Genomic DNA, 72089 nt, shown 5'->3' on the forward strand with positions numbered 1-72089 from the left:
CAAATTCAATCTCTAATGAGAAACTTTTCATTTCCCCACATAAATTGACGGTGTTTCAAATTAGTTATTTTTAGGTCTATATCGAATTAATTCTAAAACTTTTTTTATTGTAATTTGAAACTGTCAGAGGGGACAACTTAGAAGTGGTGCAGAAAATTATTTTCCGCATCTTTTTTCCAAAATATTAAAAAATATTAAAATAAGATTGCACGCCACCAACTTGTTACGGAGTGATAGTTGACAGGTTAACAATCTTTCGCTCTATTATGCAATAATGGCTGAATAATCTCAGAAATCTCTTACCTATCGTAATGTTCTCAATGGCCTCAAAGTTTTACGTATGAGTTTAAAACGTCAATTCACATATTCAGTTAAATATACCAACTATTTTCACTTAACCCATTTACCCACTTGCTCCGCAGTACCTTATGTGATATTTTTATATTATTTTAGTAAATTCACGGTTTTTCGCAAAAACGATCATTTAATTTGAACTTTGAAGAACATATACTGCCCATAAACGCATAATTGTCCCATGTGAATAGGAAGTCCTGCAAACATGGGACTCGCACGCGTTTATGGGCAATATATCCATCCTACGTTTTCATTCACGGTTAGCGAAGTGAAGTTTAAACCAGTCCTGGTTCAATTTGTTTTCTGAGTAACATTTCCATTAACGGTTTGGAATGTTCAATATTGGTAAAAGTTTTCGAAAATTCGATTAGTAGAGATCCAAATGACCAGCAACTTCACCCTAACCACTTTTTGACATGGGATGTAACAAGTTCATACAGTTCTATCGAGGATTCTAATACCCAACCCCGCCTCTAGACGGGGTACACTTTGGAATTATGTGTATTTTTTCGTAGCTCGGAAATCAAAATGATTTTATTTTTGGCTTAAAGCTTGACTCATAACACGTATATGAGGAAAGTTTTTTTTATGACTTTTGAAACTTTTTTGTATTGTAGAAAATTGTTTGAAAAATTGTAACGTGCACCCCTGCTAATTTGAACGGTACCTCTTGCAAACCATCGGGGTTCATTTTTAATTTGAACATCTAGTCACCCTAGAATCGTGTTTCTGGCTACCTCTTTCACTGTTTTGTTTTGATTCTGCGTTCCGTTCCACTGCGTTCCATTTCACTTCTCTCCGTTCCATGAGCTAAATGACGTTTGACCACAAGATCAAAAACAGGGATGTTAGGTAAAGCAGGAACACGAATTCAGACCAAAATAGCTAAATTTTTACATATGTTTATCGCTTGCAAAAAACCATTGAAATGTTCATTGTACCTGCACTATGTGGGTAAAATGAACAGCTGTTGGTGGTAAAATGAACATCATACAAAAATGTGAGCAAAACTAATATTTTTAACAATTTTCGCTGCATTCCCGAAAATATATCTATAAATGATGGTAACCCATTCGAAAAGAAATGTAAAAATTTCAGATTTGACATCACATCACAATGATATCCCCAATGAAATTCTTTTCATAATCCAAACACTTGGTTTATATTTCCATTGTTGCGTATATTTTCTTGTTATAGATAGCTCACATTCTTACATTCTAATCAGTTAAATATTAGGTCAGTGTTCATAAGTTTATGTATTCGTATAAGTGCAATAACGTTTCAATCCTAAAACAAAAAAAATCGTCTCCTGGTGCTAAATAAGAAAACATTTGAACTATCGCCTTCCTTGTAATAACTAAATAGTTGCGCGCTTGTAAACGTACCTAATCACTCATCTTAAACTATTCTCAACAGTTTGTTTTTCAATTTGGATATTAAATTTTGTCTAGATTATAACCAAGGAACATACAGGTGATAAAGAACTTAAAACAGTACTCGTTCCTACATCGACGAACGCAAACAGAAAGTAACGTTTATCAAAATTGCACAAAGATCCTACGCCTAATTTCATGCCAATAGCTCAATATATCGATACCGCTAAATACAGGGACAGACAGAGATAGTGACTCCTACTTAAAACACGACAATCGCACGAAACCTGTCTTTTTTTTTTGTAACTCGGCTGTTGTAATAAGAAATGCATGTGGCCGGGTTCAAAGCCAGGCCACGACAGAAATTCCAATAATTTGTATTTATCCAATTTATAATAGCCAATGTGGGACTAATCAAGGGAACCTAGATAATTTCGGTTTTAAGATATACTCGTGATTCGAAGGGATCGAACCTAAATTTACTTCAAGCCATCATCTGCGCCGTCGGTGGGATCGGATGATACTGAGGAGGCTGCAGCTGAGGCGGTTGATTTGTACCCTGCGGTTGCAGTTGGATTTGTGCTTGGGGAGGTGCTTGTTGTTGCTGCAGATGTTGTTGGGTGGTATTTTGTTGGTTGTTGGATTGATTGTTGCTGTTACTGTTGTTCTTGTTACCACGGGTCGAACCTCCACTTGAACCGTTCTCGGTGCTGCCTTGCTGGGCCTGCAGTTCGGCTTTCAATCGACGGGCAATGTGCGATCGGGTGTGCTTACGGAGGTGATCCTTACGATAGAAACCTATTGAAGACGGGGGGGAGTTTGAGTTGTATTATCCTTAAATGAGGTCTGTGACGAACTAAATTTGGAAATTTGAATTTTTTTTCAAATTAAGTTCCTAATAGTCCTTATGTGTGTTATATATTACCTTTGCCACACTCCTGACAGATATGTCTCTTCTCTCCCGAATGAATGACGATGTGCAGTGTCAACTGTTCCTTACGTTTGAAAGCCTAAGAAAGAAGTGAAAAGCCTTGTTATAAATAACCAACAACTAATTTAATAAAATTTATTTAGATTTAATCTTCCAATTTTACCTTCAAACAAATGGTACAAACGAACGGCCTCTCCGGGTTGTGACTCTGTTTGTGGCGGGTCAGGTGGTCCTTACGTTTGAGCGCGGCGTTGCATATGTCGCAAATGAATCGGCGTTCCAGGTTGTGTCCGATGAGGTGCTGTTCCAGCAATTCCCGCTCCGGGTAGGCCATCTGGCATTCGGGACAGAGGAACAGGGGACTGCCGTCCAGAGCCGTTCGGACTTGGATTTCTCCCGGTTTGGGACGTGGCTTCCGCTCCTTCGGTGGCTTCTTCTTCTTTTTCTTCTTCTTCTTTTCGGTTCCACCGACGCTAGCGTTGGTTGTGGTGGCTCCATTGATCGTACCCGTACTCGTGGGACCTAGAAGAATGTAATAAAATATAGTTTTACAACAAGAAAAGTTTCTTAACCCCTAGAAGCCATAGCATATCTTTGGCAGCGTCCATCTATTACGTAATGCCAAATTTGAAAATTGTTGATCCCTTCCCTCCCTCCATAACGCTACTTGTATTGAAATTTTTCAAAATTGTGTATGGTTCGTTGGGGTTGTTATGGGTTTATATGGTTCAATGAGGCTTGGACACCAACGAAATAACTTCCAACGGTTTAAAACAATTTTTTTTTCTTGAAAATCAGCAGTTCTTAATAGAAGTGCGGCCCGCAGACTGCATCTTATGTCTGTAGCTCTTAAATGTGATTTTCCTTAAGCTTTTTGAAACTTCTCTAGAAACTGTGGAGTTTCACGAAGTGTCTTCCAGAAATCATCCATTCATGAATCATTCCTTCAGGAATGGTTGTGAAAGTTCTTCCTAAAATTTTACCAGATTTATTTAATGAATTTCCCCAACAAATCTTTTAAAAATTCCCTAGTAAATCATCAAGAAAGTGAACTAACAATTTCTCCTGAGATACCTGCAAAAAAATCTGTAAATGATTGGTATAGAAAATGCTCCCAGGGACTGGAAAGAACTAATAATTATTAGAATTAAGATCATTCTCTTTAGAATTACAGAATTTATTGAAGAATTCTCCCAAGGGCTTTCTCATAGAATTACTCTGTAGGTATATCTCTCGTCTTCGAGCAAAAAAAACTAAGGCTTTGAATTTTATTTGTTTAAATTTGAAAAAAACGACTGCAATTTTTGTGTGTAAGGTGTTCCAAAGTTTGCATGAATGAACAGATCAAATTTAATTTATTTTCAGTTTCAACAAAGTTATTTTTGATGAGGAAACGATTGCACAGAAAAAAAATCCGTTCTCATATCCGTGAACAGCAGACGTGAACTCGTCAACAAGCAAAAATACACCGTGAACTAGATCATGTTTATGTCAACATTGGTGGTAGTTCATGGTATATTTTTGACAGTTCTCGTTTTCCAGAACTCTTTTTTTAGCGTGTGTTGTAAGTTTTAAAAAATCTTATCATTCCAATGCTAATATAGGCATTTTGATTGAAATCACGAATTTCATTAAAAATAGCTCAAGATGTCTGAAATATATTGGGGTCTAATTATACAGTTCGGACTCGATTATCCGGAGTATCGATATTTTTTCACTCCGGATAATCAAATCTTCCGGATAATCGAATCACTAGGAACAAATTGTTATCTCTGATATAAGAACTTATATATTATGTATATTTTTTCATTACTCTATCTATATGATGCAGTAGCGTGGCCAGAATTTTTTTTCTTGGAACAATAGGGGTCTTTACAAAAAAAAAAAAAAAATTTGACCAGCATACACAAAAAAATCACTTATTTAAACCCCCCATTTCTTACATACGTTCTAAACTGCAAAAAAAAAACATTCATATTGTATATTGCAATACCAAATTATCTCAGATTTATGCATAAAAATTCAAAAACAAGAACATCAAAAAACAAATTCCGGATAATCGAATCCCGGATAATCGAGTCCCCGGATAATCGAGTCTCCGGATAATCGAGTCTGACCTGTTACAGTACTATGAACCTATATATAGGGGAATTAGGGGCATAATGGACACGTTAAGCAAATGTTCGTTTTAAGACCCTTAAATGGCAATGTTTTTAATTTACCCCCGGCTAGTTTTCAAGTTTGATGTTAGTACGACGTGCCACATTCATTCATAGTGATAAAAATCAAATCATATGTCAGAAAAGCGAGATAGAAAATTGGGTCGAAAACAAGGCTGGTAAAAAGGTATCGGGGCGAAATGAACACCTGTATTAAATTTAGTTATTCCAACATATTCAATGACTGTCAATCATTCCGATATGCAAAAGGACTCTCCCTCAATCATAATAGCTAAAAAGAACCTTTCTGGGTGCGTTACTTTGCTCAAAAATTAGATTCTTCCACGGTCTTGCTTATATGCCAATTTGAAACTGAGAAAAATTTTAAGTCAAATTTTAAAGAACAATTGAAGCAAAAAATATTTTTTTTTACCGTCAAGCATTTCAAATGCGTTACAGATTTCATGCAGTGAATGAACTTTTGATGAAATATGTGTATTATCAGATATTGAGAGGGTGTCCATTTCGCCCCGTATGTTCATTATGCCCCTAATCCCCCTATTTTAAATTTTTTTGAGAAATTGAATTATTTTATAACCTTTAAATTCTTAAGTGTCAATTAATGTGTAATACAAAACAATGTATGCTTTATATATTTTCATGATCAACGATAGTAGAAAAAACAGCCTGGGTTTATTAAGTTTTCTTCAAAATTGTTTTACTTTATTTACACGGAAAACAAAAGAAGTAGGTACCGTAATAACCCAAAAAGAATAATAAATTCTTGATCACTGCCTACCACTGAATACGTGCTTAGATCGATTTAAGGTAGTGAAAAAATAATATTTTTAATTCGAAAATTGAAATTTAGGTGTCAATTAACACTTTGATATGATTGGAGAATGACAATTGAGAATTCTGATTACTTTTTTCGCTGAACTATTCTACACGACCTAAGTAACAATGAGAGATTCTCTTCCCTTTCGCTCTCTTTTGATTATGACAGTGTAGATTAGCTTTAGCCAAGGTGTGTGCATTTTACTCAGTAGCCAGAGTAAGGTGTTATCACTTGGCGAAAGTGGCTAGGAGGCCATCTTTAACTTGCTGGCCGTTTTGTTTACAAACATTACTGCCTGGCCTGGATGATGCAGCAACTAAGACTAATCGTGCTGCCAATAGTGTAGACAAAACTGTAAAAAGAGAAAGAAAGGAGTAGAGCACACAAGGAGCAGGGGCAACCAGAGTAGAAAAATTCTTGACAACACTGTTTCTCCAACCAATCAGGAATCAATCTCTCTACTATCTGTCTCAGATGTTTGTAAACAAAACGGCTAGCCCTCTCTCACCTACCCTGTCTGGTTTTCTCCACAAAGTGAGCATAATGGGACACCTTAGAAAATTAAACCCGTCTTGGCTTTAGCTTAGGCTGACAACACATATCAATGGTTGCTATTCCGTGATTGACCGAAGCCAGTGAAGATGCACAAAGAATCAACTAGAAGTTCGGCTGGGATTGGCCATAATCTCCTTCAGTGTGTATAATTCAGTACCTCTATTCATACAGGATCTATAACGACGCCGGCCACGTCCTTGCAATAAGATGGGATTGGGGGAAGGAATGTTAGTGTGTAACCTTTGCTATTTGGAGACCGTGTTTGCCTCTGCATCTTTAAAAAGGTCACTGGGAGGGATGTTTGTTAATGGGAAGGATCGTTGGGTCACAGGATTCACTTTGATAAGCGATTAGACCAGGGTTTCTCAACCGGTGGTACGCGGACCCCTAGGGGGCTCACGCTATGTCTGAACCAGACGATTATAAAAACCGAATGTACATCGGATTTTTTCTCGCTAGAGTTTAGTATTTGGGTTATATTTTCATGATCGGAAAGTTTTAAAATATTCCATGGGTGAAATTTTTATTTTTTGCACTTTTTAGCCATTTTTCATACTAAATTCCATGAAAATCAAGTTTTCGACGCATTTCCGCCCATACAAAATGTATGGAAAAAATTTCACCGATAGAATATTTTAAAACATTCCTATTATGAAAATATAGACCAAATACTGATCTCTAGCGAGAAAAAATCCGATGTACATATATTCGATTTTGATAATTGTTTGGTTCAGACATAGCGTGGGGCTGTGACAATTTCTCAGGGGGTCCGCGAAGACATTGTGAATGTGTAACTTTTCATGATTGACGAATAAATGCAAGGATTCTCTGCATTGTTTGTTTTGCATTGTAGCGGGGTCCAGATTTTTTATATTTAAAATATTTAAAAGGAGGACATATTCAATTTTTATGTACACAATGACTGATCGATACTTGCTATAGGCCTATTCACAAGACGTTTCAAATAAACTGATCGGGAAGCTCTTTGACAGTTATTCTATGGAAATGACAGCTTCGTGTTTGCACTGGTCCTCCGCCGATGTAAATAAATGCATAGACGGACCTGTCACATGAAAAAGCGTATGTTTTTCTGCCATTAAAAGATTAGAATCCCAATTTTATCTCACTAACTTTGTTTGAATTTTTGTTGTGTTGCAACGAGCCTAATCTCGTTCTAAGAGGTATATATAGGAAAACCAAAACCGTTACATAATTTTTGCTTAATCTTTGGCAGGTTTTCCAGCTTCCTGGCGAGGCTTCTTGAAAATTTGAATAGCTTTTTTCTGTTGAGTGAATTCAAGAAATTTTATTTTTTACTCTATTTCAAAATAAAACCAATCTTCTCGTATTTATTAGCATAATTTTAGTGAGATGTTTGACTTATATCTGCCGTAGTTATAGTATACATATTTTTTTCCAAAGATTCTTGCTCTTACAAGACTTTTGAAGAATTCCTGGCGAAATGTTAACGAACTCCTGCAACAACCTTCAGTTGGCTTTTTAAAAGTTTATTGGAAGTTTATGAAATTATTCCCAGCAGCTTGCATGGAGGACACCTAATCTTTCTTTAGGAAAACTCTTGGCGAAAATTTCGAAGATCATGATGGAAAGCTAGAGATCTTTGGAACACTTCCATAACTTTTAAATTACAGACCATTCATTTTAGGGGTCCGCGAGATGCTCGCAGAACTTCAAAGGGTTGAGGCAAAAAGGCAAAAAGGTTGAGAACCACTGGATTACACCATGATATACATTTTTTTTGTGAAATATTAACATGCTTTTAAATATAATATTTCAATTGATCTGAAAAATAATAAGACAGAAGAAAAAAATTATGTCGACACTTGAAGTGACGAACCACTCAAAGCTTATTGAACAAATAGCTTAACACAACATTTCTACAGCTGTCAGGACAAAAGCATGTATTACCATATTCCACTGATATGAAAAGAAATTAAAACTCGACTGGCTGGACCGTCACAGAACACGCGTATGCCGACACTTACAGTGGCGAACCATTCAAAGTTTTGTTTCAATCACAAAGAAATCATTGTTTTAATTACAAAAAATTAAATATGGAAGAAAAAAAATCTGTAAAACGTAAATAATTTATGAATAAGAGTTTATGCCGACACTCACAGTGACGAACCACTCATAATTTGAGGTGTAATTTAAGGTGTTTCTTCGGCATTAGATGCAGGGATTCTTTTTGTAGTTCTCCTAAACATATCTCAAATAAAATCTCCTTGGATTCTTCAAAAGTTCACTTCAAGTTTCCTACTGCCAAATAGCTACCACAGCTGTTATTCCAGTTGTTACGTCTAGCATTATTTTACCAATTTCATCAGGGATTCCGTCTTAAGTTTTTCTAGAAATTCATACAAAAACTCTTGCAAGGTATAACTTTTGAAAAAATCTTCGGAATAATATCTGAAGGAAACTTTGCGCAAACACCAAAATTAATTTTTGAAGGAATACTTTGCGAAAATTATAAAAAAAGCAAATTGTAATGCTTGTCGTAATGTCCCATTCAAATAAAACCCTTGGAAGCATATTAATTGAAATGCCTGGTCGGATTATCTGACAAATTCTCATGAAAACTCTTATTCCCTGATTCCCGTCTGGTCTCTTTTTGATTCTTCTTCGATCACTTGTTGGTTCCTGTACGGTTTTTTTTGCTCAGGCTAAAGTCTCTTAAGTTCTTATTTTATCCAACCCAGTGCATATCTAAAGTGTCATTCATCAATGTTCTTTTTTATAATAACTGCAGGCCGACAAATTATGTTATGGGTTATGCACAAATTATGCCACGCTCCAAAAAGGTCAAGGAAAAGGTGATAGACCTCACACATTTTCGGAGGTCTAATACAATAAGCGTGACAAGGACTAATGAGTTGTCATCCCTTATCTATCAAAAATAATTTGATAAGTTTGATCTAGCTCGGATGTTTTAAGTTATTATGTATTCACTTTCATAATTTGGATATAACAAGTTTTTAAAGTAATTTGCAGAAAGACTTGGCTTGGCGAATTACGTTCAAAATAAAGTTATTCTACGAAAATTATCACAGTATTAGTAATGTCATTTAACCCATATCAGTCTGACATGACATTTAACCCACATCCGCCCAGTGTCCTAAAAATAGGACAGAAGTTCCGAAAGCCCAATTTGTTTTAAATAGTAAAAATGTTTACTGTTGTACGGTAAAACGAGGGTAACATTGATCGGAATATCTCTCCTAGTAAGAAGTACGAATTAATATTTATCCATAAAATAGGTTCAATGCATGAATAGTGCTTCTCTGTCTTTCATTCATGTGCCAAAAAAATAAGGTTTTTGTGAAAATTGAGTTTTGTTCGTGAATAAATTTTTCAACTTTTCGAAACAATCATTTCCTTGAGTATGAATGACACTACCAAACATTCATGTCTCACATAAGTGCTGCAAATGATAAAATCAAGGGGAATGCGCTGTTTACTAAAAATGGCATCGCTGAAAACGATTCCATCGTCAAAATGTTCATAAGTATTTTCAATTCAGCAAAATTGACGAATTACTATGAAGAAGGAAATTGCCTACCTTTATGCGTATTTCGTGGTGCAAGGTGTTTTTAATTTTAAAATAACTAAACAAATAAATGACTTGCAGCAATTTGGCCTTCATATTCGGCTTCAGAATCTATGATTTTAGGATGTAATGTCATTTTAAATATTACTGATCACTGTTTGCATGGATGATCAATGTTACCCCATATCAGCTAAATAAATGAATATAAAACATTTTTTTGAACATGCTTAAAACTTTCTGTAAACTAAATACGGTATATAGTCATTGGCGATAGGTGCCAGTACTTGTTTTAAAATGTAAAGCTTGCAACATTTGCGATTTCAACTGAAAATTCCATTAAAAAAAAACCTGAACAATGTTACTCTGGATTGAGGTGCTTGTAGTATCAATTGGTAAGAGGTTTAGGAAAAATCTGTCTACAGCAAATTTGATCACATGATTGCTGAATGTGAGTGTTTTAATTTAAAATGTACTCATCAGGTATCACACAGACTCCTAACCAAAGTCGCAATGAAAAGCAAAATATGATACAAATTTTCGGCGTATAAATATTTGTTTCGCTTGTACCTAACTCAGTCCAGTGATAAGATCTTCGAAAAAGTTGAGTAAATAATTGAGTTCCATTCGCCTAAAACACTCTCAAGATGGCACTAGTGGGCAAACATTTTATTTGCTTGTATCTCAGTCCAGTGATGAGATACAAAGTAACCTAAAACCTTATTAGTTCGGCAAAAACTCCCAAAATGACGCTACCCCAACAGAAATTGATAATAAAATTATAAGAAATATTGTTACCTGGTTCTCATAATTTGATAACTGAATTCGAAATCATATTGGCTGAATTAACATCCAACATAACAAAACTGAACACTCAAATTTGTTCATCGAATAACAAAGAAACAGTAAATTTTCTTATCGCCGAGTTCAAATTGATTATTAAATGTGTTTTTTTTTCTAAATCATGGTCATAATTTCGGAAAAATTTTGAGATGTGTGATGACATATTTTGTTATCAACCTGTTCTCAAACATGCCTGTCACGGATACAATGACAACAAATTTTGTTATCATTCGGTTATCACTGATAACAAAATATCAAAATGATAACATGTTTTGTTCGCTAATATTGATGTTCAATGATAAGAAATAAATATGATGTCTTTGTTGGTCAATTGTCATAGTTGATCAAAAAACTCACCTTTTCCCCTGAAAATTTATTATTTGAAAATTGACTCTATGTGTTTAAAATTGGTTCGGCTTGACCAAAACAATGAATACCTACTATCGAGCCGAGCAACAATAGACTATTTTGAGTGTGCGTCCTCGTTACATTTTTTGCATGAACCATGACACCATTTATTAATTATCTTGAAATTTACCAATTCAATTTTTAAATTTTCTTGTCATCGAATAAAGAAAATGGTCATTTGAAGGAAGTGAATAGCAAAACGACAAATATGCATTAGTGATACAGTAACTCCAACGTGATAGATTTGCAATGTTAACTTCAGGAACAACCAAAAGCACGTCTGAAAAGCTTATAATAGACGGAGTCCAATATTTGATTGTCATTGGACTGAATGAAAAACTTTTGTTTGGCACTAACGAACATCTGAGAGTGTCAATTATGTGTTTGGATAGCTGTCAGATCCCAGCCACTTCGTGTAATAATAGCTTGACCCAGTAAAAATATTTTGATAAAAATGTTATCACTGTTAACTGGTAAGTTTGGTAACATCTTTTCAATGCCTTGTCTGGAACGTTTGTAAGGTAACTAAATACGTAAAATAATAAAAATTTTCGACTTGAGATTTTGCTGTGTCTTACTCATGAGATAAAGCAAAAAAAAAAATGAAGCTGTGGCACTCTCCACTTTGTGTAGTATGGAGACTGAATATCACATGAACTTCCGGAAGCTAATTGTTCACATCCGTACATTACACTTCTTGCGATTCTTCTAAATTCTCCTTTCGTCGATTGTCTCTTATGAAACCTAAACATCAAAAAACAACTCAATTATTTTAGCGTTGATATATATCTATCGGCTCTGATCTTTCAATTCATTTTGTTTCAATTTCCTTATCAAGGAACGGCCATTAATTACGTCACGCAAAATATGGTCCTATTCATTTGAATGGAAAGCCATTTCAAGTCGAACTACGAAAGTTATTTAATGACCAATTCTCGCGTTCAGTATCATAAGGGCGTAACTGCAATGATCGATTTCTCTTTAGCAAATAACATGGCCGGGACTGTTTTCGGCTGCTGTTTTCGATTCAATAGAAAGAACTCATCGTACTTCATCATACTGCAACGTAAACTATTACGAAAAAAGATTGAATTACGGTTACAAATCAAAAGAGAAAATCGACGAAGAATAATCGATCACTGCAGATACGCCTGTATGGTACTCAACGCGAGACTTTAAAAATATGCATTTTTGACTAAATCTTACCCATAACTACGGTACCGCACGCTATGTCTGAACCATACGATTATAAAAATCGAATGTACATCGGGTTTTTTCTCACTATAGTTAAGTATTTGGGTTATAATTTTATAATCGAAAAGTTTTAAAATATTCCATCGGTGCAAATTTGATTTTTTTCCACTTTTTAGCTATTTTTCATACTAAAGCCCATGGAAATCCCGTTTATCGACGCATTACACCACTTTACTCACCTTGCTGACCATGCAGCTGCTGCTGTTGCTGTTGTTGCTGCTGAAGCGTCTGCCCGCCGCCAATCTGATTCTGGTGACCCAGGATGCTGGCAATGGCTTGTGAAGCGGGCAAAATCATCCCATTTGAGTGTTGATTCCCGCCGTTAACATTTTGCGTCTGTGTCTGCGACATCTCGATGGTGGAAAGCGGATTTTGCGTTTCCTTTTTGATGTTCTCGGCTGAATATTTCAGAAAGTGATGGAGTGATAGGGGAAGGGCGGTACCCGGAAGATGCGAGAGGTAGTCGGCAACGGATGCACCAGGAGCGAGCGACTGCCAGCTCGAGTTCTGCAGGACCCGTTTGCTATCCGCTTGTTGGAGCAAGGCGCTGATGTCCTGTGTAATTTCCTGAGGTTGAGCCGAGCCCCCGGCACTGCTGGCAATCGTTGACTGAGGATACATGTTCCGTTGCTTATGGTCGACCACATCGGAATGCTGACTGTACGGAATCGAGTACTGGCCGCTTGTGGTGGTCGCAGGTACAACCGTTGCGCTGTGCTGACCGTTATATTTGTTTGAATTCAGCACGTTGGATGCGGTGTCTTCTGGGCGGAATTTCCCCAAAATGGGTCCATGCGATTGGTTGAAGTGGGCCATGTTAACATTGGAGTTGATGGTGTGATATCGATTGTTGGTATCGTGGGAGGTCGAGGGGACACTGGTGACCAGCCCACTGCTCGCAAACTGATGGATTCCCGGAATCGTTCCGGGAAAATGCGTTCCAAACGGTGAAAAGTTCATTTTGAGATCTGAAATTATTGCAACGAAAAAAACGTAAGATTTCACCAAGGTTTGCCTTTTTAAGAAACTAACTATTTTTAGCGAAAGCCTTCATCTCGGAGCAGAGAGGTGTGTTTCTCCAGTCAGAGCCTATCGTAAAATGCTTTCCGCCCAGCTTTTCTTTGCCATCCGACCCGACCGCCATTGCCAAGGGAAAAAAGGTTCTAAATATATACTTCATTCAAGATTTTTTTTTGCATTTTCCTATCCGTTTTTCTTCCATTAGTTTGCGCTACGGGTTTGCCTGCGCTGAGAGAAACCCACACCCAACCGCCTCGGATTCGGTGAAGCCGCCGTAGTGTAGGAGCAGAATAACAAAATCGTAAAAAGGGGAGGGGAGGTGCAGTATGTGTGGGAGCAAAGGCTCGAAGAAATCAGCTACCTGAGTCCTTTTTCCCACATTTTTCTCCCACCGCCATGGCCAAAGTCGTTTTCGTCACACCATCATGTTTTTGTTGATGGAAACCAGCAGTGGTGTAGTTGATGCTATGAATCGAGATTCAGCGAAAGTGGTTTTGTTACCCGACTATTTATAATAAGTCAAAGTCAAATTTGTATCGGCCTAATTGAAGGAAAAAAACGAAGTATCTTAGATAATGCATCTGCAGATAATAATTTGAACGGCATCCACAACACTCTAAGGACTGTTCATTTTATAAAGTGGACACTTTGTTTATGCTATATCTTTTTTATTTATTGATAAAATCGCTATCGATTTTCTGTGCATCGTTAAACTGTTATTCTACAATGCTATGAACATATGGGATCCTAGAAAATGCTTTTGGTTGAAGAGCTAAATAGTTTTTCCAAAAACTCCTAGCAAAAGCTGTTTGTCGAAGTTTAACATTATTTTTCGCAAAACAAAAATCCTAATTTTTATGAACAAATTGTATGTTTGTATCGTTTACTATTCTACTAAAGGTATAGCTTTCAAGCTAGTCAAGTTTTTTCCACCATTCTCTGACATTAGGTAACTTTAGTGATTTATCCATTTATGGCCAAATTTGCTGATACACCATCCTTTCGCTCCCAGCAAAAGAGAAAAGTAAGAAGCGTGCTCAAAACTATAGTTTAGATTACTAAAGGAACTATATTTGTATAAACGAGAGCTAAATCGTGAGTTTAAACCGCAGTCTTAAGTATAATATTTACTCTTTATGGTCGTTTTACTAAAAAGAATGACGGGGTTGGTTGTCTGATGGCTATACCGCTTCTGCTTCATGAGCAGAAGGTCATGGGTTCAATCCCAGGCCCGGCCCTTTCCTCGTACTTTGTAGTTGTATATCTCTCACTTGCTTCTATCTTCCATTCTAAATCTATCACACTATTCTATTCGTTCATAGCAAACGCTAGAGCCAGAGACGGACAAGAAACCGTTTCCCTAACGCTTCAATTCTTCCACGCGCATGCCTTTCCTTCCTGATACATAGGCCAGTCTGCTACATACAAAAGCAAACCTCTCTGCCATGCCTTTCCCCCCAATCCATACACTCCCGCATGAAATATGCAGTGGTATATACGTTCGACGTGGGAGCCAGTGTAAATGCATCATCAATTCCTCCCCCTTCCCCACAATTGGTCTGCATTCTGACGTGGCAGGCACCATTGTCGCTAAAAATAGAAGATCACCAGCACTTATACACTGAAGATGCCTGTTAGTCCCAAGCAGTCATTCGGTTGGTTCCTTGTGTAAGTGCAACTGCGGCCAATCAAGCTCAAGCTCAAGCTTAAGCTCAAGCTCAAGCTTTATGGTCGTTTTACTAAAAAGTCTCATACTTTTAAAATCATGTAGGGTAAAAGCACCGGTTTTGGCCAGACTAAGAGAAAAAGTCAATAAAAATTAAATGGGAAGTCGTATTTATACGACAAATATGTCAAATGCAAGCTTTCAATCCATATTATGTGTGTAAAATATCAAAACTGAGCTAAAACAATTTTATCGTTTTGAAAATCCCGTTGGTCAATATAGGCCAACGGAACCAGTTTCGGCCAGAGATTTAACTTCGGTTCCTAAATTGGCCAATTGCATTGATTTCTCATGAGAGTGGCCAAATTAGGAGTGCCCTGGCATATGGGAGTTAAAATTATATGAAAATAAATTGTTTTTCTTATTTTTTGAATCAATTTGGACGAGTAAATGCATGTAGCTCTATCATATGAATGTAATCTACTAAACACAAAAGGTATCATGCTGATTGGCCATGTAAAACGGTGTATAATCCACTATGGCTACAACTGGCGTATGGCCGAAACCGGTGCTTCTACTCTACGCATATTTGTCGATCTACAGCAAATAGTAAACGTTTCTTCTCCGAATATTTCAATTGGTAATATCAAAATAACATATGATGAAAATAATATGTGGAAAATAAAATCGATTTTATAACAGCAGTGTTGCCAATTTTGGTGATTGTCAATGTACTTTGAAAGGTCTTCTAAAAATAAAGTAATCGTTTTTTAAAATATGCTTTAAATGTGACGTGGGGCCTAAATAGGTAACTCTATGGAGGCGTAAGTTATTTTTCTATTAATACTATAATAGCACTTCCGTCAGGACGCACTTGAAACCAAAAAAATCTGCTCATATCGGTTCCCTTCAAATTTATAATATTTTTCTCTAAAAATATCGGGAAAAAATGATTTTATTATACTTGTAAAAATGTTGCTCTAAAAATAATTTGATTTTTTCTATCAGGCCTCTGATTGATGATGCTTCCAAAGAACAAGCCTTTTTTGAAAATAAAAAATATCAGTGCGCATCGTACCTTCGTGCTGTGCGTACACGAATTCTCTCTGCTCTTGGAAGTTTTCTTAAAAACTACCTAAAGCAATAAAACAGTACTTTTCAGTGCTACACAAACAGTACTTTTCAGTGCTAAAATTAAAAACGGTACTTTTCAGTGCTACTTAAACAGTACTTTTCAGTACTATTTTTTCTACTATTGATCCCTTTACGATCCTTGTTTGGACCCGTGCCTTCGATTTTTCGTTGGACCCGTTGGCGAAAGCTAACGGTGGTAATCCTTCTTGGACACCGTCTAGGGAAAAAACCTCTCGAAGGTCACGTCTTTCTCGTTTATTAACTAAACATGGTATCAACAACTAACAAAAGGAAGGGTGAATCTCTGAATTCACTACTTCCTTCCAAAAAAGTGGGTTTTAAAACTGTCACTACACGTGGCAAGAATGGAAGAAAGGACGCTTCCCCGGAATGCGAAGTTTCTTCCAAGGGTGAAATGAATAATTGTATTGAAATGAGCAATCAGTTCGATGCTCTAGACAAATTTTCCGAACACCAAATCGAAGCAGCCTCTAGCCCAGGCTCTTTGATTCAAGTGAGGAAGCAAAGAGTGCCGCCTATCGTGGTCAGTTGTTCCGAATTTGGGGGATTTAGGCAGGAGATCTTGAACTCCATTAGGGGAATCAAGGTTTCCTTCCAAATCGCAAAGAAAGGAGACTGTCGCGTTTTGCCGGAAACTCTTAAAGATCGCGAACTTCTTCTCAGATATCTTGAAGAGAAGAAGCACAAATTTTTTACTTATGACGACAAAACTGAACGTTTGTTCAAAGTCGTCTTGAAAGGTCTCTCAAGTGACTATAAGTCACCTGAAGAGATCAAAAATGGAATAAATGATTTACTTGGATTTTCCCCAGTCCAAGTAATCATTATGAAAAAGAGAACCCAATCTGGCATTGTTCGGACAGGGCTTTCTCAAGAATATTATTTAGTTCACTTTAACAAAAAAGAACTAAATAATATTAAAGCTTTAGAAAAAGCTAAACTTATGTTCGATGTCCGTGTGACGTGGGAACATTTCCAGAAACCTGGAGGAAATTACCAGAACCCCACTCAGTGCCGTCGGTGCCAAAAGTGGGGTCATGGTACAAAAAATTGTCGCATGGATGCTAAATGCATGATTTGCGGAGGTTCTTCTCACGCTAAGGACGACTGTCCTGTGAAAGAAGATACCAGAAAGTTCCAATGCGCCAATTGCAAGGGCCCTCACAAAGCTAACTTTTGGGAATGCATTTCACGCAAAAGAGTCGTTGAGGCTCGTGCCAAGCAGATGAAGGATAATATCCGTTACGATAACGGTCGTTTCCGGAATTTGCCTGGTAGAGTATCGAACAATGCTCATTTTTCAGTTAACGATCGCTTGATTAGGAATCATACCCACCAGGAAGATCATAATCATGCTCATTCACAAACAAATTTTAATCCGTCGGGTAGCCGTTCGAATCTTTCAATTTCGAATGTATCTACCCACGGTAAATCCTTTGCCGATATCGTAGCAGGTAATTTGAACTCTTCCCCTGTTCGTTCCATGAGTACCCATTCTACTTGTTTCAAATCAAATGGAAAAAACCCTACCGCCACAGGTAACTCCTACCCCGCTTCTTCGTCTACCGAAAATTCCAATGGGAAATCATCAGATGATATGTCTGCCTCTGATTTTAATTTTCTAACTGAACAATTGAATCTTATGATTGATGCAATGTTCAAAGCCACCACTATGACTGAAGCAGTCCAAGTAGGTGTAAAATTTACAAATCAAATTGTTATTGGATTACGTTTTTCTAATGGATCCAAATAATAATTTAAATATTTTAAATTGGAATGCTCGTTCTCTGAATGGTAAAGAGGACGAGCTGTTTAATTTTCTTACAGCTAATAACGTGCATATAGCAGTTATTACCGAAACTTATTTAAAACCTGGATCCAAACTTAAAAAAGATCCTAACTTTTTTGTTTATCGTAATGATCGACTTGATGGGGCATGTGGGGGAGTTGCAATCATCATTCATAGGCGTATAAAACATCAACTGTTTTCGTCATTTGAAACTAAAGTTTTTGAAACTTTAGGTGTTTCTGTTGAAACACAGTTTGGTAAATATACTTTCATAGCTGCCTATTTGCCTTTTCAATGCTCTGGACAGCAAGTTAATTGGCTTCAAACTGACTTGCGAAAATTGACTCGCAATAAGTCAAAATTTTTTGTCATTGGTGACTTTAATGCCAAACATCGGTCATGGAATAATTCTCAAAGTAATTCCAACGGCAGAATTTTATTTGATGAGTGCTCTTCAGGATATTTCTCAATTCAATACCCTGACAGCCCTACATGTTTTTCCTCTTCTAGAAATCCATCTACGATTGACTTGGTCTTAACCGACTCTAGTCATCTTTGTAGCCAATTAGTTACTCATGCTGATTTTGATTCTGATCATGTCCCTGTTACATTTCAAATATCGCATGAAGCGATTCACAATCCTATCAGCTCCACTTTCAATTATTTACGAGCCGACTGGAATATATATGAAACGTATGTTGACTCTAATCTTGATGTTAACATTTCTTTAGAAACTAAAATTGATATTGACAATGCTCTTGAAACTTTAACAAATTCCATTGTTGAAGCCAGGAACATTGCAATTCCAAAATGTGAGGTAAAATTTGAATCCGTGATTATAGACGATGATCTTAAACTCTTGATCCGTCTTAAAAACGTGAGGAGAAGGCAATTTCAACGCACTCGTGATCCTGCTATGAAAATTATATGGCAGGATTTGCAGAAAGAAATCAAGAAACGTTTTGCAGATTTAAGAAACAAAAATTTTGAAAATAAAATTTCTCAATTGGACCCCGGCTCTAAGCCCTTTTGGAAATTATCTAAAATCTTGAAAAAACCTCAGAAGCCTATACCGGCATTGAAAGAGGAAAACAAATTATTACTAACTAATTGCGAAAAAGCTCAAAAACTTGCTATGCAGTTTGAAAGTGCGCACAATTTTAATTTAGGACTTACTAGTCCAATTGAAAATGAAGTTACTCAGGAGTTCGAAAATATTCTCAATCAAGAGAACGTTTTCGAAAATGCCTGGGAGACTGATTTGGAAGAAGTGAGAACTATTATTAAAAAATTCAAAAATATGAAAGCTCCTGGCGATGATGGAATTTTCTACATCCTCATCAAGAAACTTCCAGAAAGTAGCTTATCATTTTTAGTTGATATATTTAACAAATGTTTTCAATTAGCATATTTTCCTGACAAATGGAAAAATGCTAAGGTTGTTCCAATTTTAAAACCAGACAAAAATCCTGCTGAAGCTTCTAGCTATCGTCCAATCAGTTTGCTTTCCTCCATCAGTAAACTTTTTGAAAAGGTTATTTTGAACAGAATGATGGCCCACATCAACGAAAATTCAATTTTTGCCAATGAACAGTTCGGATTCCGCCATGGACATTCGACCACTCATCAACTTTTACGTGTAACAAATTTGATTCGTTCCAACAAATCTGAAGGCTACTCTACTGGTCTTGCTCTTCTAGACATAGAAAAAGCATTCGACAGTGTTTGGCATGAAGGTTTGATTGTAAAATTGAAAAATTTTAATTTTCCAACATACATTGTTAGAATAATTCAAAGTTATCTGTCAAATCGTACACTTCAGGTTAATTATCAGAACTCCAGATCTGAAAGACTTCCTGTAAGAGCTGGTGTTCCCCAAGGCAGCATTTTGGGACCAATATTATACAATATTTTCACATCTGACTTACCTGAGTTACCTCAGGGATGTCAAAAATCTTTGTTTGCGGATGACACAGGCCTCTCCGCCAAAGGACGAAGCCTGCGTGTCATCTGTAGTCGATTGCAAAAAAGTTTGGATATTTTTTCTTCATACTTGCAAAAATGGAAGATTTCTCCTAATGCTTCCAAAACTCAACTAATAATATTCCCACATAAACCAAAAGCTCTTTATTTGAAACCTTCAAGTAGACATGTTGTCACGATGAGAGGGGTTCCAATAAATTGGTCAGATGAAGTTAAGTATCTAGGACTCATGCTAGATAAGAATTTAACTTTCAAAAATCACATTGAGGGCATTCAAGCCAAATGTAATAAATATGTAAAATGTCTCTATCCCCTTATTAATAGAAAATCAAAACTTTGTCTTAAGAACAAGCTTTTGATATTCAAACAAATTTTCAGGCCAGCCATGTTGTATGCTGTACCAATATGGACTAGCTGTTGTAATACCAGGAAGAAAGCTCTGCAGAGAATTCAAAATAAAATTTTGAAAATGATTCTGAGGCTTCCTCCCTGGTATAGTACCAATGAGTTACATAGGATATCCAATGTTGAAACATTGGAACAAATGTCAAATAAAATAATCAATAATTTCAGGCAAAAATCGTTACAATCTTCTATTGCCACGATTAATGCGTTATATGTTTAGGTTAAGTTAGGTTAAGTATATTAAAAACTTTTTTTTTTCTCTTATAAGCAGGTGAAATCAACTCACCTGTAAAAAATCTGAACTGCTACGGCAAATGAAATGTAATATGTTGTTAACAAAATGTTAATAAAATCTTAGATTTGTTTTACCAAATTAGGATGATAGTGTTGTCTAATAACACAGAACACCTAGATATAAGAAATAATGAATGTAATGTTTGGAATGATACTAATAAAATAAAAAATATAGATTGTCGAATTTTCCAGCCATTTTCTAACAATCATTGATTTTGATAACCTCCAAAAATCGACCGTTCTTAAAGTTGTTCCATATTCGTGGGAAATTTAATTATTTTGGAGATTTTTCTATTATCATAACATTGTACAATACTAGTCGAATTATGTACAGAAAACCAATTGAAATTTTATTGATAAATTAAAAAGATACTGCATGCACAAGGTGTCCCCTTAATCGAAATAACATGATTTCTGTTAATCAGTGAAGCAAAACGAATGCAAAGTAAAAAGTATTAGTATGGCACGTCAAAGCTATTTTCTTTGGAATCGAGAACGTTTGGGGCTTCATATACAAATATGAAGACTTGATAAGATTTTAGCTATTTGAAACGCTTACAAACAATCTGTTTTACGATCACTATTTGATAAGTTATAATGAGTTCGTCACTTATCCTTAATGACCTAGTGAGCATTATTTCAGTCTCAAATATCTTAGCAAAAAACATTTTTACTCTAAACATTTTTGTAGGGTTTTTTTTCTAAAACATATGTACTTTAATGCATAAAACCTCTTCCAAGTTCTCTATTTACATTCTCCAATTCAGTTCCAACTGCAATAATGTCAATCAGTAGTTTGGTAGTGGATCATCATATGGCTACATGCCCATTATCAAAGTTACCCGTAACCGAAAATAGAAATTCTAATATATGCAAAATAATAGGTGCATTCAAAATCAATCGTTAAAATTTTCAATTTCAGCGTTACGTAATAAATGGCTGCTGCCTTATACAAATCTCGTCCAGCACGTCGTTCGCAAGCAGTTAGTGTGGTCTTTCAGTACCGTAAAATGGGATAACTTTGATAGTTTTTGTAAGAAAATCTGAAAATTATGGTTGGTTGGTTGGTTTGACTTTATTAACGAGATTTTTAGCCCTAGGCTAGTTCATCTCGGGACCAACGGCTTTACTTCCCTTCCGAAGGAAGTCGTCACTATAACTTTTTACGTCATAAGTGACTATGTCGGGGATGGGATTCGATCCCAGGTCCTCGGCGTGAGAGGCGAGGTCCGTCCCCCAGAAAATTATGTCTGCATCCTGTTTTGAAGACTATTGTATTTTTTTTTTTTTTCAAAACAAGTTCTGATATCTTAATTATCAATTGCTGATGAAAGATTTATTTTGAATGCATCAATAATTTTTTATATAAGGTTCCATGGGGCAAGTGGGTAGTATAAATCGTATAGTTGAGGTTCTTCAGATCCTAAAGACTTAAAAATAAAATTAATAAGATCATGTATATTTTTTATCTTGACTTCCACCAAATATAAACAGTATTTTGAAATTGATTTTTATGCAAAATTGAAGGACAAACAGATTTTTTTAAACGTATTATTTTCACCATGTCGTTTTAAAGAGTAAATTGGAAAACTAATAGTTGGATTTACGATTTATATTGAGTTTAACATTTGTTAAGAATTCCCAGTAAACAATAACATAGGTACCACTAAACAATGCACATTTTATTCTTGACAAGACATTTTTCTTCGGTTCAGTCATATTTGTTCAAATCAATCTATAACATCGTAACGAAATCATTTTCAATATTAGTCTTTACATTATGGGAAACCTATTGCATTTATGTTTTATGGAATTTCTACCGCTCGTAATTTGTTTGTGAGAGAGTCGGATGTGATGTAGGATAAATCCTCGGGAGAAAACATTCCTTGGAACCGAATCCTTCAATAAATTAATTAGATCTGTTCATATTTGCATAGCCCGAACCCTCATCGTTTACATCTAAAACTAAACTTACATCGATATTTCACGGGATCTACGTGCAGTTTCTTAAATTGGAACTTTTCAATCCACGTCTTCGTTTTAATCGGCTATACGAAGTAGACACCGTATTATCGTAAAGTTCGGTGGCATATTTTTAGGATGTTACATGATTTCTATTAGTCTTGAGAGCTTTGAGTGAAGTTGTAAAGTGAAAAATATTCTGTTTTTCTATGATAATTGCGAGCCTTGCTAAAATATGGCTACACGGTGCCCTGACAGACCGTTATTATGCAAAAAAATTGTCCATCAAATCTGAGAACAGGGCTCGATTCTTGAGGTCATTTTGCACGTCTGGACCAATTTTTGAAAAATTCCCCAGGAGGAATCTCGAGAAATCTTAATTTGAAATTTTTGACTAAAAATTTCAATATAATCCTTATTAAAATTTTGCAATAGCACTGAAAAAACCTACAAAAACGCTCAAAAATTTGGCCAGATTGTTCTCTATCAGTATAAAATTGTTACCGTTGTTATAATATAATTTACAACTGACTTAACTTACCAGAGTGACTAAAGTATGTTTTTTTATAGTTTACTGGTTTAAATTTAATGTATTGGTGTTTTCTATGTTGAACCGATTGAAAGATTAATCAAATAAATTAACAATAAACAATGCTGTTATTTTGAAGAAAAAAAAAAGGATCTGAGAAAAAATGTACCGTTTCGATTCATATTACGGACACTTAAGGCCTCAGTGAAGTATAACTCGTTATAAAATATATAAAAGAAATCATTCTGTTTGATTCCTCCGTGTTATCGAGCCTTCAAAACAATTAACTTTCGAATGGTGGGTGAAGATTTTGATTCCGCAATAATTTTAAATAAATAGAAATGTGTGGACTTTCCATGATTCTTATTCCGGACGCTTCCTCACTTTTGTCTCATATTCCGGACACTTTGATTCGAATTACGGACAGCTCATGAAAATCATAAATAGATAAGTCCGATCATTAATTGAAATCGGCAAACCATTGAAGAGGCGTGTAAGGCAGTTGGACCAAACCAAACACCCGTTTAGGCTGAAAACTTAATCGATCTGAAACTGCTTCTTTCTCTACATGCAACCATATACGTTTGGGTACAGCGAATGGAATTACAAGCTTATCCTAGTTGTCCATCTGTAAAATAGTGAAACCCTGCTCTACTGCTCTGCGATCGACTCCAATAAAGTCATCGTCTGCAAAATCAAGGAGTATTTGCGACAAAACGCAATGTTGAACAGTAAATTCGGAAACTCACCTCTTTTCATTCCATGTAACTTTACAAAAAAAATAGGTTCCTCATCTACAATTGATTGTATTTGCCAGCTTAATCAGCTATAAGTCTTATTCTTAAGCCTTTGATATTACCTGCAACAGCTAGATTTTCGTTACTGAGTTGAACGCGACCTATAGACCAATAAACAGATTGACGATGAATCCCGAAAAAAATAAAACGAAGTAAATGGGTGCAGGTATATAGAGTGGAAGTCCTAGTGATATTGATACTAAAGAAGTACTTATTGGGAATTTGTTTGAAGTTGTTAAAGACTTTGTTAATCTTCGAACATTTGTGACATATGACAATCATGTTTCCCGTGTAGTTATCATCCTTTTGTAGCTGAGAATGTTGAACAGGATATTTTAAACGTAAAGTGCTGAGGGCAATATTCGGTGGAAAACTAGAAGTACAGGGTGTCCGCAAATTATCCGAACAGCAAAATATTGGAAAGATGATCTCGCTTTGAAAACATTGAAAAATCTATGTCCATGTACCTTTTATAATACATCTATGTGTTAACACAAAATACAACAATAAATAATTTCGAAATGATTGCTTGTCACTGAGATAGACACATTTATTTTTTTCAAAGACGTTTTTCCTGAGGGCCGCTAGTCATACTGGAGATGTGTTACCCCTAAAATCTAAAAGAGATGAATCCAAATGTCCTATTATTTTTTGATGTTACTTGCAGTTTAGTGGCTTCAAGTTAGACTGGAAATAAAAAATATACGGTTCAAATCCAGTGAGTTCTATGGACATTTCTCTTCCGTCATGAAGCTTGAAAAACAGCTCATTTTAAGACACCTTAATACATTTGGCTTGGTTTTGCAAATATATCAAATCGGAAATGCGTCAAACGTATTTTTTAAAAATATAATAAGCCAATGTTTAAAACCGTGCGAGAATATTGAATTTATTATGCTTGATTGTACAGAGCCGTGTCTTCAAAGTTTGTACGGATAATTTGCGGACACCCTGTAAGCATCAAGAGTAGTGCCAGATGTACAAAGAAGCAAATTTTATTAAGCACAATAAATACGGCGGACTTTGGTGGGCTGGTCACTTAGTGTGAAAGTCGAAAAATGAGCTGTAAATTAAAAATATTCAGCATTGAATGTGTCACGTTTATCGAACGTACCATCAATTGTACATTAAATATTAATTTCTTAGATTTCATTCTATTAAACTAAGCTTACTGGTTTAAGCCATGTAAAAACATACTTAAGCCACTCTGGTATGTTGTGGTCACCAACAGACGCGAAGGATAGGGCATTGAGTCGGAGGCTGAGCTTCTTTCATCAAATCAACGATGTTCCGTTTGGTGGATAAGCTAAAGCTAAGATAATATTTATTAAATTCACGTTTATACAATTCCCAATTCACTTCCTTACAATTTCTCAGTACGATCTGTATTCTATTCGCCCTCACTCATGCTAACTCAACTTTCACTACTGACTGACTTTAATCGACTTCAATACTTTTCTACCTGACATTCTTCTTATTATAGCGCAGTTTGTCAGGAAGGTTTGTTGCCACTACAACGAAATTCGCAACAAAGTCAGTTGGAAATATTTCTATAGAAACTATAACTACAACAACGGTAACCGTTATATACTAGTTGAGAACAGTTTTGCCAACTTTTTGAGCGTTTTTGTAGTTTTTTTTTAGTGCTATTGCAAAATTTTGGATCATATTGAATTTTTAAGTAAAAAACTTCAAATCAAGATTACTCGAGATTCCTCCTAGGGATTTTATTTTTTAAATTGGCCAGAGGTGCAGAATGACCTCAGGAATCGAGCCCTGTGCTCAGATTTGACGGACATTTTTTTGCATATTCCTGAAATCATTTCAGGAATTACATTTGAAATTCCAACAAGTAAGCTGTACATTTTACCACTTAATAACCCTTGATACTGTTTTTCACACGACTTTGGTCAACTATTTCTATACAAAAAACACGTTTCTATAATGAATGCTTGATCATTTTTAGACAATAATAGTTAATCAATAGTGATATCAGTGGCTATTCCCTAACGTCAAATCCAGACGCTCATGAATTTTAGCAACAAATATGCGATTCCAATTGTTTGCTGTTAGTTTTATTTTCTAAGTATACAAAATTAGTCAGTTGAAACGCATGGAATCGTTTTCGAATTATTTATGCTCTTCATTCATCTAATTCGGTTTGTCTCAAGTTCTTCAATAATCGACTGTAGAGATATTGTTAATTTAAAATAAAGGGTTTTATTTTACACAAATTTTATTACAAATTTAGCCAGAGTTTTTTTTTTTTTGCTTGTTTATGAATTCTGCCAGGATTTTTACAGAATATTTAATTTTCGACACAATGTCGCCTTATAAAAAAAAAATGATACAATCAAGAAGCGAAGGTGTCCAAAATTATCGGTTGTGCCTCAAATTTGTGAAATCATATCATAACTATCTATTTGTACGAATCGTACTTATTTCGATTCAAATTTACCAATACAGTGATCAGGATTTTTCTTAAAAACGACTGGAAGGTCAGGAAAAGTCAGGGAATTATGTTTTCGAGATGAAATGGACATCTCAAACAAAGCTCGTTTGTTATACACAGCACGAGCGTATAGTGTTACTGGCGAAGCACAATGATGCTCTTGATTTCTCTAGGCATTCCTGGAAGAAACTGTTAACGATCAGTACATTTACTTAATGCCTACTTTTTACATAAGGAACTGACTTGCGATTCCTGACAGTTCAAAAATTATTTTTATTATTTCTTTCAGTGAGCTCTGTTAGGCTACCTTGGGAATTTTTATTTCATAATTCTGCGAAGAATTTAAAGGAAAACAAAAATACAGGTTTACAGCATTTTGATATTTTAAGTATTGCAGTTCACTCTAGTTTTTGTCAAATCTGTCTAAGTTAAATGGACCAAAATTAATATAATTTTTTGTCAAATAATAAATCGATAATGGCCAATGATCTTGAAACAGTCTTGTGTTACTGATCGGCTGTTTTCATTCACTTCCAATTTACTTTCTAGGATACCATAAATTTGATTTTTTTTTCTGGACTTCCTTCCTTTGAATGCGGACGCACCTTTGAAAGCGAGTAAAGTGAGGTAAATTTATTGCACCAATGATGTAATTTTCCTTCACTTTGAATTCAATTTCACAAGAATGACGCATTGGTAAAAGTGCAAACTCTATCAGATTTTCGTCAATTTAGTTTTTACCTTGTGTTGTTTCGTAGTGTGTAGTAGCGTGATCCAAAAAATCGTCTTTGCTCTACACCTCTCATTCGATTCTCGATCAAATTCTGAGTGTCCGCATAAAATTTGAGCACATTCGGATTTAAATTGAGACTGCACAAGCCCTTCAAAGTTTTTATGGGATTTTTTTTTCTATTTTTATTAACGAGATTTTTAGCCCTGAGCAAGTTTATCTTGAGACCAACGGCTCTGGTTTTGAAAATATTCCGATATTCCTTGGGGGACCGACGTTCTCCATATAAAATGTATTTGGCGGACATTACTTAGAAAAAATCATACAAATCGGTTAAGTATTCTTTGAGATATCTGAAAATTACGATATGATGTTATTGAAAGTTTTCACGATCTATATTTGACCAGCGTGATACTAGAAACCTAAATGCTCATTACTCAAATACGGCTTAACCAAATTGCTTCATTCTTTTACAACATACTCTCATTAACGTATTGTTTCGAAGAGTTAATATCCGAATACAATATAAATTCTGTAGCCGGAGAAATTTACGTGGGTTACACACTTAAATTATTTTACGGATTCCTGTAAAATCTCAACAGCTGAAATGCATTAACGGAGTACGGTAAATTTTTACAGTATTCGGTGAAAAATCACCGGAATCCGTAAAATTTCGACGGAATTACGGTGTTTTATTTCACCGAACTGTTCAGCTGTTGAGATAACGGTGAAATTCACCGATTTCCGGTAGAATGAGGGGATTTTTTTTATTATCGTACAAATTGGGCCGAAGGGTCTCAGATTTTCATGAAACTTTTTCCACAGGCAGGGCTCATGGATATATGTATAAAAAAAATTGAGAAAAATTCAGGGTCGCCTATTTTTCCGGAAAACTCAGGTGGAAATTTTTTGTTTTCCCTTGACACTACTTACTTTGAAAAATCATAACTCAAGAACGAAGCATCGTAGAAACAAAGTTTTGAAATGAAAATTTAAGCAAATTTTCTCAAAAATCCAAAAAAAAAAATGAACTGGAATATATTTTTGAGAAGGAAACTTTATAAACTTCAATTCTAGTAACTTTTAGGATGTACTTTTTTCTTGTTCCTGACCATATTGTGAAAAATGACCATATTAGCCTTTTCTTTGAAAACCCATATTTCAATCGGAGCATCAGAAAAACAAGGTTTTTTTTTTATCAAAGCAATTGCAAATTTTCTAAAAGATCTGAAAGAAACGATATGGGATAGGTTTTAATGAAGTATAAGTCGGATTGGATAATATTTTTCATGAAACATTACACCGTTAAGCAAAGCTGAAAAAACTGTTTCTTTTCCATTCCAAGGGATTCTTTCTTTTCTATGGAACAAATAAGATTCTTTTTATATTTTTCTTTTATTTTATTTATTCAATTATTCAGTACATAACTTACATTTTATCTTAAAACTATCTATTTTTTCAACCGGGAAGATTGCCTTTTGTTGCTACCACCAGAAGATTTTCGTTTCTTTGTAGTATTAAGAACAAAGCATGCTGTATTTTCTTGGTTTTCATGTGCATCTGAGAATTCACTCGCAAAAATGCTTCGTTCGTCTTTTGGAATAAATGAATGATATTTTTTTTTGTTCCAGGAATTGGAATAAAGTTAGAAAATCTCTCCTGAAGTAATTTTTCAGCCTCTGAATAGTCATTTTCAGTTGCATAGATGAATTCCCAATCTTTTTTGAATTGGTCTTTCACCTTTTGCGACACAGCCCAGTCAAAAAAATGTTTGGCGTTATTAATTTCCGCTGACTTTCTAATACTAGCATCTCTAGCCATTCGCTTAATATTGCCACCGATACCATCACATGGACCTTTTCCATGTGAGGTTGGGAAAAAGTGCCATTCTGCTCTAATTTTAAAATCATTTTCATGGTTGCATACATTTTTGAAATTTGATTTATTTTTGTACTGCTCTCCGCAACCATCAGAAAGATAAATGATTTTTTCAAGCCCAGGAAATTTATTTTTCAATCTTGAAATTAGTTTTGTTTGAAAAGCATAAACTGATGTCGTGTTATGCTTTTTTATGTCAGCAATTACAAAAAAAATTAAGACTTTGATCGAAGATTTGTCTTTATAATAAATTACAAATGGATGTATTGTTACTTGAGGTCGTACAAAGTAATGGCTTTGAATGGAATCTTGTATCACGCACGAATAATTTTCCGTGAAATCCATCTGGCACATTATTTCTTTGTTTACAACTAGTGATTCCTTTTTAGCTCTTATAAATTTATTTAGTTTATCTACTTTGAATTGATGCACAAGAAACTTCTCTGTGAGATTCTTCAAGTTTTCTATAAAATCATTTACATTCTCCTCTTTGTTGATAATTTCACAACGAGGAGAAATAATCCAAAAACAATACTTAACTTCTTCAACGTTGTTTTCATCTAAGCGATTGGCAACAAAATCTAATTTCTTTAATTTACAATCCTCACAAGACCTCAAGTAACAATCATCTGTACTATCTGGACATATCATTTGACTAGTCAAAAAGGTGTTAAGTTTTTTTTCTGTATTATGAACTTCAAAGCAATTAGTTTTTTTCAATGCATCAACCATGAATTTCATATTCTCATGTATCATGCAAACACGAACATTCATGGCCGGTGAATCCTTTGTATAAACACATTGTTTTGGTTTAAGTTTCCAGAACGATGTGAATGAGACAGATTCCTGTTCACTCTTACAGGTGTCCAAATATTGTTTATATAAAGTATCCAAAGGGTCAAGCAAAAGGCGTTTTTGAACATTTTGGTGCACTCCATTGGGTAACTTAATAGATATGGATCTTTCAAGCCAGGAAATGGCCGACTGATATCATCCCTTAGGTAAAAATTTGAAACTATGTCTTGGACATCTGATCCATGCGAGGGTCGTCCTACTTTTGAAAGTGGTTGAATCCCTAAATTGTATTTTTTTGATTCAGTTATAACGTGTTGAGACACGTCAAAATGAGCTTTAACTTTGGCATATGACCAATTCCTAGGAAGTAATTTTAGAAGTTCAATTTGCTTGTCAGGTTCGGCTTTTGTAACAGCTGAGTTCAAATTTAATAAAACGGAATTAAAATCCTCTGTAACATCGACAATATTAGGCGGAAACCAAGTCTTTATTTTACTCAAAATTTGATTGAACATTTCGTCCATAGAAGCATTGCGATAGTTACTACTAGAAGCATCCAAACGTGAAGATTTAACTTGAAAAGAAATTTCCAAGAATTTAGCAAGCTCTTGTATTTTTTGTACATTATTTATAGAACCAACTGACTCACCCGAGGAAGGAGTTTCCTTTGGCGACGCCAACGAAGATAGTGGTGAAACTTGTTCCTCAAACGCCATTGCTTCTGGAAGATCCGTTACGAGAGCCTTCTGGTCACCGGTAATGGAGCACTTCACGCAAATTTTCATCTTTTCCGTAATCCACCGAACTCCATTCGAATGAAGCTTACTGATGAGGCCTTGGCTGATCGATCGTAGATTTGTCCTTACTGATTTGTGGTTGTATTCGTAATATTGAACTTTGTCCATTTCAACAGCTTCGGGAAAACTTTTTTCACTTTCCAAAAATTAATAACGAGGAATATACAGCTGATAGACAACACTTGCACTTTCTCACTGCTCTTTGTTAGTTTTTGGTTAACTTATGATTCTCAAGCCATTTCAACGCTTTAAACTTGAATTGGTAAGTACCTATTTGTCATATTGTCTACCCATTTATTTAACTGTCAATTTTGTAGTTACCTAACAGGAAAAAATTGCCTACATTATGATTGAAGAAAACTTTGTTTCTATATAGTTTCGTTCTTAAGAAATTTTGTTTATGAACTTATAAATTTGTAAATATATGGTTCAAACAGCTCATCCTAGCAATATTTGATCATGTTTTAGGAACGAAAAATGAGTGTATTGAAAAATATTGTAGGATTGGATCTTATTGATCGCTTTTTTCAAATATATTTTGTTTGAAAGCTGGAATAGCTAATCGGGTTTTCATTATTTGTTTTCATAAACAGTGAAAAATGTCCTGGGAAACTGATTCCATTTCAAAAATTTCATATTTTTGAGATAATTTGAATCCGGTTCGACAAGTCATGATGAGTCTTAATCATGATTTTTAAACGAAAAGGCATGTATGGCAAATCTTTGCATTTTTTACAAAATTGACCATAGATCAGGAACTAAAGAAAAGTACATCCTAAAAGTTACCAGAATTGAAGTTTATAAAGTTTCTTTCTTAAAAATATTTTATTAAAAAATTTCCGCGAGTTCGGGCATAGATTTTCTAGCTTTTCTTTATGAATTTCCCCAATGGTGGAAAATTTTGTGGAAAACTTTTTCCAGTTCAAATTTTTTTTTGGATTTCTGAGAAAATTTGCTTAAATTTTCATATAAAAACTTTGTTTCTACAATGTTTCGTTCTTGAGTTATGATTTTTCAAAGAAAAGTCTTATATGGCACATCTGGACATTTTTCACAAAATTGGCCATAACTCAAAAACGAAAAAAAAAGTGCATTCCAAAAATTTCAGTGATTAAAGCTTATAAAATTACCTTCTCGAAAATATTTTTTTGAAAATTTTCCACGAGTTCGGGCATAGTTTTTTCCGGTTTTTCTTTACGAATTTTCCCAACGGTGGAAAATTTTGTGGAAAACTTTTTCCAGTTCATTTTTTTTTTATTTTTGAGAAAATTTGCTTAAATTTCCATTTCAAAACTTTGTTTCTACGATGCTTCGTTCTTGAGTTATGATTTTTCAAAGTAAGTAGTGTCAAGGGAAAACAAAAAATTTCCACCTGAGTTTTCCGGAAAAATAGGCGACCCTGAATTTTTCTCAATTTTTTTATACATATATCCATGAGCCCTGCCTGTGGAAAAAGTTTCATGAAAATCTGAGACCCTTCGGCCCAAACCCGTACGGTAATAAAAAAAATCCCCATGAGCTTAGTGTATGGCTACGCGTCGGTCCTCCAAGGAATTTTGGAATATCTAAGGCTCCAGACGACTAATGAACAATATCGATACAAATTCTAAAACAAGAAAAGTTTTTGAGAACTTGTGAAGAAATGATGCAAAAATATCGATAAACAAAAAAGTTAGCGATTTGAATTTGAAATGCAATTGCTAGTGAGGGGTTAAGCAAGTTGTTTTCTGAGATTATCAAACCCACCAATTTAGCCTCACGATGTTTGTTTCTGATCTACTCATAAGCCATTTTAAAAGAAAATCACTTCAAAAAGTATTAATACATTTAAGTGATAAGATACTTTTTACGTTTAAATGCCAAAACAACTTACATATTTGAACAGTTGCACAGTGTGCCATATATTATCTGTTTATGATTTAACCTTCACCATGCTATTTAAGAACAACTAAATCTTTTGAAAATCAACTGAAATTTGGCTGTATGTACAGAAGTCAATGAAAACACGTGAAAAAATAAAGCAATTTACATCATAATTTGTTCATTGTATTCAAATCTATAAGGGAACATATTTTTGAACCCAAAGATATATTTTGTCGTTTTTTATAAAAAGTAGGGCTGGGCTACTTGCCCTAAAGTCCGCTAATTATGGAATTACCATGTACACCATAAAAAACGTGTTAATGACATAGGGTGCAGTTACATTGATTTTAAATACCAAACTTTATTCCCAAATGTATCCCGTTTAACCTTTGACCTTGTAACCTCACCACAAAAATGCGAACACTTTCCCCCCCGAACGCTCTCACATGCAACCCTGATGGCCAGCCCTCGCCCTTCTTCGATCCAACCCATTAACCTCGCCCCCCCCCCTCCTTTGGGTATTCACAACTTTCTCAGAGGGTTTTCGGACGCGGGTTTTGCGGTACGCAATTTTCCCAGCTTTCTCGCTGCGCGGTGTCAAAATCTCGATTATTATCGAACTTTTATGTACCTCGAATATTTTTTAACTAATGCTCATTATTTGAGATAAGATTTCGTTACTGGGAAATAAGAAAAAAATCTGTCGAAGAAAATTTTTCTTGTTTTTCTATTGGTCAGATTTACCGTGAGATTGGCACAAATTTAGTATAGAAAAATTCCTAAGAATGTTGTAAAACTTTTGTCAAAATATTTATCCTGATCGAAAACGACTACTAAGTATTTACATGCAACTTCGATAATAATCCAGATTTCGACACCGTGCACTGCTCTACAACCTTTTACTCTACTACGCTGCAGAATCGAAACCCCGACCCGAAACGCGGTCCCCAAAATGGGTGTACGGATGGCAAAGATGGTGGCGGAGGATCATCGGAAGCCGGAGTTGGAGTCGACGCGCACATAGAACAAAGCCTACGCTGGCTGCCTCACGCTCGTCTCGCAGTGGAAAGAGAAAATGGTGGATGGAGTCGCAGTGGAAGCAGATTCACTTTCACTTTTTTCCCGGAGGGCCGGGGCGTGAGGCACAAATTCAAAACAAAATCCCTTTCCTCTGGCTGCCTCTGCCGTCGTAGCGGAATCCTTTTTTTCTTCCTACCCCTTTCGAACACACGGGGGAGATGATCACTTTTGGGTTCACGCCACTTACCGTTTCTTCTGCAATTTCTGGTCCTGGGATTTTTTTTTCTGGTCTGCTCCTTTTCCTGGATGAAAACTGGGAAAAACGGGACACTCAGTACGGTTTCATCCTGTCAGGACGTCGTCACCACTCGGAATGAGAAACCTGGTGCGCACTTGACTACTACTCCCGGGGAAACGGGAACCAATACAGGAGACAATTAAATGTGTGTTTGAAGGGAAAAAAGCTGGATGGACTTTATTATTATCGATTAAAATAAAAATATATATTTTATTTTTACGACTGTAGCACAGGACTGGAACTACTACACTACCACTCCTGTTCCCTCATCGGGCTTCGTCTGCTACCATAATAAGGCCTTTCGTCCGTCCGGCGCACAAGGATGGGAGACGCACCGCACATCCTGCCTATGCTGTGCCTGGTGCTGTTTTTGGTGGAGGGGGAGTTGTACCAGTGGAAAAGCCTCACCCCGCCTGCGCCACACCACAAAGACACACTTCGACAGACGAAACGAATCGGAACGGCAACAGCGGACATTGGAATGGGTGTCGTGTGGTTGGGCGCGTGCTTATCGGTCGCTACTCGGTTAGGGTGGCTGTTTTCAGGACTGGTTGGTTGGGAAAATCCACATGTTCGTTTGGAATTGTGGATTCTTTCGAACGTTGCAATAATAACAGTTTTGCGTGTCTCAAGAATCAAATGATGTGTCTAGAGTATTTTTTATTGCTGAATTTTATGCCGCTCGCAGAAATGTTCCAGCACGTCACATTTTTGAGCTTCAGGTCGCTGAAGTTGTATAAAATACTGAATTTGATAATGAATTTTGAACTATAATTTACCAAACATTCAATTGATCTAATCCACCAGGCATGCAGAACAGAACATAAACTTTCATGCTGGATCCCTCACGAGGACAGAGCCTGCTTCTCAGCCTAGTGAACTTATGAGCACTTCCACAGTTATTAACTGAGAGCTTTCTTTGCCAAAGTTGCCATTTTCGCATTCGTATATCGTGTGGCAGGTACGATGCCCAGGGAAGTCAAGGAAATTTTCATTACGAAAGGATCCTGGACCGACCGGGATTCGAACCCAGACACCTTCATCATAGCTTTGCTTTGTAGCCGCGGACTCTAACCACTCGGCTAAGAAAGGCCCCATGCTGGATATACACAGCTAAAAAAATGTTGTAAATTTAAGTTTATTTTCATGCACATATTTGGAGCATCAAAATAAACCTAAATTACAACGACCAATCGATTATTTTTCAATCAAATTCACTTTAAATTTACACGATCATGTAATATTCAAGCATTTTTAGTTGAAAATTAAATGCATATTCATCTAAGTCTACATGATGCTGTAACAACACACGAATTTGATTTATTTTTACAACAGATTTCAGTTTACACTACATTGAAATTTAAATATTTTTTTCTGTGTAGTTTGGTTTATATCAGAGGCGTTTTCACGTTCGAAACCATAGGTAGGACTAGCGTTGGTAAATAATTTGTGCACAGTGAAGCTAAGAAAATTTGTCATCCTATGGAATTCTAGGCTGGAAATTGAAAGTAACTATATTTGAGAAGCGGTTTTGAGTCGAGTGTATTAAAACAATGCTGCTTTCGAGCTTTTTTAAGATATTTTCAGGTGGTTTTTCTGTCCTACAGAAAATATAGCATAATTCTCGCATAACCTGTGATCTCGCCCTAAAAGCCATTGGTAACCGAGTGTGTAGTGTATTGTTACCGAGCAAACGAATGGATTTACACGTTATTTAACAATGCTACGATGAAGAGAAGATCCTACTCTATCTCCTAGTGGTGATATTTTTCATTCTGGGTTATTCATTTGCTTAGAAGCAAGCAGCTACACACTCGATTACCAATGGCTTTTAGGGCGAGATCTCATGTTATGCGAGAATTCTTGGAAGACTGGCTTGTTTTGCCGACTCCCATATAATCTATAAAAATGCAAAATTGCTGGAAAAAGTCCGAAGTAGATTTTTGAAAAACTAAGCTTATGTCAATGACACCGCTTTGCTGCTTCATGCCAATCGTTACCACAAGACTAAGGAAGCTTTTTTGACGTAGGACTACGCCTTTCTTCTCTATACAGGAGTGAAATTGGAATTTCAAAACCAAGACCGTTACGTTGGCATGATATATTTTAAACTTTTATAACTTTTTGCTGGCTTAACGAAATTCCTTGATTAGCACTTCAATCGAAAGACAAGACATCAAAGATGTCATGTAGTTTACTTACTGAATCCCACATACCTGTCTAAATAGTTTAATAACTGTTTTAAAAGAGAACGTTGATTTCTAGCAAATCTATAAAGGGATGGTACCGTAATCCGGGGGCAAATTGATCACTATTTTACAACTTTTGGTTGTGTTGTCCTTCGAAATTCAAATATTGTCAAATAAATTTCGACAAAATCAGTACTCCATTGAACTTTATTAGTTTATATAATCGACTTTTCATGAAATAATATTAAACATATCATAAAAATAGTTTTTATATCAAAAAATTAAAATGACACATTGGGGCGAAATTGATCACCATATAACAAAGCAGGTTTAACAATAAAAAATTTTCCTATCTCCTAAATTTGGGTCTCCTGAATCTGAAAATGATGCCAAAATTCTTACAACTCGAATATTTGATCATATTATTGCAAAATTAAACTTTGAAAATCTGCCTAATACGCCTAAATGTAGGCAATTTTGCTTGAAATAAGCACATTATTTGAGAATAAACGGTTTTATGACCAAAAACCTATACTTGCTATGCTATATGATATCAAAAATGTGATCAGTAGTTTATATTTAAGCTTACACAACATTTCAAACACTCAATATTGACATGCAGGCTTTGCACCAGTGGATTGTATGGCATCAACATTTCCAACAGTATTGCTTACACCTTTAAAAAGTGTGAATATTTTTATGCAAAACTGACCCTACTAAAAATGAAACAGTTCAAAATCATCATTTATATATAGCTCTTTAGTATTAGTTCAAGAAATAGTCAATGCTGAAAGAAGATCATCACAAATGTAAGCAATTATTCACTTCATTGCTAGCGGTAATAGATGCCAGCAGATGTTTTCGCATTGCGTTTGTATTCAGCTTTTGACAGCAACTAAAATGGTTCCTTTTGAAATCGTCCTTTTGAAGCATCGATTCACTTCATTGTGTTCACTGTTCTCCGAGTCGTTCGATTTACTGATGAACGCAAGCAACGATACAGAGCTAATCTTGGAGGAGGATGACATCTTAACCCTTGTGATAAAGATATGACTCTTTATGAGCGTATTATAAGCCATAATTCTAATAAACTATGAAAAATATTCAAATATGAAAGAACAGCCTATGGTTAAAAGAAGAAAAAAATGTTATAAAAATCAAGCAAGTGTAATGCATATAATTATTATATCAACATAACTACAAAGAACTTCCGATGATTAAAAGAAGGTAAAATTCCCAATTAAAATATAAGCGTAATCAATGCCAACAGTAATGGAACCAGTACAAATCGAAAGAATAGCCTATAAAAGAAGGAAAAATTTCTGTTGAAAATCACTCTAAATCTTAACACACTGATGGTAACCCTAAAACGAACCAACCATCAGCTTAGAGTCTCGAGTTCACAATTTCGTCCTGAATTACGGACCATTTTAATTATTCTCTTGGAGCACTAAAACTACGACAAGCATGACGTTCGGCCACATCATAAAAATCATCAAATTAATTAACTGAACAGTTATTGAGCCAAACTTATGAATCCTACTGATGACTGGACGCAAATTGATTTTTTTGTTCGTAATTCGGACAAACAGCATTTGGCCAAACGACCCGTTCGGCCAAATGGCATTCGGCCAAATGACCGGACACCAACAGACCGGCTTGCTCTGACCCGGCGTGCTTCTCAAGCACAGACATCAATAGCGAAGGACCATGCACGTTTATTGTTTCGCTCAAATCAAACTGACCATCGACCGACCGAGAGAAGATGCCGTCCGAAGCCAAAGCCATCAACTCTGCCACCGCCAAGAAGAAGAAGCAGTCCACAGGAGAATGAGATGGTTGTGGCCTCCATCGCAGCCCTAAACGAACGAAACGGGTCCTCCCTGCAGGTGATCAAGAAATACATCGGCGAAAACTACAACTGCGATGTCGGCAAGATTGCAAATTGGCAAGAGTGAAGTGAAATCCCGAGAAACTGTGGCAGTGGCTGGCATCCGAGAAGGAGGAGAAAAAGAAGGCAGTTCCTAAGCAAAACCCCACCAAGTTTCAAAGACCGCCGCGATGAAGAAGACTCCGAAGAAGCCGCCACCGCAAACCTCATCGGGCGAGGAGGATTTCAACCGTCAAAATGTGTCCGTTTTACTCAAATCTCACCGTTCAATCGGCCCTTTACAGGGCCAACTAATGTGTTATAAACCACATTCTTGCTATAATCTTTTAATTTTTCTCGTAGCATCATACAATATGTGATTTGTTATGAATAATTGGCAATTACCAATAGGGGCCTTCCTCAGCCGAGTGGTTAGAACCCGCGGTTACAAAGCAAAGCCATGCTGAAGGTGTCTGAGTTCGATTCCCGGTCGGTACAGGATCTTTTCGTAATTGGAATTTCCTTGACTTCCCTGGGCACAAAGTCTCATCGTAACCTGCCACACGATGTACGAATGTGAACATAGCAACGTTGGCAAAGAATGCTCTCAGTTAATAACTGTGGAAGTGCTCATTAGAACACTAATCTGAGAAGCAGGCACTGTCCCAGTGAGGACGTCATGCCAAGAAGAAGAAGAAGAATTGACAATACGGCAAATTGAAATTTACGGTGGCGATGACGATATCGATGACTGGGGCACTTCTCTGAACGGAGAGCTCCTCACTGTTCTTAAATTAACAAACCATTACATTCTGAATTATAACTAAATGAAGTTTGAAATTATGACAATTGACTCAAAATCAAATGCAGCAAATCACACGGTGTAGTTTTTTTTTGTTTCTGTTCGGAATGAACCACTGCGACCAGTTTTCTTTGATCTTTTGTGGTATACCCGTGTCCTTTGTTTAGTGCATGTCGTTCTACTCCATTACTATTGAGACATAATGAAGCAGTCGTTTTTTATACAAATATCATTCTTTACCATTTTACATAGAGCCTCTTTAGAAAAAGATACCGCTATTTATACCTTTTGGAGAAACAGTTTGTCACCATTGAACTCTCAAAAGCGCGCCCCTTAATCAGGTTCGGCCACTATGCTGGTTGAATGATATTGATTTTGACCATGCATCGGTACTCTAGTGCATCAAATTATTGCTTCTACTTATAAGGTTCAAAGTCGTTTTTTGAAACTGTGAACAGGTTTCATCGCATGAGACATTTAGATTCCTTGAAACAAGAAGCTTATTTTAGAAGTTAAGAGGCCCATAAATGCATGTCAGTTCCATGTTTGCTGGATTTCCTATTCACATGGGACAATTATGCGTTTATGGGCAGTCTACTACTCCACTGATTCGGAATCGTTTCCCTCCTAGATATCGAAAGATAAACTCTTGGACTCGGAAAGAACTTGTCTCATGAATTGAAACCAACCTCAGATGCTGATTGAGCCATTTTTCCACTTCGACCTCCTCATCATCTAAGACAAATAGGTGGGTCTTAGTGGCTTGTTACTCTCTTATACTCTTCCGATCGTAACTTATAAGTATTCACAAGAACAGATACAACAAGAGTACAATATGGTAGATCTTACCCCGTACCGCACCTCGAAAAGGTGATCTACCCGCATTACGGGAATGGTGTAGTTAACGTCATGCATGCGGTCGTGTCTTGTAGACAACCCCCACTGTTTTTTTTAAAGTACTTTACTTTGAAATCTGAAACTTTGAAGAAGCTTCTAAATCAAATGACAGATCTCCCTTAAAACCATGACGTAACTGTTTTTTTTAAGTACTTTACTTTGAAATCCGAAACTTTGAAGAAGCTTCCAAACCAAATGACAGATCTCCCTTAAAACCATGACGTAATTGAATACAGCACCTATAACACAGCGCAACAAAAATGACATTTTTGCGTGTCTCAAGGATCAAATTATGTGTCTCTAGTAGATTTGGGGTTGCTGAATCTGATGCCGTTCTCGGAAATTTCCCAGCACGTCACAATTTTTAGCTACAGGTCGCCAAAGTTGTATAAAACATTGGTTTTATTGATGTTTACCTAAAATTTGAAGTATATTGTATCAAACTTTTTTGTGATCTTATCCACCAAGCATGCAAAAAAGGACTTAAACTTTCGTTTTAGATATATTTTGGTCGAAATTTTACAATTAAATTTAGATTAAACCTATCTTTTTCAACATGCTTGCAGTCTCCATACAAAATTCTTAGTTTCTCTTATATGGCAAAATACAATACTTTTCTAAACCATCAAAAAATAAGTTTTCCACATCACAAATATTATAAACTTTGATGATAAGTATTGTTATACACATAAAGTTTGAATTCTGTGGCACATTAAGTAAATAAATTGCCGTACAAGCTGGCAAACTTGCATGCAAGTTGGCTGAAATAGTCAATTTTTTGCATTTTCAACAACCAATATCTCAAAAACTAGACGTGCTATGATATTTCTGTAAACGGTAATGGATTCAGCAACCATTTATTAAGTAAATAGAGGTATTTTGATGCTGGAGACAAAAACGTGTTCCGCAGTGTAATCTATCATCAAACATCCTATGATCTGCAAAAAGCTACCGCACTGTTGTTTGAGTCTGACCCAGAATTGATCGAAGTTGTATTCATAGTAGGGAGCCGCATATTCTGGCCAAATAGGAGCTAAGTAGCATTCAAAAAACTCCACTGCCGGATCTTTCTTGGCACTTTTGATTCCCTTCGGCAGTGAAGTTTTTTGAAAGCTACTTAGCTCCTATTTGGCCAGAATATGCGTCGTATTGAAGTGCTTCTCTTTGCAAAATTTCAGACATTTCGGCCGAGAAAAACCCCCCATGCCAAAGTGAATCATGGAAGTGCCTAAGTAGCTCTGCACCCTAGTTCTACGCAGAGATGCATTTGAAAACGTTCTGTTGGTGTTCTGTTCATGTTCAAAGCTTGTGCTCACGAGAGCCATGTTCAAGTTCAAACAATTTACGATGATGATCACAGTGCGCTGTTCATCTCCTGGCAACCGCTGTCGTCATAATTTGCACTACAAACGCAGAAAACCAATTCGATTGAACGTTGGAACATTCCTAGTAAGTTTAAATTCAATTATAGTCTAGAATCTATCATTTCTGTTTCAGTTCACATACATTTTTCATATTAACTGGTTAAACAATGGCAATGTTTGAGACGGTATCTCTAAGCCTGAAAGTATCGGGATAACATTCACAGTTCCCTATTCTCGAGTTTCCCTTCGGATGCGAGTTAGTGTCTGGGCGCAAAATATAATAAATATCGTTTTACGATCTCACAATTGTAATAATTTAATGAATAAAACATAACTTTGCTATAGACATTTGCGAAAATTGTGTTTTTTTTTTTGCACTCGTCATTTATTGGAATATAAATAATGAAAACTATCCGAATGTTGATTTTTCTTGTGATATAAGTTAACGTTCATCTCACTAAGTATAACATTAAACTACGATTCATCCACATCGGTGCTGATCCTATGACTGTCATCCGAGTTTCAACAGCGTTCCGTCGAAGGGCGTAAGCTCAGTTTTATGTGTAAATAGGTACCTGAGTGTTCTAAAATTATTTTTGCTTCATTAGTGAGATTCCGGAGCATTTATCCCAGTTGTAAGTTGCCCTTGGGGCCTTCCTTAGCCAAGTGGTTAGTGTCCGCGGCTACAAAGCAAAGCCATGCTGAAGGTGTCTGGGTTCGATTCCCGGTCGGTCCAGGATCTCTTCGTAATGGAAATTTCCTTGACTTCCCTGGGCATAGAGTATCACCGTACCTGCCACACGAATACGAATGCGAAAATGGCAACTTTGGCAAAGAAAGCTCTCAGTTAATAACTGTGGAAGTGCTCATAAGAACACAAAGCTGAGAAGCCAGCCTTGTCCCAGTGGGGACGTTAATGTCAAGAAGAAGAAGAAGGAGTTGCCCTAGATCATACTAGCCGTAGTCCGAACATCGAATCCAGGCTGTACCAAAATCTTGGTAGATGGAATGGTGAAGCTCGAAGATCGAAAAACGTTATGGACCAATGCACGAGTTCATTAATTTGACGTTTGAGCGGTGCCGAATTCACTCGTTGCCATGGTCACGTAAATAACACGGCACCGCTCAAACGTCAGATAGTGAACGCGTGCATCGGTCCATTGCGTTCGTCGAAAGTTGTGGAGATCGCAACTCCATGATCAATCTAGTCATCGTGTGCGTGTTCAAGAAACTGAACATGAACACGAGAGCAATCAAAGGATCATTTGAGAACGCTCACAGAACATGAGCGTTCAAAATGCGTCTCTGGTTCTACGTCAGACACTACCTACCTCTTTTTTTTTTTTTTAATCCTAGTTAGAAAAGTCAAACCATTAATTGACTTACTGCGTCTTTAGGGAGATGCGTAATGCAGTTGAGCATTTTAAAGTTTCAAAGAGAGGTGTTTAAATATTTATGATTTTTGACGAAAAAGAACCAGAGTAGGTCATTGATCTATAAATAAACTAGCAGAGGCACAAGTATTTATAATCATACAGATTGATCCATTGAATGAATTACCCGTAAGGAATGTAAGGATTATTCCAATCCTTCCAAAGTCTCTTCCAGTAGTTGTTGAAGAGATTCTTTCATAAATTCCTTTAGCAATATCTGCAGGGATTTTTCCGAATATTTCCAGAAATTCCTCCCGACATTCGTTCAAAATTGTCTCCAGAAAGTTTTCTAAATATTTCTAATGAGTTTCTTTCCGGGATTTCCCCAAGAAATTCTGGAGGAATTCTTGTTATTTTTCTAGAATTCCGTCAGAATTTCCATCATGAATTCCTCCTGGCTTTCTTCAAGTTATTTTCTAGTGGCGGTAGAAATTTCAGATCAATCGGAGCTACAAGATCCAATCAAGATTCAAGTTTCCAAAATTGGCCATTTTGTATTAAGAACGGTAAAATGATCTTAATAACTTCTGATCTCGCCCTAAAAGCCATTGGTAACCATGTGTGTAGCTCGTTGTTTCTGAGCATTTGAATGGATTTTCATGTTATTTAACAACGCTATCTCAAAGAAAGGATCATTATCTACCTGCCCGTGATGTTGGTTTGGATGCTTATTCTTTCTTGTGCTCAGAAACAATGAGCTACACACGTGGCTACCAATGGCTTTTAGAGCGTTATCTCAGAGTATGCGAGAGTTGAGGTCGAAATAAACGTATCTGTCAAAGGATACAAACTCTAGTGGAATCAGGCCCGGATTTGGGGGGGTGCTGAGGGGGCAAATGCCCCGGGCCCCCCGGTTGAGGGGGCCCTCCGAGGACCCAAAATTAAGAACAAAAAATTCTATAAAATACCTTTCCATATTTTCTCTTCAGACATTTGAACATAAAATTCAAACGTTTTAAGACAACTTTTCAATATTTGAGTTAATTGTTTTTCTTCACCTAATATCTGAATCGCACAGTATATTACAAGAAAACATGAAAGTTAAGCCAAAACCTTCAACATTCTTTTATAATTAATATAAAATAAATTGGAATTAAAAATGCGCTTAACGTTTTTGCAGGATCTTGGTGGGCTTCATAGCCGTGCGGTTAGTGTCACCAAGGTATTTAGCCGCATCGTGCTAAGAAGTATGGGTTCGATTCCCGCCGCAGACCGAAAAACTTTTCGTGAGGAATGTTTTCCGACTGTGTCACTGGGCGTTGCATGCTAGTCCGTTGTCTAGTGTGATGCTTCCTTCAAAGGGCTAATATCCCACTGGAAGCATTAACGTGTAGTGTCATTTATTTTATTTTATTTTTATCTTAAAAAAATACGGCTAAACTTGTAAAGCACTGCTAAATTCAAAGAATTTTCTGGGTTCCTATCAGAACTTCAAAATTTAAACACATTTGCAATTCTATCAGAGACCTGAAATGTATGGCAATTTCTATTGTGACGCGGTGATCAGTATTTGTATTTTTATTTGTATTTTTGTATTTTTCTATTTTGTATGCCAGAGTTGATGAAGTTTTCTTTGGAATCAGTATAGGCTTAGTTTTGATTTAAAGGTTAAGCTTTGAATACAATCCATTTCCAGGCCGATTTACAGACAAACTGTTCAAGTTTAGGGAACTTTATAACAGCTTCTGACGAAGCCATGGACGTAAAATTTGAATTACATCTAATAAATAACTTGAAATTTTATTTATGGGAAATTAATAAAATTCTATTCAAGGCATTTAAAAACACTATTTGAAAAAAATTGGCAAAAATTTATTTATTTATTTTTAATGAGAATTATTAGAAGTAGGCATACTTCTGCTAATTTATTCACTTCGATGAAATGTCAAACTTTGTAAAAGATTATACTTATCGTAAATTGTTTGTTTTCAAAATACCCTAGAATCAAAATTTGAATTTTTTTGTCAAAATGGGCGAATTTTAAGAGCTTAGACATCTTTGCATAGAATTTCAAGGATTCACAGATCTAATTTGATGTTATTTTCAACATGCGGTTCAAATTTCAGGTCAACCGGTTTGTAAGAAGCAGAGATGCAGATCTCTACAACTTGACCATTTTATGTGAAAATCATCCTTTGTGAACTTTTTCTTGTCAGTACTGTAAATCCTTTTTTTACCAGAGACAAACTGGAAACTTGTAGTAAGTAGAACCAAAAGGAGTTTGAATAAAAACGGCTTTAAACATTTTCAACAATTTTTCACTCCCTACAAATTATACGATCGGTGTTCAGACAGACAGGCCTAGACGATATTTTTGCGTTCTTAATATACATTGAGGACAACATCATTCAAATTATCCAAATTTGTCATCAAATAGATAAGTTGAATTATCATAGAAATAATGCAAATATTTTGATATTCCGAATGGCAGAGGTACGTTTTCTTGAAGCCATTAAAAACTAAACACTTAGTTCAGTTCGTCTGAACACCGACCATATAGAAGCCAATATTCTACGAATTGTTATTTTTTCCCATTGGACGGAAAAATCACCTAAAAATATTATTGAAAAGTTTGAAAACAGTTAAATTTTTCAATGTAAATATATAGCTCACAATCGAAAATTTCATTTACACCACTTTTCTTTTGGGCCCCTCATATCTTTGGACCGACCATCTCGTTCAAAACTCAAATTCAACCAGTTGGTTTGTTAAATCCCAAAACGAGCTGAATATTGTATAAAAGGGCCCCCTTTATGAGATCTGACCCGGGCCCCCCGAAGCCCAAATCCGGCACTGAGTGGAATTAAATGGTATAGTACTAAATTCGGTGTTTCATTTAGGGTTTATTCACAAATTTCAAAACGCCGAAAATGGTCATTTTTGATACCCACCCACCCCCTCGTAACGCTTTTTGTATGGACATTTTAGAAATTTTGTATGAGCTGTACCACTTGACAGACACCAACACACCCCCTGTAGCGTTATGAAATTTGTGAATGGGCCCTTATTTCATTATGTTACGATAAACCTTGATTATTCACCATCCCTTGAAGAGTCACCCTAACCGTTTGACTCCCACTCATCCGAACGCGACGGTTCGCACTATCACACATTCCCAACTCCCTCCACTCATGCGCCTTACTCCTTCCAGCAGTTGTCGCGTCGCCTTCTGGTCGCCCAACTCCCACCCCACCCAACAAGCAACCATTTCCATCACCATCATCGCTCGAGGGACCCGCTAATCCTCGAAACTGACGAAACCATGAATGAATCCACTCGTTCTGCTCGCCCGCACCCTACGCTGGCAACCTTCATCAATCATACCTACGCCAAAACAGAGCCCCTCGTCAGCGCAGCGTGGTTGTCCTCGCACATCCGCATACCATGCCACGATCCGGGGACCTGTTCCGTCAGCATTCTTCCCCCGAACTTTGCTTCCTGGTGCGCCTACGATGTGCACAGTGAGAAAATATGGACCTATTTTTTTACCCAATTGGATTGTTTGGGGGCATCCTGTTTTTTACATGTTCTGAAGCTACGTTAAAATTTGAACCAGAATCCAAAGTTAGAAAATATGCTGTGCTTTTTAAAACACGTTTGAAATTAGTATGGAAATCACTTTTGAATCACCCCCGGCAAATTTTACTTCAGGACTAGCTGTCATTAAGTATGTAAATTGGAATGTAATTGACTCTACGGGATAATTTTTTTCCAATCATTTATAATATCAAAACTAAGATTTTGAGGCGCAATAAAATTACGTATATTTAGAAAAACGTGCTTTTTTGTTGAAGTTATGAAAAACTGGGCTCTTACAGTCTTTGACACTAAATGAAGTGTGCTCTATCTTATAACCTAAATTAGTGTACACCAGGAAAATATTTTGAGTAAGCCGTAATCAGTTTTTAGTGGGCCGTAAACTGTTTTTTTTTATATCCGAAAGATTTTTAGGATAAAAAGGGACCAAACGGACTACCGCACGATATTTTCCTACTGTGGCGATGGAAAAAGCTCGACGGACGGTCGATGGTGGTTGGGTTGAAATTACGTCGTAAAATCGTTTCCTACGAGCATCGACCGGAGTGCCACACCGCACATCCTCCCAAAGAAGGAATCGAGCAGTGAGGACGAGCGGAGCAATGTTTGTTTTGGCGGTATTTTTTGCTGTAGTCCATCTGAGCCGAAAATCGTATTGCAGCATAGGGCATAGACTTCTTTTCATCACGTTGTTCGGCTCGTTTGCATAGCGCACTCATCGCTTGATGCGATACGATAAGAAACAAGTGCCTTAGTGTTTTATGTATAAGTAGGGAGACGGATCCTAATCTTGGCACTTTTGATAAACTTCGGCAGGGTTTTTTTTTTGAAATCTACTGATCCCGCATTTTGCACCAAGATTCCCCATATATAAGTGCATTCTACTTTAGAGTTTCAGACAATATAAAACACCTGATGCCATAGCGAAATACGGAGGTGCACAAGTAGTTCGTTACCCTACATGGAAGGGGAGTAATACTACCTTAGTAAGGAACATTGTCATTCCATGTTCTGTGTAGTTTTTCCACCTCATACAGTATACCTTATTGTGATGTAAATGTGGTGTTTCCACAGCTTGATTGTTTAGCATTCGAGAGGCCCTGCTGAGGCCTCATCATTTTGAGTCTATACCAAATATACGTGCCAACATTATCGAAAGACAAAATGTATGCTTTCGTCAAAGTTCAGAATATTCAATATCGAGTTATAGAGAGCTCAAATTTTAGGAAAAGTTCGGTAAGAGCTGCAACACGGGTGAAATTTTCATTTTGACACATTTTGACGATCGCAAGCTTCAAATTCTTGTTTTGCAGACTTGAAGAGCTTATTATTCTGAGAATTATTGTACGTTCGTAGGGCCATCAATAGCTGATGATTCACAACGTACTTGCGAGTTTCGGAGCGAATGACGAATCATCCTCATTGCTCGACAGTCGCGGCTTTTATGTGGGTAGGCTTTCATGGGAATTTTCCTATTTTGTCACCGTTGTTGTGTAGGTACGGTGGAAACCTGCCCCGTTGGTGCGCATGAGGAAAAGAGCAGTGTTTTGTACACAAGGATAGAATAGATCTGCGCAGAAGCGCGCATTTGCTGTTTTTGCAAAACATCGCGTAGTCTTCTTCCGTACCTACGTGCATCGCTATCATATGGCCTAATGCGCTATCATAACGACCGAGTTGGTTTCCATTGAAACCAGTTGCAAAAAGTCAAATTTGGTGAAGTAGAGGTATACATTAGAATGATGCAAATTTTGAATTTTTGACTCCATTATGCTCAAACGATGTTAATGATGATAAACAGCATTCTCCCATCGTTTGAAATGATTTTGAACATGATAAATTGTTCTTCCTTATTATAAAGTGGGATTACATGTAGCATCCCGGATAAAAAAAATACAAAAACATTACATATAACGTATTGTAACAGTACCATTCAAAACATTGGAAATACAATACAGTGTTTTGTAAAATAACAACAATTTGATGTCATTCAAGTTGCCCAAAAGTCAGTCATTTTCCTTGGTTTAGAGATATACCAGAAACCAGAAACTTTATTTGTTCATTTTCGCATTTGATTTCAAATCATTATATTTGTAACAACCATTTATATCGTATCAATATTATGGATTCAAATGTGTTATGTAAATGTGGTGAATCTTATGAAGACATTGATCATATTCTCGCATAATTTGTGATCTCGCCCTAAAAGCCATTGGTAACCGCGTATGTAGCTTGTTGTTACCGAGCAAACGAATGGATTTACACGTTATTCAACAACGCTACGATGAAGAGAAGATACTCTTCTATCTCCCAGTGGTGATAGTTTTCGTCCTGATCCTTTCATTTGCTTAGAAACAAGGAACTACACAAGATGTTATCAAATACTTAAACTCTTATTTAGTTTTTTGAATGAAATCTCATATTTTGTTACTCACTGTCTCCCCTCCCGAATCTTGTTTTGGAAGTCAAACCATACTTCATTTAACAATGGATCCATGTTGCAGTTTGTGGCTCTGCTATGGTCATATTTTTGTCGTATGTTTTGTACGTTACTTTATCCAGCTTTTTACGCTAGCTATAAAACTGAAGGGGGTGATTAAATTTGAAGTTTCTTGCCCTACATGTTTTATAGTATGATCTAAGTAAGCTTTGACCTTAAATTTTTGATTGGTCGGGCAAAAAAAATCATTTTGTTTTGCCATTAGGAATCGTTTAACAGGGTAATTTTTCGATATTTAGCAATTATTTTTAGAAAAAAATATTTCTTTCATTTTATTTTAGGCGCCAGGAGCAATTTGCACCGATTCGTTGAGACAATAACCAACTTTACGCGTTAGGCCATAATGCTAATTTATATTTTCCGCCGCTCCCTATTCCGTTGACCTGCTTATTCTCAGAAAAACGGGGAACATATTGAGCGAGAGTTTGACAAGGCTCGTTGAATTATAATTTGCTAGACAAAATCCTCAATAGTCCATGAAAAATAAGGCCAAGATCTTTATCCAATAAAGTTATGGAAAAAGTCTAGGGAGTCGATGCCGGTTATGGACCATTTGCGTATTATGGACCCCCTACAGAAAAACATAAAATTAACACTCAAAGCAACTTTATTCCTATGGAAATCCACCGGGGGAACTTCGATTACATTGTTAGTCAGCAGTATCAGGCAACATATTTGGTTTGAGACGCATAAATACAGATATTTGAACAGTTTTGTAAATGAAACCACACAAGAGGGTCCATAATACGCATTTCCAGGTGGGTCCATAATAGGCTCGTCGGCAGCGAGCCGGATTACATGGGAATCAAATGGAGGGTCCATAATACGCAACGTCAAAATTGTGAACATTCCTACTCTGGACATCGGGAGGGTCCATAATAGGCATTCGGACAACAGTTTTTCTAATGCATATTTCGATGGAAAAATCGAATGATTTTGTATGTTTCATAGACGTACTATGAAGTAAAGACATTGAATTTGTTGTTAGACTCCACAAAACGTATATGCGTCTGAGATCCCAAGGAACAATTGGTAGCTTTTAAGATACTTACGTGTTTAATACCAGCTGCATAGCAGCAACCATTGCTGAACAAATTTTTAGTTGAATCATTAATTGAATAAAATTAATTTCTGCTTATAAAAAAGCTGTTATTCCACTTGCAGTTTGTGTTTTGAAAAAGAGCTGAATAAACCTCCGAAAATGCAAATATAGTAGTTTTTGTTCTACAACATATAAGAAGTTTAACAAATGACTGATTAAAAGCATCTATAGGTTGTAGCCATCATTTTAGTAGAACATTGAACATTTGATTAACAACAAATCGTACAAAAGTTTCAGTGTCTAATACTTAAAATGTTGACCAGCATGATTAGTAAAACTTATAAACAATGTGAATAAAAGTATATGAGTATGCTCTTATTCAAGCAAAACATATTATGTCTTTTTATGTTATTTTCAAATGTTTCAAATGTTTTTCAAATCAAATCCAAGACGTGTATGCGATGGATGGATTAACGTAATGGACGTAATGGCGACGTAATGTCAACGAGGGTAAAATTCGAATCACATTGGATTAAAAATATCAAAATTAATTTTTCCAAACGTAGTGATCATCATCTGCGACGTTATTGATATCGAAAAAAGTTACTAGTCATAATATTATTGATGATAATCAAAGTATAAATAATAATTTAACAATAGTTACATGAAAGTGGTTACCCAACTTACAGTCAAGTGTCACTAATAAACATACATAGTTAATTATTGTTGAATAATGGTGACAGCTGAAAAAATGCCCTACAAAGAGCTGAGAAGATGGTATTTAGATCCAAATTTAAGTCAATGTTCAACATTTTTCATTGGAATGAATAATAGTAGAATCAACACTTATTAAACTTCTCCAAAAAATCTCTGCCGACTTGTCAAGATTGTTTTACTAATGAGTTGAACAAGTCATTTTTCCTTCTATTAAAGAGTCAATATTCCACCAAACAAATATAATTGTGTAAACAAATGTACAGCTTAGCTTAGCTTAGCTTAGCTTAGACTGACTACACATATCAATGGTTGCTATTCCGTGATTGACCGGAGTCAGTGAAAATGCACAAAGAATCAACTAGAAGATCGGCTGGGATTGGCCATAATCTTCTTCAGTGTGCATAATTCAGTGCCTCTATTTATACATGGTCAATAACGGCGCCGGCCACGTCCTTGCAGTCAGGTGGGATTGGGGGAAGGAATGTTAGTGTGTAACCTTTGCTATTTGGAGACCGTGTTTGCCTCTGCATCTCCACAAAGGTTACTGGGAGGGATGTTTGTTAATGGGAAGGATCGTTGGGTCACAGGATTCACTTTGATAAGCGATTAGACCATGATAAATAATTATTGGTGAGATATAAACATGCTTATATGTAAATATTATTTTTTCATTTGATATGAACAATATCTATGTAGAGAAAAATTATGCCGACACTTGACGTGACGAACCTTTCAAAGTTTGTTGAATAAAGTGAACCTTTCGCAAGTCTACACTCGTAGTGTCGAACCATTCAAAGTTTTTTTTTAATTACAAAAATAAAGGTAAAAGAAAAAGGTGTTTTGAAAAAAAAATTAGACATTAATAATTTATGAATCAGAATTTATGTCGACACTCACAGTGACGAACCTTTCATAGTTTGTTGAAAAATCATATTTACGTCTCACCGTTGTAACGATTAAAGGTGCAGTCATACATATTTTATAGATTAGAAATAGTAGCATGAAACGAGCTCACCAATTGATCCGTCATCCTTGAGCAGCAACAATCCACTTTCAGCTTCACTCATTTGATCGGCTATATAAAAGCACTCAGAGAAAATAGGCGCACGACCCGAGAGGGAAAACAACTGACGACTGCTCGGGCTTTCTTGCTGCACTGTCCAGGAGCAAGTGTCAACTTCGAAAGATCAAAAAGAACTAATCGAACGCGCCACTTTTTCACTTTACCCGACCGATCGCGCGACATGTTTGATCCTGCCCTCATCGCCGGCCCCCGTAGGAGCAAGCGTCAAGGTCGAAGGATCAAACATAACTAAACGATCACGCCACTTTTTCACTTTCACTCGACCGACGCGCGACATGTTTGATCCTGCTTTCATCGCCGGCCCCCATAGGAGCAAGCGTCAAGGTCGAAGGATCAAACATAACTAAACGATCACGCCACTTTTTCACTTTCACTCGACCGACGCGCGTCATGTTTGATCCTGCCCTCATCGCCGGCCCCCGTAGGAGCAAGCGTCAAGGTCGAAGGATCAAACACAACTAAACGATCACGCCACTTTTTCACTTTCACTCGACCGACGCGCGACATGTTTGATCCTGCCCTCATCGCCGGCCCCCGTAGGAGCAAGCGTCAAGGTCGAAGGATCAAACATAACTAAACGATCACGCCACTTTTTCACTTTCACTCGACCGACGCGCGACATGTTTGATCCTGCTTTCATCGCCGGCCCCCATAGGAGCAAGCGTCAAGGTCGAAGGATCAAACATAACTAAACGATCACGCCACTTTTTCACTTTCACTCGACCGACGCGCGACATGTTTGATCCTGCCCTCATCGCCGGCCCCCGTAGGAGCAAGCGTCAAGGTCGAAGGATCAAATATAACTAAACGATCACGCCACTTTTTCACTTTCACTCGACCGACGCGCGACATGTTTGATCCTGCCCTCATCGCCGGCCCCCGTAGGAGCAAGCGTCAAGGTCGAAGGATCAAACACAACTAAACGATCACGCCACTTTTTCACTTTCACTCGACCGACGCGCGACATGTTTGATCCTGCCCTCATCGCCGGCCCCCGTAGGAGCAAGCGTCAAGGTCGAAGGATCAAACATAACTAAACGATCACGCCACTTTTTCACTTTCACTCGACCGACGCGCGACATGTTTGATCCTGCCCTCATCGCCGGCCCCCGTAGGAGCAAGCGTCAAGGTCGAAGGATCAAACACAACTAAACTCATAATTGTGTAAACAAATGTACAGGAGACGAACTAACGTTTTGGTTGCTTCGCACTTCAGCTGTTTCCATGTTTAACATAAACATGATTGAAAGCTGAATAGTTATTTTAAAAAATCCTAATACAACATAGATATATCATCCGAGCAGGTCATCCAAAGAAGTCCAAAATAACGATTACTAAACACATTGTTCAGCAATAAAGAAGCCTTACAAAAGAGGTCACACTATAGCCAAATTTTTGAAAAATGGACAAAATATCTAAAAATTGCGTTGTATTCCTAATGTCTTGCAATATTCAACTTACTAATATTATTATTATTTATCTTTATTTGAGTGGCTTTTCGCCCTTGGCGAATTCGTCACTAACTTACTAATATATAAAAACATGTTGGATACAATTATAACTGATGCTTCCTCAATACAATATTCAATTATGTTTAGAAAATATTTTGAATCAGTCTTCTGCCTCTCTTTCATCCTGCAGGGAATTTTATTCCTATTTGTCAATTCGCCTGGGTTTAAGCATCGCTAAGCTTCAACCCAGTTGAAATGACAGTTAGGCTAAAAAATCACAGTAGAATGAAAGAGAGGCAGATAGAAAATAGTCATTAATGCATAAACTTCAGTAATTCTGTGATATTTTTATTTCTGAGTGTACACTTTTCGATGCATTTCTAAAAACCTTTAAATTTCAGAATCAGATCAATTGAATTTGTGTTGTTTATGTTCAGCTTTAAGTTTTGAAATGGCCGGACAGGGTTTGACATGTTCCCAAACGTCAAAATAATCAAATGTCAAACAGACCGAAAACGCTAATCAAAACAAACCGAAACAAGTGGTAATATTTAATAATTAGTATCATTCTCGCCCTTAAATATGAAAACCTTTCACATTACAATAAGTATTCTGTTTGGTGAGTATCCAAATTTTATCGACAAAACTGCCCGCATCGCCTATAAAGTTTCTTTTTAGCCATCCATTGCTGCAGTGCATTCCGCTTCAGCGGACTGGAGTTCTATTCAAACTTCTTCAATGGGAACTTCCTAGATTACAAACCCTTCGGCGGGAGCAGCGCCAAAAACGACGAAATTCAGCAGTCTATGCCGTCGGTGGGTCAGAGCCCTAATTCGTTTCTGGACTTCATCACCTTCAAAGACAAACAGTATTGCTCGATCTACGAGGAACAGGCTCAAGAAGCGGAAGATCTCAAAAGCGCTGACAGCAAACGTCTCAAGGTGAAATGTATCCCTTTTAAGGGAAACGGCACTTTACAGATAATCACTTCGCTGAAGGAAGTCATCAGCGTTCTGGCCCCGCATGGAAACTCCACAAAGCGTACCACGGCCGGAAATTGCGTCGTTATGCTATTCTATACCAAGACCTGCATCCACAGTGCTTACATGGCCCCTCACTACAATGCCCTAGCTCGGCATTTCCCAGATTTGAAAGTGACGGCCATCGATGCGTTCAATTTCCATTCCCTGAACACCGAGTTCGGAATCGTCGGATTGCCCACCATAATGTTCTTCCACCAAGGGCGTCCACTGGTGAAGTTTAACGGGACAGAAATCAATATCGATACATTGGCCAAATTCGTGACCAATCATAGCGGTATCGAACCCAGGCTTGTCACCCACCCGATGACGATCATAGCGCCGCATTACACCTCGGAGGACTTCAAGGGACCTCTGTCGAACAAAGTGGAGAAGAGAACCGACTATTGGCTCTATGTGGCGTGGATTTTCATCATCGTTTGCAGTTGCTACTACTTCTCCAAGTCCGTTTACTACGGGCAAATGATCGAAACCATCAAACGGAACTGGAGAGAATCGGGAGCTCATCACCGGAGTTAGTATGCGATCAAAGAAGAAGCGGGAAAGTGATAGTCAATGGGGTGTGTTTGAACTGTAGTGCGCTAAGTTATTATGTATCTCGTTTTGTTGAGGAGTTGCCTTTTTCCTAATAAATTGTACCGTGGAAACCTATGTTGTAAAGTTCCGAAAAAAATCAGTGACAACCTATGAAATACTTACCAAAACTTCGTACCAAAGATGTAGAATATTTTTTGAATATGTTGTGATACAAAAAATAATCGATCCTGCCAGGAGTCGAACCTGGAATCTTCTGATCCGTAGTCAGACGCGTTATCCATTGCGCCACAGGACCCATGTATATGAGTGTGTATTAATGCAAAACAAATACATAAGAGCGGTACCTAGAATGCTCCGCATGGAAATGTTAATTTATTGGAATTTATAAATAGCTTTATGAACGGTTCATGCGCATATCCCATATGGTCTAGTGGCTAGGATATCTGGCTTTCACCCAGAAGGCCCGGGTTCGATTCCCGGTATGGGAATTTTTTTTGGGTGTTCGAAACTTACAAATGTTGACGTCGACATCTCACAAATTTTTAAAAAAATAAATTTGAACATTATTATGATAACTGTAATCAATTACTGACAATATGATGCAACTTCAAGCCATAAATCAATGTACATTTTCCAACAGGATCTGATTCAGACGTATTTCTTATTACATTTTCTTTTTCGCTTCCAAAAACTTTGATGCTAGTTTGCATAAAACATTGCTAGCGAGAAACACTTCTATACGATTTTGCTTTATAGATTTTGGCACAGATATAGAGCGGACAGATTGAATGTCAGTAGTTTATTATGAATTTCATTGCCCACTGGACTCCCCTATTCGCATATAAGTGCGGAATCGAAAATAGAAATGTGAGCTCATGTCAAATAAGTGCGGTGGGACACCAAACCGAACGGATGTAATCTTGCACTCGTTGAGGTTTCCCAGAACGTAATGAAATAGAAACGGGACCAATGTAGTCAAAAAACGACTTATCTCGCGCTTAGTATCATACAGGCGTATCTACAGTGATCGATTTTTCTTCACCGACTTTCTTTTTGGATTAGTACTGGAAATTCAATCGATTTTCGGATCATAACGATAAGCACTTTCTATAGAACTAACAATATTAACCGAAAACATTCTCCCGACCAAGTAATTAGCCAAAGAGTAAATCGATGAAGAGAAATCATTCACTGCAGTTACGCCCTTATGATACTGAACGCGAGATGTTTGTTAAAATTTTACTTAAGCATATTTTTAAATGAATTCGGGTTTTTTTTGCGACTCGGTCCAGCTTATATATGGTTTACGTCGATCGCATTTCTAAAGTAAGTTACGTCGTGTGTTTTGTTGTAAAAATCGTGCGTGTTGAATATTTGTGTTCCTAAAAGTGTTTTAGGTCATCAAAATGCCCCCAGAACAAATCCAAATAAGATGTGACTATAACAATTCTAAAAAAGTCCAAGCTAGTGGACACTCTGCCGAAAATGTGAATCTAAACGTCAAACGAGAAGTCACTCAGAATTCACGTTGGTCTCTGTCGGCACTACCGCTATGCCTATGATGCCTCTACCCGATGATATCAGCAATGTAGAAGTGAATGTCAACAACCAATGCCAGTTCACTAAAGCTATCAAATATCGATGTCTCTCGATCACTGTTGAGATCTAAGCACAATCTTGTATCGAAGGAAATCCCACAGGATAAATATAATATGAAGGCAGTCAAGGACGGTGTTCAACTAATCATTTCCGACAAGCAGTTCCTTCAAAAGTCGATCGATGCACTGAAACAAGCCCAATCCAGTATTTTACGTACATGTCTCCTGAGGACACGCCCGTCAAGATTTACCTTTGTATTGGATGAACTGAAAGCTGAATTGGAGCTTTATGATACTCAACCCGTTCAAATTAAAGTTTTGTTCTGTGAAGGATAATGATGTAGAAGATGATGCTCTGTACCATCTACACTTCCAAAAAGGCCATGCCAAGCTTCAGGAGCTGAAGAAGATCAAGACCCTGTTCAGCAATATCGTTAAATGGAGGTATTAAAAAAAGGTCAGATGTCGTACAATACCATCGTTGTCAACAGTATAGACACGGCAAAACAAATTGCAATATGCTACATCTGTGTGTTAAATGCGCTGAAAGGCACGAAACTGCTCAGTGTAAGCTTCCTGTAAAAGCGATGCTTCAAGACAAGGATCGAGCTGACCAATCTCGTATCAAATGTGCCAACTGTACTGCCCATGTTTGCATAGTCGACGTAAGCGCCAATATGACCAAAATGCATTAAATTAAATTAATTTTTTTTTTCATTGATATGAATTCCTTACCTAATAATACACTTGTTGGACATGCTAATAGTACTTATTTGATCTGGAATATTTGAGTCACATGGTGAAAACGGATTGACGTGTGCACATACACAAACTTATTCGAAGAAACACCAGGTTTACCTACCTGTATACGAGATATTTTAGGAAGTAAATTCCTTCCATCTATGAAAATACTTTATAGATTTCTAAGTGATGCTTCTTATTTTGTATGATACTTTTTGTTTTCCTTCTCATTTTAGGATTGAAAAAAATATTTCCTAGACCAACTTACTTTTTGATGATCTGAAGTGGAGTCCTGGGCCACCTTGTAGATTTTGGCTCTGCCATGGATTGATGCCGTTTGAGCCTTAGTATAGTCTTATTATAACGTTGTTTGAAAAGAAAAAAAGGTTTTATGCCTGTTAGAGAAAGATTTGAAAAGATAATCACTCAAAGGGGCCTTTCCCTCTTTCTAGATTTAAAGTTGAAATAAATAAATTCCTCCATAGATTCCTCCAAAAAAATCTTCACCGATTTTCTTTGGAAATACATGCAGAGATCTACTTCACGAACTCTTACAATCATTCTACCCTGAATTTCTCCAAGAATTCATCGAGGCGTTCCTCCAGAAATTCCACCAAGAATTCTTTCGGGGATTCCACCAGGAAGCCTTCAGGGATTTCACGAGTAATACTTCAAAAGAATTCATCAAAACTTCCTGCACGGATATCACCAAGAAGCCCATTAGAGATTCCGTTTACAATGTTTTGAGAATTTCACGTTATCCTCTGGTATTCTGGCATTCTTCTACGGAATCTTCAATAAATTCTTTTATTATTTCCACCAGTGTTTCTTTCAAAGATTTTCTGCAGGAATTACTTCAAGAATCTACCAAAAATTTCTCCGAGGATTCCTGAAAGAATTTATCCAACAATTCCTTCCAGTATTTCATGAAGGGGTTTTCCAAGGAATCCATCAAAAATTATCTTAAAGAATCCCTTAGGAACTTCTTCAGAGTTCTCTGAAGAAATTCCTGTTTTGAGTGTGGATGATATACTGGAGAATTCCAGAATGACTGAAATCCTCATAAGAAAATTGTGGTGAAATCCTTAATTGAAATTTATGGTAAAATCACTGGAGCAATTCCTTAAAACCCTCAAGAATCCCTGGAGATATTCCACGTGAAATTGCTTGAAAAATTCCGGTTGAAATCCTTGAGGATTTCCGGGATTGATTCCTTAACAAATTCCGGGAGAAATCCCTCGATGAATTCCTCGAGGAATGCTTTGAGAAATCCCGGAAGGAATCTGTTGAGTAATTCCGGTGATGTAAAGCTTATTATAAGTTTTAAGTAAAATCCCTGGAGGAATTGATGACCCTCGAGAATCCTTGGAGATATTCCAGGAGGATTCCTCAACGACTTATAATTCCTTGAAGAATTTCGGGAGGCTTTCCTTGATTGATTCAGGGAGCAATCCCTTTAGGAATTCCGGCATGTATCCCTTCAAGAACTCCGGGAGGACTCCCTAGAGAAATCCCTGGAAGAAAATTCTGGTAGAATCCCTTAATGAATTCCATGAGGAATACGTAATAAATAGCATGACGAAATCCAAAATAACTCCAGTGGAATTCCTGAAGGAACCCTTAGAAGAATTCCTGACATAATCCCTGACAGAATGTGTGATGGAATCCCAGGAGGATTTTACAATGAAATCATAGAAGTATTTCTAATGGAATCCCTACAGAAACTCCCAATGAAATCTATTGAAAACTCCTGATGAATTCCCAAGAGTAACTTGTTTTGGAATACTTGAATAAACTTCTAAATCTCAGAGGGAACTCCTAATGGTAATACTGGAGGAACTCCTGTTGTAGTCCCTAGAAGAACTTCTAAAGTAATCTTTGGAGATACTTCTAATGGAATCTCTGAAGGAACTCATGACGGCCGAGACAACTATGACGGCCCAGACAAATCACCTGGAGGCTTTGCATGTGCAACATTTCACTTATAAAATGTCGCGAAAAGGCCTTCTACGTACAAAAGTGGAGGTGGTATACGTGCATATATTATGTGATGAATAATAGCATACAATGCGAGCGTATAAATTTTCTACCGAACTAACTTGTGATCTTTAGCGACTTAACTTATGGTAACATATGTTGATTTGACAGCTGCTACGGATTGATTCGACTTACTTTGTACGAGTGTACGGAACGGTACAAAATGTACAAACTCATCAATCTGACGATTTTATCCACCGTGTTTTGCGGGTTTGATGGAATTTGTATGAATAAATGAGTTATCACGTGAACTATATTGCGATATCTGATAGTCTGGGCCATCTACCCTTAGTGAAATTATCCCAACCTCTGAGCGTTGCCTCTTTACACGCGTTACGAACTACCCTGGTATTTTTTTTTTTTTTTTCGGTTGAAACATTGAACATCTTCATTGATGATGAGCCCGATGGGCGTGATCCCGGCTATGATGCACACGGGCTCTTTAGAAGCCGTTCGAAATACACTTGCTAATCTTGAGCACATGACCCTGTACTAGAGTGTCCATTTCCCGGCCATTTTGATCGTCCCGGGATTCAGGACAAAAATCTATGTTTGTCCCGGGAAATCCCGGGATCCCGGGATTTATCAAATTTTCAATAAAACTAGCATTTCTGTTGAAATCGAAGTGCAGATTTCACAATGGAATTTTATTTTTCAATGAAATAACCAGATAATGGAATTTTTCCAAATAATATGTTGATTATAGAAAATCACATTTCAAATGAAGTAACCACGAAACAAAACTGAGCTTGACTAATTACAGATTTGCTATTAGTGAGGAAAAATGTCATTATTTTTCATTGAAATGTAATGGTTTTCATCAAATTCCACGTACATTTCGGGAATCCCGGGATTCCCGGCATGTCAATAATAAAATCCCGGGATGTCCCGGGATGGACACTCTACCCTGTACGAACTTTCCAACCGATTTAGGTTTCTGTTCGTTCCAAGCGCTTTTGACCAGATTGGTCCTCCATACCTTAGTATTGATTGCACCACCAGTGTTGCCACAAGTACAGATTTATCTGGAAAGGTACAGATTTCTTGATAGTTGATTTTTGGAATTGACATTTTTTGTAACAAGATGCGTGAAACTCGAAACTAATTTCCTCAAAACTATTATTGGATGACACTTTTTTCATAGAATTTTATAATAATTATTTAAGAAGTGCAATTATTTGGTGGTGGTTGGTCCCTAGTGATAAATCCTACCTCCGTTCTGGTCACGATCTTCAGATTATCGTGATTCGTCAACATTCTTATTGATAAAGTGGGGGGACTGGCTTGAAATGGAGTTTGAAAGAAAAGAATGTCAGAACAGGTATCCACCGGCGACGCCAAACGGACCAACGTAATGTGGTGTAATCTGGGATTTGTGGATTGAATACTGATATTTTTGCCAAGCATCAATATGGGTGACTTCCGAGGATAGCGAAACGTAAGAGGGGTTATGACAAGGTTGTGGGTAAATCCATCACATTGGGGTTGTGACTCTGTGTCTTGTAAGGAATAGGGTCTGCTTGGTATTGTAGTATGCAATAGAGTTCGGAATTGATAGACAGACTTTGAGGAAAGAAGTGGCAGCAGCACCTTGGATCTTCGAGGGCGCAGGTCTGGAGAGTTGGGCAGCTGTTAATGCTGGGTTACATTACGTAGAAAGTGGAATCTGTTTTGTCTCGCATAAATTATGGGAAGTATTTGAAAATGGTTTCTTGTTCAGAATGTGTAACGCAAGAAAGAATCTTTAGCTCTGCGTTATATTAGGAGGTTATTATAGTGCAGGGTCGAAGAGAGGATGAATATTTGATTACTTAAACTTTACGCTGCAAGATATTCGTAGTCGTTTTTCGTTTTTTTCTGATCTGCCCATAACTGCATATTTGTAACATTCGACAAAAGTAGGCATTGAGTAAATGGAATACCAAGTTTGCATTTTATTGCATTATGGGAGGAAACTAAAATTTCAAAAAATCACTAAGAATTTAATAGCGCCTTTTTTAAGCTGAAATTTTGTACAACTCGTATCGCATATTGGATGAATGGTCAGAAAATAATTCTGATAGAAATTTCGTTGCTACTGCATTATGAGGCTGATGTATAATCTCAATGTGACTGTTATGCGGTTACAATTGCCAATGTGACAAATCAACTTGGTATTTTTTTCGAATTTTCTAGAACAATCTCACAGATTTCAGTAAGTTGATCGAATGTATTTGTCATTTGATGACTCTCCCCGGTATTAACTCAAAATTGTCAAAAATGTCTAATGTGACAAATATGCAGTTATGGGCAGTGATGTACAGGTATAAACAGGTATATTTAGCCTAAATAACCTAAATAATGAACAATCATACGCGTAGAGCCTACGGGTCATGAAGTTAGGATTGAAATCAAAGTAATATTGCGCATTTCTTTCACACCACAGGATTATCGCAGAAGTTTTTACATGTGCGGAGGTGCCGGTAGAGGCAGTGTTGCCACATTTTTTTTCGATTCTCATCTGTGTTTTTAGGCGAAAAAATCTTTTTTATCTTAAGTCAACCTCCAAAAATCTTGGTAAAAATCTGTGTTGCGCTAAAATCAAAATAAACCCTTTTTAGATCGAAAAGAACCTTTGCAAACGTATTATGACTATTCTTGGCATATCAACAATTTTTAATTTGAACTTATTCTACTAAAAATAAATTAAAAGTGCATAATTCATTCTAAAACTATAATGCACTTAAGTATTTCAGTAAAAAAAAAACTTTTCTGCTTCATATTTTCCAAAAACCGTGTGCTAAACAGCTGTAATATTCTAAAATCTTTTTTTTTTTTGTCTCAAAAATCTGTGATCTGTGATCCCAGATATCTGTAGGCAAGAACAGGAAAAAATCTGTGTAAGTAGAGATAAATCTGTGTATGTGGCATCACTGGGTAGAGGTGCGCGATTGCGCCGAGTCGGGTCGGTGTTTTCAGCGGACTCATATTTCGCAAATCGAAGAATGAGTGCTCTGAGGGCATCAACATAATTCGATGCGGTCCCACACTTTTATTTGTGCTTTTGCACTTGTCTTATTAAATAGGAATACTTTGTGTTAGGGAAAGTGTAGGAGAATAAATTATGAATTATTAGAATTTTCTGATAGAGGCAGAGTTCAAATGTTACTTAGGTATTTGAAAGCAAATGAGAATTACATTAAATAATAGATAAACACTAATGCTCATATTTTTATATTTTATATTTTTCATTTCATCGCGGTCCTCATTGCCCGAGCGGAGTCGACAAAACTCGAGGTGGATAGAATCTACGGAACTACGATACGGAAAAGAAACAGATGAGAAACTATCGATACATTTATTCAACTATAAAAACCACGTTTTAACGTAATAACTTTATTTCTTTCTTCTCGTTTCAGCAATCCAACAGCCAAACCATTTCTACTATCTTTTCATTTCCTCTTCGTTACATTTATAGTCCCTCTGGTACTGAATCGAATGGCGCATTCCGCTTTTATTAGCGCTGTCTTTGCTGTACGTTGAGCATGGTGTCGGAGGTGGTGTGCTCTGTAGAACATCTGATGTGCTACACGGCACGCCACTTCCGGCATTTTGTTTGGCGTGCGGGATGGGCAGTGCTGGTGATGAGGTGGAGGGCGCTATTCGGTTTAGTGGCAGAGTGACTATATCTATTTAATGTATCTGAAACTTGTGGGACCGCTTTAATTCCGGCGCCTGCTTGTGGAAGAACCCGGTGTGCTAAACGGTATAGGACATGTTAACGGGGGAGGCTTGGTAGGTCCTCACCCAGCCCGTGTCTAGATTGGCGGATAATTGTCTGCCAGGGTGTGGATTGAGCAATTACAAATTACAATTACAATTATTTAAGAAGTGCAATTATTTGAATGAAAAATAAGTTAAATTTCCAAACTAATAAGAATTTTAATGAATTCTTTCAAAAATTTATATTGGGTATGGTACAGATTTTGGGTACAGATTTTTAGAATCTTCATTCATTTATTTAGTTAACATCTACACAGATAACACTGAATCAACAATTTCACGCCACAATACTCGGTTCGTGGCCGCATCACTCCATCCTCGGTTCTGCCCCACGCTCGCCAAATCGATACGCACTTGATCCGCCCACCTAGCTCGCTGCGCTCCACGCCTTCTTGTACCAACCGGATCCGAGGCGAACACCATCTTTGCAGGGTTGCTGTCCGGCATTCTTGCAACATGCCCTGCCCATCGTATCCTTCCAGCTTTGGCCACCTTCTGGATACTGGGTTCGCCGTAGAGTTGGGCGAGCTCGTGGTTCATCCTTCGCCGCCACACACCGTTCTCGTGCACACCGCCGAAGATCGTCCTAAGCACCCGACGTTCGAAGACTCCAAGTGCTTGCAGGTCCTCCTCGAGCATCGTCCACGTTTCATGCCCGTAGAGGACTACCGGCCTTATGAGCGTTTTGTACATGGTACATTTGGTGCGGGCGTGAATCTTTTTCGACCGCAGCTTCTTCTGGAGGCCATAGTAGGCCCGACTTCCACTGATGATGCGCCTCCGTATTTCACGGCTAACGTTATTGTCAGCCGTCAGCAAGGATCCAAGGTAGACGAACTCGTCGACCACCTCGAAAGTATCCCCGTCTATCGTAACACTGCTACCTAGGCAAGCCCTGTCGCGCTCGGCCCCACCAGCTAGCATGTACTTTGTCTTGGCCGCATTCACCACCAGTCCAACTTTTGCAGCCTCGCTTTTCAGGCGGGTGTACAGGTCTGCCACCTTTTCAAATGTTCGGCCGACGATGTCCATATCATCCGCGAAGCAAACAAATTGACTGGATCTCGTAAAAATCGTACCCCGGCTGTTAAGCCCGGCTCTCCGCATAACACCTTCTAGCGCAATGTTGAACAACAGGCACGAAAGTCCATCACCTTGTCGTAGTCCCCGGTGGGATCCAAACGAACTGGAGTGTTCGCCTGAAACCTTCACACAATTTTGCACACCTTCCATCGTCGCTCTTATCAGTCTCGTGAGCTTCCCGGGAAAGCTGTTTTCGTCCATGATTTTCCATAGCTCTACGCGGTCGATACTGTCGTATGCCGCCTTGAAATCGATGAAAAGGTGATGCGTTGGGACCTGGTATTCACGGCATTTTTGGAGGATTTGCCGTACAGTAAAGATCTGGTCCGTTGTCGATCGGCCGTCAACGAAGCCGGCTTGATAACTTCCCACGAACTCGTTTACTACAGGTGACAGACGACGGAAGATGATCTGGGATAATACTTTGTAGGCCGCATTTAGAATGGTGATCGCTCGGAAGTTCTCACAATCTAACTTGTCGCCTTTCTTGTAGATGGGGCATATTACCCCTTCCTTCCACTCCTCCGGTAGCTGTTCTGTTTCCCAGATTGTGCCTATCAGCTGATGCAGACATATGGCCAGCCTCTCCGGACCCATCTTTATGAGTTCAGCTCCGATACCATCCTTACCAGCAGCTTTATTGTTCTTGAGCTGGTGAATGGCATCCTTAACCTCCCTCAAAGTGGGGGCTGGTTGGTTTCCATCTTCCGCAGTACCGACGAAGGCATTTCTTCCGTTGTCCCGTCCTTCATTGCCTGTGCTCTCAGCGCCTTTCAGGTGCTCGTCGAAGTGCTGCTTCCACCTTTCGATCACCTCACGCTCGTCCGTCAGAATGCTCCCATCCTTATCCCTGCACATCTCGGCTCGCGGCACGAAGCCGTTGCGGGATGCGTTGAGCTTCTGATAGAACTTACGCGTTTCTTGAGACCGGCACAGCTGCTCCATCTCCTCGCACTCCGTCTCCTCCAGGCGGCGTTTTTTCTCCCGAAAGAGGCGGGTCTGCTGTTGCCGTTTCCGTTTATAGCGTTCCACGTTCTGCCGGGTCCCTTGCTGCAGCATGACCGCCCGCGCTGCATTCTTCTCCTCCAAAACCTCCTGGCACTCCTCGTCGAACCAATCGTTCCGTCGACTCCGTCCCACGTACCCGATGTTGCTCTCAGCTGCATCGTTGATGGCTGCTTTTACTCTTCTACAGCAGTCCTCAAGAGGGGCTTCGTCCAGCTCACCCTCTTCCGGTAATGCAGCCTCGAGGTGCTGCGCGTATGCCGCTGCGACATCCGGTTGCTTGAGCCGCTCTAGGTCATACCGGGGCGGCCGTCGGTACCGTACGTTGTTAACTACGGAGAGTTTTGGGCGCAGTTTGACCATCACCAGATAGTGGTCGGAGTCGATGTTAGCGCCACGATAGGTCCTGACGTCGATAATGTCGGAGAAGTGCCGACCATCAATCAGAACGTGGTCGATTTGCGATTCTGTCTGCTGTGGTGATCTCCAGGTGTATCGGTATGGAAGGCTGTGCTGGAAGTAGGTGCTACGAATGGCCATATTCTTGGAGGCGGCGAAATCAATTAGTCGTAGGCCGTTTTCGTTCGTCAGCCGGTGGGCGCTGAACTTTCCAATCGTCGGTCTGAATTCCTCCTCCTGGCCAACCTGAGCGTTTAGATCTCCTATGATGATTTTGACGTCGTGGCTTGGGCAGCTGTCGTACTCGCGTTCGAGCTGCGCGTAAAAAGCGTCTTTATCATCATCAGTGCTTCCGGAGTGAGGGCTGTGCACGTTTATTATGCTGAAGTTGAAGAACCGGCCTTTGATCCTCAACTTGCACATTCTCTCATTGATCGGCCACCACCCGATCACGCGCCTCTGCATATCACCCATCACTATAAAAGCTGTTCCCAGCTCATGTGTATTGCCGCAGCTCTGGTAGATGGTATGGTTACCTCTAAACGTTCGCACCATTGATCCCTTCCAACACACTTCCTGCAACGCTACGATGCCGAATCCGCGGTCCTTCAGCACGTCGGCGAGTATGCGTGTGCTCCCGATGAAGTTGAGAGATTTGCAGTTCCACGTACCGAGCTTCCAATCGCTAGTCCCTTTACGTCGCTGTGGTCTTCGCCGATTGTCCCGGTTCGTATTCTCTCGTTGATTATTCGTTGCTTGATGTTTTTTACGGCTGGCTTGCAGGGCCTGACACCAACCCCCTTGATTTCCGGAGGACCATTCCCCCTAAATGTTCGGAGGACCATAGTGCACAGTTTAGCTTAGAGTCCTTCTCTGGCACTCGGACGATGATCAGCCGCCCCTGACATGGGGAACAGACGCTGTTGTGAGCCGCTCTTAGCATGGAGTACAGACGCTCAAGGTTTGCAGAAGCAAAAAGCAAAAGCAAACCCCCCCTTCCCTGTCAGCATACGACCAAAGTTCCCACCGGGGGTTGGTTACCCGATCTTCCCTAAGGTTACTCGTACCCCGGCCAGTACCGCGAGGAGGTAGGGATAGGAGTTGCTGGGCAAGAGGCTAAGGACCGCACAGAGGGGTCTATTTTATTCCTTCAGGTACCCGAGGTACCAATGGTACGCCATGCCCAGCCATTTACCAACCATTTTTAGAATCTCTGGTACAGATAGAAAAGATTTTTGAGCCCTCGGTACAGATAGAAATGTGGTAACACTGTGCACCACGCCTGCCAGGAGTTTGCGTTTGCTGGCAATTACAGCAGAGCTGTTAGACATCATCCTCGAAAGCGCCGCTATAGCCGTAAATTGTGACGGGCCTGTCCTAGTTTCTTATACTGAGCTAACTTTGACAGTGAAAGTTATATGGCACGCATAAAATTTCGCTCTTTTGGATTTGCATATAGAATTAACTTCAGGGCGTACATGTTCGTTTCAAGTTATACGCAACTCACAGGCACATGCAAATCATATTGGTTTTATCAATCTTATAAATAATTTTAATGGATTATTCGTATCTAAATAAGAATATTTTGTTTTCATATGTTTTATTATTGTCATTTTGATACCTAATTGATAAAGCATAATAATAACAATAATAATCATGCTCTAAGGGGTGCGGACTCGGAACATTTTGGACACAATATGTTCAACCAGTGCTAACTATTATTTGTTTGCTTGTCTCGCAGGAAACAATTTTCAAGATGCACACTTAAATTACTTCACACAAAGCTACTGCAGTTTGATGCAGGCAATAGGTCCAATAAATCAGCTGAATCAAACAATTTCTACTCATACATTAGTAAAATATATATTTTACAAAAGTTTTCAAAAACTTATGCATAAGACAAAATATAATGTTTCTTCAAAGTTTGCAGTTTTCGTGGAACATAAATTTTATACCATTTTTTAGCGTGACCAAGTAATAAACGCACACTCCTGAGCAAGGTATCTAGAAGGGAGGTAATCCATTCTGCCAGATTCTCCATTCCGCCATTTTGAAATAACATGTGACAGCTGGCGACTTTGTTTTGGTTGAACTTCAAGTCGCGACAAGAAGGCTTATGGACGCGCAAGAAAATTTACTATTAGTAGCTGTTACTAGTAGTAAACAATCCCTAAAAACTCCATAGAAACGGTATATTGAAGAACAGAGTACACAAACCCGCCAGCTAACCAGCTCGCCAGCTGGCACTTCCACTTCCCCTGCAGCTGACCACACTTCGCACCCACTGACTGCTTAGATTGCTGAACCTCCCTTCAATGAATCTTGCTCCTGCGCATACTCTGATCCGATTTTTATGAAAAGTTTAGCTTGAGAGCAGACTGGCTGCTTGTTGATATCCAGTTCGATCCTGCTCAATCACAAATTAATTTTCTTCTATCGGATAACCATTCGAATCTTTTGCAGGGAAATTCCTGAGATAATTCCTATGCGAATGATGTCGCAGGTAATTTCAGTTCCTCCCCTTTTCTTCCTACCGTTCGACTTTTTTCAAACAAAATTGGAATACGACGAGCGAAAACAAAGTTATTTCAGTCAACATAAATTACATTTTCTATGCGCAAACGGTTGATGCAAGTGTGGAACAGGTCTTTCTTTCCAAATAATTTGTAATATGTTGTTGACAAAATGTTGATAAACGCTTAATTTTGTTTTACTAAATTAGAGTTAGATTGAGTTTTCTAACACATCACACCTAGATATAAATAATGAATGTAATGTTTGGAATGAAATAAAGAATTGAAAATAAAAAAAGAGATTGTAAAACATAAATGGAATTTTCGGCAGTTTAGAACCATAACGAAACTTGTCCATGACAACTTTGTGTTTTCGTCTTTATATTTCAATAGTTTATATTTTATCCATCGTCCCTCTCTCTTCTGCTGCTCAATGCTGTTAATGTCGTCTGCTTGCTAGCCTTCTCTGCTGCTGATTAATTTCCGCGTTAATACGCCCAACTACTGTGTTCTATTTATTCTGCTCATTTCAAACTTATCTTTACAGTTTATTTTTCTTCTTCTGCTGCTTCGAATTCGCTTCGTTCGTTCACTGCACGCCATCTCACGCATGCTGACATCCGGGTATTTATGTCAGAGTTTCTAGTATCTTACAATCTATAAACTTCCTTTTTATGTCTCCGGTTTCCCATGATACTGTGTTCTCTTTCGCTGGTTTGCTTCTTTCGCTAATTGATTTTTCGTACGTAGAATTTGCTTGGATTTTTCTTTTATCGTTAGTGTGATAAAATATATAGTATTTTTTTTGCTTTTTTCTGTTTATACCATACACACACGGACAATATTACAGTGATTTTATGTTTGCTCTTTGCTGCCTTTAGATTTGAATTTATTTCCTATAGTGTTGCGCTCTCCATAGTTGTTTTTTTTAGTTTGTTCGTTTTAAGTTATTTTAAGTTTTCTTTCGCACACCTGGCGCTCCTGTCTTGTCTTTCGATTGATATAATTTGGTTGTTTACGATAAGTGTCTGATAATTTGTTTCTGTTTTTTCATATTCAACTTCCGATTAAAAATATTTACAGATATGATTTCAAACTAAATCTTCATATATGAGATGGAACTGAATGTTGTCTTCTGGTATTTACTAGAACGGTTCTAAGTGATTATTTAATTGTTTAAATTTGGGTTGACTTTTGTGTATGTTTTTTTTCTTATTTTTTTTGATAAAAATCGATCCTCATGTTGGATCAAAGAGAGTATACACATTATTTAGTCGTATTCACCTGCGGGATCGAGGAAAACGTTCTAATCATGGCTACTGGATTTCCCAATCTGGGTACTGTCAGATTTACATGTATAATAGAGTCGGTCTTATCATAGCAAGGGCTGATTTCTTGTAAAAACTGGGTTTCGTTTGGATATTTGGTTTGCTAAACTATGACTCACAAGGGAGGGGAAAATACTCAGAAGCACCGGGATAATTCTCTATATGTACGTTCTTCATTAAGTTATTGTATATATGTAGATGTGTTGTTTCTGCTAAGAATGCGAAAAAGGTCATATGATAATTTCATATACATATGTATGTGTGTGTTTTAATGTACGTTTCATAGTATTGGTTCCTAGGAAGTGGGTGACATGTTTTAGTTCCACTTATCTCGTATTATCGGATGACGTTTAAAATTTGCACCGAAGTAAAAATCAACTACGTGATAGAATTCTTCACAAAGCTCAACAAAAAGCCGTAGCGGAAAGAACTTCCAATCGAAGCAAACCGCGTTATACTTTCAAATTTGACTATTTCGCAATTCGGTCGAAGCATTTATATGACGCGCATCGTCTCCTTGGCAACGATGTTTTTGAGGTACGCATGCACTAACTTGTTGATTTCCAACAATTATTATAGTTAAATCGGATTTTACACGGAACGGAAGCTTTTTTCATAGTAACTAAGGCCAAGATTTGCTATTGGAGAACTTACTCTATTATGCTTTTTTTTTAAATTAAAACATACTTTTTCTCATTATATTTAAATGTCTATAGATTATGTCATTTGTAGGATGCGTTGTTGCGCGTCGTTCGGAAGATTAAAAATGAATCATAGTACTTTTCCTCAATGTACTCTGAGTGAAAATAGTTCTTACAAAACCTAAACTGATCGATATGTGAGTAGAATTTTACTTTTCTTTGTGTTGGATCCAGTAACTTTTCTGATAATTATCTTATCGTGAGTCAGCCGTAATTCACAAGTAGATATGTAGGAATGTGGTACGATTTCCTGTTTTTGAATGCTTTTGAATTGTTTCAATAGGAAGATACTGATTTAATTTCTTTTCCGTGTTTATTTTTGCCTTATCCGAGCATGAGTAATAGTTGTATTTATTGACATTTTATATAAGAGCGCAAAAATCGTTTCAAAATTGCTCCTTTCAGTTGAAATTGTTCTCGGTTCTTATCGGTTTACTATTGTCTCACAGTAAGTAAATTGATGATAGTTGATACGGAGAAATGGTTGCTCACAATCATTCGCGCTCCCGTTTGTGCGTCTTGGGATGTCTATATGTGTTTGTGTGTTCGTTTTGTGTAAAGTTTGTCTAACATCCGTGTTTCAAAAGAACTAATTACGTCGTATGTCTCGTCCTGTTTGCTATTATCGATCAGTTGAAATGAGGATGATTCTTCTGCGATCCTACATAGATAAGAAATTTTTACTTTTTCAAACATTGAAGTTGGCAACACTGATTTAAGATTGTTTGCGGTTAAATAAACACGTCCAAACAGTCATCATCGTAGTAAGCTTTGAGTCACGATTCTTCTCCTGCTGGCAAAGGTTTGATTACACACTAGTATTTTAGCATACATATATAGCACACGCACACCCTCACTCTTACACCGATTTCAGTACAATTTGATTTGCTAGTGCGTATGTGTTAGTGCGATGCTATTCGCGTGCAATTTGACTCTATGTAAGCGGATGCGATGCTTGATTTAGGATGCTAATTTGAGTTTCTATCGCATATGATAGGCGAGAATGAATGATGGTAGTAGTTTCATCTAGTCTAATGCACTAAATGTGGATGATGTGTTGTTCATGTGATTATTGTATCGTTTTCCATTCGCTATTTACGTAAGCATTAAGCAGACAAATTTTGTATTTAAAACTTTCGCTACTTTGTTTCCTTAAATTGTGTTTGTGTGTGTGTCTGTCAGTAGAGGATGTCATCCATTTTGTAAAAATTCTAAAAATCCAAAACGCTCAGCCTTTTCCCAATCAAAATCGGTGAAAAATTGTGTGTGTGGAAAGCTTAAACCGAGAAATTGGGTTCTGTTCTGGGTAAAAGTAAACTGGTCTCATAAAATGTTATTTGTCCTATATTTCTGAGATACTTTACGACTACTAGAGTGACAACTCGTCGACTGACACCGAGAAGAGATTTTCATTTCGTTTACATTATAGCTTCGCTAGTAATGTTGTGGTAATTTTTTGTTCAATGGTTGTGATGATGGTATTCGCATTGCTCTGTATCGCATGTCTGCGTCTGTGTGAGTTAATTTCGATTGTACTTTTTAGTGATCGCTGCTCTATTGATTGGTTTTTGTATTTGTTTTATTGGTTTACAACTCTAGAATTTACTTGTTTTCACATCACACCAAGTTTACACGTTTAAATGTTGGACTATCGCTTAGTGGTTTTGTGTTTTCTTTTTTTCACAAAGTGTGTACAATTCAGTAACGAATATCCTTCCTATAACGTCGATGTAGCCAAAAAGTTTTTAATTGGGTTTTCTATTACTTGGAGTTATCTAGGTTAGAGTGTTGAATGCATGGCCTACTGCTGCCGCCATGGCTTACTACTTTCGCTGACAAAGCAATTAACTTTCATTGAAATCACTGAAGCTGGAAATTGCCACTTTTCCCATTTGAATGCACCCCGAACCAACCGAGCAACCAGCAAGAAAAACAATAAAAACCCATCAACCTTCGGGAAAGATTCTCAACTGGCGGCGATGACGACGGTGATTGACAAACACAACGAGATAATTGAATTAATTAATCAACGCGCCTCGTCCTCGAAACGATCTGCCGCCGGAGCTGTTACTAGACAGTTTCAACAAAAAACAGAAAATGCTGCATTTCATGAAACTGTCACAATTTGCAGCAAGAAAATGACCGCTTTTCCTTCGGTCCTGATGGTCAAATGGCTCGTATATTATTTCAGCACAGTCACATAGACTTATCTCTGACGAAAATTTTCATCAACCATGCTTTCGATTATCTGCGTTTCAAAATCTCACAACTAGAGGCGCGCGCATCGACTTCTTCGAGTTTGACGTTTCACACTAGCGCCATCTCTAGGTAGCGTGAAATGAGAGATGGATTTCATTAAAAAATGTTTCAAATATTACGTCAGCTCACTGTTTATACACATTTATAGTTAAAGCTTCTCATTTACCATTAAATCCTGAAAAAATCGGATTTCGTTGAATCATTGAAACCGTAACAAGTAATATATTGACAATACTAATTAAAAATGATTAAATGTTGAAGCAGTTTTACTGAAATCTTCCCAAAATGTAAGATATCAACGCAACACATTACACGTAGGCAGAAAAACTGCAACTCTGTTGCAAACAACGTATAATCCCTCTCACTCCCGACGCTGTCTAATTAATTTTAATGAAAAGCCTTCTTCCAATTGAATCTTATTTTCTGTTTTATCTCGTGGATCAGATTCGCGCGCGCAAGAATTTCCTGGAGGAAAAGTTTGTTTTTT

General features: G+C 37.5%; 2 protein-coding genes and 2 non-coding genes across 5 annotated transcripts; 2 read left to right on the top strand and 2 right to left on the bottom strand.

Annotated features, from left to right (window-relative positions):
* Positions 1-1513: 1513 nt before the first annotated feature.
* LOC5568952 (zinc finger protein sens) lies at positions 1514-34105 on the bottom strand. Of its 2 annotated transcripts, none has more exons than XM_021854071.1 (5): positions 33663-34105; positions 12460-13248; positions 2822-3180; positions 2653-2737; positions 1514-2525 (listed from the first exon to the last, which is right to left on the bottom strand). In XM_021854071.1, exons 2-5 carry the CDS (start codon positions 13238-13240, stop codon positions 2212-2214), a joined length of 1539 nt encoding a protein of 512 aa, XP_021709763.1. In that variant the 5' UTR covers positions 13241-13248; positions 33663-34105; the 3' UTR covers positions 1514-2211. The 2 variants fall into 2 exon arrangements, with proteins under 2 accessions (XP_021709763.1, XP_001652622.1); XM_001652572.2 differs by lacking the exon at positions 33663-34105 and adding an exon at positions 13313-13454.
* Positions 34106-53074: 18969 nt separating this feature from the next.
* On the top strand, positions 53075-54290 carry LOC5568961 (thioredoxin domain-containing protein 15). Its single transcript, XM_001652571.2, has 2 exons — positions 53075-53218; positions 53278-54290. Exons 1-2 carry the CDS (start codon positions 53182-53184, stop codon positions 54156-54158), a joined length of 918 nt encoding a protein of 305 aa, XP_001652621.1. The 5' UTR covers positions 53075-53181; the 3' UTR covers positions 54159-54290.
* A 108-nt stretch (positions 54291-54398) lies between these two features.
* Trnar-acg lies at positions 54399-54471 on the bottom strand. Its single transcript has one exon. It is a non-coding gene; the product is annotated as a tRNA-Arg (tRNA).
* Positions 54472-54592: 121 nt separating this feature from the next.
* On the top strand, positions 54593-54664 carry Trnae-uuc. Its single transcript has one exon. It is a non-coding gene; the product is annotated as a tRNA-Glu (tRNA).
* The last annotated feature ends 17425 nt before the right edge of the window (positions 54665-72089 follow it).

Source organism: Aedes aegypti, chromosome 3, assembly GCF_002204515.2.
Source record: "Aedes aegypti strain LVP_AGWG chromosome 3, AaegL5.0 Primary Assembly, whole genome shotgun sequence".
Lineage (NCBI taxonomy): Eukaryota > Metazoa > Arthropoda > Insecta > Diptera > Culicidae > Aedes > Aedes aegypti.

Excerpts from the sequence above, each read along its gene's own strand:
- LOC5568952 (XM_001652572.2), bottom strand. The coding sequence starts at position 13,424 with ATGGCGGTCGGGTCGGATGGCAAAGAAAAGCTGGGCGGAAAGCATTTT. Across the intron at positions 3,181-12,459 it reads GCAGCTGCATGGTCAGCAAG|GTCCCACGAGTACGGGTACG; the intron begins GTGAGTAAAGTG and ends ACATTCTTCTAG. Across the intron at positions 2,526-2,652 it reads CTGTCAGGAGTGTGGCAAAG|GTTTCTATCGTAAGGATCAC; the intron begins GTAATATATAAC and ends CGTCTTCAATAG.
- LOC5568961 (XM_001652571.2), top strand. The coding sequence starts at position 53,182 with ATGAAAACCTTTCACATTACAATAAGTATTCTGTTTG. Across the intron at positions 53,219-53,277 it reads TACAATAAGTATTCTGTTTG|CCATCCATTGCTGCAGTGCA; the intron begins GTGAGTATCCAA and ends GTTTCTTTTTAG.